At 38.9% G+C, this 72,089-nt stretch overlaps 4 protein-coding genes and 1 pseudogene across 4 annotated transcripts; all 5 read right to left on the bottom strand.

The window, feature by feature from the left end:
- Window positions 1-2,355: 2,355 nt before the first annotated feature.
- LOC109875931 (homeobox protein Hox-C9a) lies at window positions 2,356-5,644 on the bottom strand. The gene is made up of 2 exons (XM_020468392.2): window positions 4,905-5,644; window positions 2,356-3,621 (listed from the first exon to the last, which is right to left on the bottom strand). Exons 1-2 carry the CDS (start codon window positions 5,437-5,439, stop codon window positions 3,377-3,379), a joined length of 780 nt encoding a protein of 259 aa, XP_020323981.1. The 5' UTR covers window positions 5,440-5,644; the 3' UTR covers window positions 2,356-3,376.
- Window positions 5,645-15,405: 9,761 nt separating this feature from the next.
- On the bottom strand, window positions 15,406-43,392 carry LOC109875936 (homeobox protein Hox-C10-like; annotated as a pseudogene).
- LOC109875937 (homeobox protein Hox-C11a-like) lies at window positions 28,447-31,627 on the bottom strand. Its single transcript, XM_020468397.2, has 2 exons — window positions 30,840-31,627; window positions 28,447-29,532 (listed from the first exon to the last, which is right to left on the bottom strand). The coding sequence occupies exons 1-2, from the start codon at window positions 31,543-31,545 to the stop codon at window positions 29,300-29,302; spliced, it is 939 nt and encodes a 312-aa protein (XP_020323986.1). The 5' UTR covers window positions 31,546-31,627; the 3' UTR covers window positions 28,447-29,299.
- Window positions 43,393-44,091: 699 nt separating the features above from the next.
- On the bottom strand, window positions 44,092-47,948 carry LOC109875929 (homeobox protein Hox-C12a-like). Its single transcript, XM_020468391.2, has 2 exons — window positions 47,341-47,948; window positions 44,092-46,458 (listed from the first exon to the last, which is right to left on the bottom strand). The coding sequence occupies exons 1-2, from the start codon at window positions 47,939-47,941 to the stop codon at window positions 46,220-46,222; spliced, it is 840 nt and encodes a 279-aa protein (XP_020323980.1). The 5' UTR covers window positions 47,942-47,948; the 3' UTR covers window positions 44,092-46,219.
- A 9,421-nt stretch (window positions 47,949-57,369) lies between these two features.
- Window positions 57,370-62,894, bottom strand: LOC109875928 (homeobox protein Hox-C13a). The gene is made up of 2 exons (XM_020468390.2): window positions 62,070-62,894; window positions 57,370-58,453 (listed from the first exon to the last, which is right to left on the bottom strand). The coding sequence occupies exons 1-2, from the start codon at window positions 62,728-62,730 to the stop codon at window positions 58,194-58,196; spliced, it is 921 nt and encodes a 306-aa protein (XP_020323979.1). The 5' UTR covers window positions 62,731-62,894; the 3' UTR covers window positions 57,370-58,193.
- Between the last annotated feature and the right edge of the window lie 9,195 nt (window positions 62,895-72,089).

Below are 72,089 nucleotides of genomic sequence, written 5' to 3'. Positions count from 1 at the left end.
CATATGGCCCCAATAGTAAAAAACTTGAAATGACAGACATGTATACAGTAGTCATATATAGCCTAAGACAAAGTCATAAAGACACATGGGTATGGGTTGGATTGAATCGAGGCTATTTTAGAGTAATGGAGATTGCCATTCGACAGGGGAAGTGCCAGTGTTCCAAGAGAATATTGTTGCACTGTGCTACAATGTGCTGAAATAAAAGATCCCAGCAATTTTCCATACACACAAAAAGTGTATTTCTCTCCAATTTTGTGCACAAATCAGTTTACATCCCTGTTAGTGAGCATTTGATCCCTTTTCAAGAAAATCCATCCACCTGACAGGTGTGGCATATCAAGAAGCTGATTAAATAGCATGATCGTTACACAGGTGCACCTTGTGCTGAGGACAATAAAAGGCCACTCTAAAACGTGCAGTTTTGTCACACAACACAATGCCATAGATGTTGCAAGTGTTTAGAGAGCGCGCAATTAGCATGCTGATGGCAGGAATACCCACCAGAGCTGTTGCCAGAGAATCAAATGTTAATTTCTTTACCATAAGAGAATTTGGCAGTATGTCTCCACATCCAGCTTCTTCACCTGGGGATCATCCGGGATGGGGGTGGGGGGTGGGATCTGAGGAGTATTTATGTCTGTAATAAAGCCCTTTTGCGGGGAATAACTCATTTTGATTGGCTTTGGCCTGGCTCCCAAGTGGGTGGGCCTATGCCCTCCCAGGTCCCACCCATGGCTGTGCCCCTCCCAGTCATGTGAAATCCATAGATTATGACCTAATTTATGGATTTCAATTGGTCGATTTCCTTATATGAACTGTAACTCAGCAAAATCTTTGAAATTGTTGTATGTTACGTTTAAATTTTTGTTCATATATATTTGGAATAAAGGAAGTTCAATTTGGGGCCTTTCATGTGTTCCTATTTCCCCTTCTGCCACACAATTCAAAGTGGGTAAATAAAGGAGGATGGAGTCACGTTTGCAGCAGACAAAAACAAGTGCAATAAGCCTCCTTTGAAAACACCACACCATACCTTGAAATAAGAACAATAAAGTAATTTAGCCTAGACGTCTAGCCAGTTCTGCTAGGTTTGCTTTGTTAGATTGCATTCAAGACGAACAGCGCTGCCCGAAGCAGGGTCGTAAAACCCCACATTTCTCTGTGCACCACAACGGAAATGTTCAACTATATTGGGCTCTAAAATCTCTGCATCCTGTCAGTATTGTTTTTGACACTTAAGGGGAAAGCCAATTTAGTCCAGCGACCAAGAAAGGAAAATAAACGCCAGAAAAGATACTTCACACACCTCAAATGAACTGATCGGCTAAAAGATGCAAAGGATTACGCGGCAAATTAGTGTGGCGTCCAGAGGGTGTCCAAAAATAGCACCCTGACACAGGGGGAACACTTGTATCACCGTTTGCTGTGTGTTACATACCCACGACACATGGCCAGCATGACGCATCTAAAATACAACATAGAGCACCAACTCAGCTAGACCAAAATAATATAGCGCACTGCTCGGCTCACAATAGCCTCAAATCAGTGACCGAAAGATTGCATTAGTCTATTACAAATTATTTCGTAACGTCAACAATGTGTAGCCTAGGCCCTATATTCGCGATTTATGCTATGGACACAACCCACTGGGCAAAGACATCAATACAAAGTCGATTCTACGTTGGTTCGACGTAATTTCATTGAAATGCCGTGGAAATAACGTTGATTCAACCAGTGTGTGCCCAGTGTTAATAGTCATATAGACTACATTTGTATTATGAAATAGTGGAGTCTCTAGGCTACAAGAAGGCGAAGTAAAAACTATAAAACACCTACGTTGTTTTAAACTATGCACGGATAGGCCTATATTGAGATAGGCCTATGCCACATTATTACACGAAATGCACTCTCAATGCCCACCTCCGTTATACCTGAATCGCAAAAATCAAGTTATGTGCGGCATGTTTTGTTAAATGACCACCAATTAGAAATATGCCCAGGCCTGGACAGATTACGGACTGAGAACGTTTCAGTGCCAGAATAACGCGCTAAAGCTTTTCCTTGAAATAGTTACAATAATCTTAAATGATTATGATTGGATAACACGTATAAAGGAAACTGGTCAGGAAACGTGCTTTATAAAAGGAAATAGAAAAGGAAGAATAATGAGTTAAAGACACATCTGCTTTCAATAAGGAGTAGTCCGTATCTAATGCTTGACTGTAGCCTATTGGAATTGTTGAATTACTTATATATCCCAACAACATCTGCGAATTATATTTTTGTACCCTACTGTCTTGTCAAGCCATCTCAGAATGTCATTTTTGCAAGTGTTAATATTTATGATAAAGGTAAGGTTTTAACGTTTTAATAATGACCCAACAAAGACAGGAAATTAGATTATTTCGGATAGAAAGATGAGCACAATCTGCAGTATAACGTAAACGTGTAGCGTCGAGAGAAAATAATATAAAAACCATACAACAAAATCTATATCCACATAGGTCTAGACGAAACGTTCCATGTTCCATAGGTCTAGACGAAACGTTCCATGTTCCATAGGTCTAGACCACACGTTCCATGTTCCATAGGTCTAGACGAAACGTTCCATGTTCCATAGGTCTAGACGAAACGTTCCATGTTCCATAGGTCTAGACGAAACGTTCCATGTTCCATAGGTCTAGACCACACGTTCCATGTTCCATAGGTCTAGACGAAACGTTCCATGTTCCATAGGTCTAGACGAAACATTCCATGTTCCATAGGTCTAGACCACACGTTCCATGTTCCATAGGTCTAGACCACACGTTCCATGTTCCATAGGTCTAGACGAAACGTTCCATGTTCCATAGGTCTAGACCACACGTTCCATGTTCCATAGGTCTAGACGAAACGTTCCATGTTCCATAGGTCTAGACCACACGTTCCATGTTCCATAGGTCTAGACGAAACGTTCCATGTTCCATAGGTCTAGACCACACGTTCCATGTACTTCGTGTACAAAACATTAATTTAAACTTGAATAGGCCAAAGATGCAACATCTACAAAAATACACAGGTTTTGTTATACACAGTTATCCAACGTGACCCTATACATTTCTTTACTAATGTCCTATTCCTGTCTTGACTATGAAGCCGTAAGAAAGGATAAATAGTCAAAACAAGCTGCATACTGTCACAGAGAGACGTGGCCCCAATTTGCAATGTGCTACTTTGTCAAGAATAGGCCTATAGATCTCAATTATATCAGATCAAAAGGGAAAACAGTAGTTCTCAAGAGGAGAGACCATTGGAGAGGAGAGACCATTGGAGAGGAGAGAACACGAGTGACATTTTTCTGAACGTGTACAAGTCAATTTGTCCATACAGCACGTTACTGCTCATTGCTTTCTGTCTTCTCTTTATTCATTTTCTTCATCTTCATTCGCCGATTTTGGAACCAAATTTTGACCTGTCTCTCGGTCAAATTAAGAACCCGAGCGACCTCATATCGACGGTCCCTGGTAAGGTACATATTGAACAAAAACTCTTTTTCGAGTTCGAGAGTCTGATATTTTGTATAAGGACACCGTTTCTTCCTCGTTGAACGAGCGTGTATCCAATTCGCCACCGGGTTGCCTGTAAAATGATAAATCAGAAAAAAGTTAATACATTGAGCACTTTTGCTGACCTTTTCCAGTGTATAACCCAAATCATTATCATAAACACTTCGACAAACAATAGACCAGACGGAGAGCAGGCCTACACTCTTATACATTTTTGGGGGGAATAAGTCTATGGTTCAATATAATCCATGTGCATTGTCAAATGTGTCATCAATGTTTTCCTTAATAATTATAAACAATCATCTCTCTTATATACATGATTCATCTTCAACAGTGCTAGAAAAGGACCGAGTCATAAAATTGTGAGTGCACCCGTTTGCTTTATTGGCCCATAAAATATTTTAAAAGCCTTTAACTTCAAGTCTCGGCAGGTCTGCAACCGAGCCAGCTAGATGCATTTCACCCTGGTAATCCTGTTGTGGCCTAAAATAATCTGTTCTGTGTTTATTGTAGTGCGTTTGCTCGGTGTAGTCATGTTTTGATAACTACTGATATGAAGAAACTTCCATATCAATGGTTTTGGTCCTTGCTGAATAGGCTGTATTTGAGCAAAGTTATGTTTTGTGATTTGCTCGGTTTCGGTTGTACCAGAAAGTTGAATAATCACGTGACAAATCAGCCATTATTGACTAAATAATACGGGGAAATAAACAAGTATAGGTTTACATTGAATTAAATGAAATTAGCCATGATAATCATACTAGAGATAAAAACCATGGTGACTCTTGGTGGTTTCTGCAAACGTTTCTGTAAACATGGATCATCCGAATTAGCTTGTTGGTTGATTTTAGGCTTCTGGATGTGCATTTCAATCGAAGGCTATAATAACAAATAATAAAATAATAATAATCCACTATAACACAAAGCCTAAGGCCACACCTCTTGTGTATAAATGAAACAACATCAAATGTCTCGAGAAGTAAAATAAAATATGCTTTTACGCACAAAACATTATTTTAGGCACACGTTTTGGCCATGTAAGAAGATAGTGGAGTGGAATTTACTGGAGATTCTGATCTCGCCAATGAAAAGCTTGCTTCCAGTTTCCCATTGTATAGCTGTTTTATAGCTAATTCATATTTTACAACCTTAAGGGGATTGGCGTTTGTCCTGTCTAATACTATCTAACAGCCCCTCCAGTTCCCTTCTCGTTCAAAGGGAAGAGAAAAGAGACGACCATTTCGTTTTATAGCGGGACAACAACCACGAGCAAAACCCCCATGGATGACGAACACCGCCACCTCACACACACACGACTCCTATAACCGTTTGTAGACTGGCATGGCTTCCACTTACTTGGGTCGAATTCTGTCTTTTCGTCTTTGTGCTTCCCGGAAGCCAAAACCTCCGACTCTGGGGAAGGGACTATCTGCTGGGCCTTGTCTCGGATGTCCACGCAGGTGTTGTAGAAATAGTCTGGGTAACCGCGACTGTTGGAGGTGATGCAGTCTCCGGTACTGGGCTGAGGGAAACCATCGGGTTTGAGTCCGTAGTGTCTGCAGTTAGCCGGGTAGCCTGGAAAGGATACTGTTCCAGATATGGGCTCCAGCCATGAGCGAACATACCTCGAGTCCATTCCAACGTGAGGTTGGTGGGTGTATGGGTGGTAGACCACTGAGGATTGGGAGTGAACTGGGCCCCAGGAGGAGGTAAAGACAGAAGGTTTCGGCGCAAAACTGCAGGAGGGATAATCGGAGCACTCTGGTACTACTGTCGTCTGACGCGAGCGGGTGGGGGGAAGCTCTGAGAACCGCGACGCCAGCACGTCCTCGCTCTCATGGTTTATCAAAGAATCCACATAATAATTGCGTATGGGACCCGTGGTCGACATGGCGATGCTCTGGTCTCTTTTACATGCATCAGATTATTATATGGAGTGTATGTGTACTTTTATTTTACCCCTAGAACAATCAAGGCAGGTAATTATTTATCCCGAGGTTCTTTGACTCTCATTGGCCACGGTTGAACACGTGATTATGTTTACCACCCATTTTTACATTCGATTAATGCGCAAGCAGTCACAGGTCAGGGGTGTGTGTACCTCAGACCTTTGAATGCTATTTATGTACAAGAATGCTATTATATGATCAATCATTAAGAAGGATTCACCACATATAATGTTTTCGTTTTTCCTTGTTGTCCTAAAAGCATGGAAAACTGATTATCCCCTCGTATTGGAGCATGAGGTACGTTGATCACAGTGCATGAAGCACTTTTTATCGATGTAATTTGTCTTTGTCGACAATTTGAATAATTATTAAGATAAAACAGTTTGGAAAATAAGAATTCCTTTTTCCTTTAGAGTTTTTATCCAATCTTAATGCATTGCATAGACTTTGATGGGTATAACATTGTTGTAACATGCACAATAGCAACAATAGATTAAAGATCGAACAATATAATAATATACCCCAAATGTGTGATTCATATGAGGCTTTTATATTGAAGAAACACATAACACACTTTGTGACTGTGTAGAGATTCGGAACACTTGCTCACCACTGCAGCTAAATTCGGAGAGAGGCTGCTCATGTTTTATGTCCCTCAATAAATGTTTACGAGAACCATTTGATTGTTCATAAACGTGTGGTTAATTAAAAAAACTCTACCGAGTTATTCATTTCACATAAACATAAAACGAACATATAACCAAAAGAACAAGATGCGAAATACAACTATGGCAGGAGTTATATAAAAACAACATTCAACAAAAATGTTATGCAGGAAAAAACAAACATGCTTAACCTATTTTGCAGAATGGAATTGGGCATCACTGGTCTGAGCGACAGTCAAAAGTAGAAAAAGGCCTATAAACATATCCTACAATGAAAAGTTGGTTGGATAGTTGTGGGTGAATATATATTTTTTAAAGGATAAAGCTCTTTATAACCAGGCAGGTCACCCATGATTCAAGTCAGTATTCGACGTCCATCCATGTCTCAGAATGTCGGGAGATGACGTGGAAACCGCCCACTAGAGGCAACAGTGAGCGCTGTTTTGATAGGGCGTTGTGGATGGGCATGGCGGATGGGCTTTAGCATCTGCCTCTGGTTCAAAAGGTTGCATGTTCACATGTTGTTTTAAGCCTATCCCAAACTTGAACCCTTACCTTCATCATTCGTAGTTAATGCCTCTCCATAGGATTCGGAGTTAATGCCTAAACTTAACTGTAACCTAAAAATTGTGGACTTAATGCCTAAACTTAACCTTAAACACTTCGAAATTTGATGTTTGGAACAACTTCAAAATGTTATGCTTGAGGAACATGGATGAACGTCTAATTCTGACTCGAGAGCTTGTTGTGATAACAGCAAGTAGCCTATAGGCCTACCACAATACAATGTGATTTTGATCATGTAGGCCAGGAGTCTCCAACCTTTTCTAGCATGAGTGCTACATTTAGAAAAATGTAACTTATCTGAGCTACAATTTTTTTCTAGTATTCAAATAGGCATATTCTTCTCTTCTCCTCTCACCTTTAACTCTTCCTGGGTCCTTAGTGTACAAGAGAAATTAGTGCACTATATTTTCTGTCAATATACCTGGTGAAATAATTGTTAATAAACAACTCTAAGGGGGGCCCAATAAAATATGTGATGTCTTTCCCAAATTCTGTTTTATTTTTTCCAAAATTATGTTTTCTCAGTTTTATTTTTCCTGGTTTTAGATTTTTTTAAGTTTTTCACTCTGAAAATTACAATTGTTCGTAGAGAAACAACGAGATTGGATGTTCTGAGTCCATGTTAATACTTAAATCACATCATAAGACCAGAAAAAAAACGATTTGAATTCCCCTTTAATTGCGCATCTACTGAGTGAGGAATGTGCAGTCTAATGTTCCAGTCTCGTGCTTCTGCACTAGTAATAATATGACAAACTGCCATGTGGAGTAAACCCAGTTTAGTTTGGTGTGCACAAATCCTTAAGAGTCTATTGATGCACGCGCGCGTCAAACTAATTAACATAATAGTTTAAGCTAGAGATACAGTATATGTTTTTTTTGGTCCCGCTTATGTTGGCCTTCCGCATCTGCAGTGGAAAAGTGTCAGAGCTACAGCACTGTTTGTCAGACCAGGAGACATCCTGAAAATCGGCCTGGAGACTCTGAACCAGCCTACAAACTAATATGATGAGACTCTCAGGAACACAATGGCTATTGTCTGAAGTCGGACTGAGAACACATGGCTCCCGAGTGGCGCAGCAGGTCTAACATGCTGACCACACCACTCCCGTTGCAAAATAAATGTACACATTGCCAAGCACCAAAATAGAAGTCAGTTCTATTTGTGACGCTGAACGCATGCAAGTCCTGCCTCTCCCATCTCCTCATTGGTTAACAGAAGCAGATACCCATGTGCCATCTCCTCATTGGTTATACCCACGTGGGTGAATGAAAGATGAACTGAGGTTGTGGTCGTTGTGGTAATACTATGAAAGTTAGATGCCAATCGCCATATAAAGTCTAAACAAGAAAAAGCCTGGAAGGAGGAGACATGACTAGAAACGATTCCGTTGACCGTTTTGTGTGTGGATTAATTGTTGGAGTAGTGGACCTTCTGCATTTCAGGTAAAATAACAACTCAACATTTATATCCCAGGGCAAATTAGCTAGCAAAAGCAAGTTAGCTAAAGATGAGGCATCACTACAGACCCTGGTTCGATTCCAGGCTATATCACAACCAGACGTGATTAGGAGTTCAATAGTGCAGCGCACAATTGACCCAGCGCTGTCCAGGTTAGGGTTTGGCCTGGGTTGGCCATCATTGTAAATAAAGAATGTGTTCTTAACTAACTTGCCTAGTTAAATATAAAGATAAAAAAGCATGCCAACTTCTCTCTGTAGCTTCTGAACCATGTGGGTTACAAACTAATGCGACCCCACTATGAACACGAACATGATGGTGTTGTCTGTGTTGCTCTACGACCCCACACAACTCTACCGGGACTCGTCTGACGGTAACCATGTACTGGTTTAAAAACTGAATGGAATTATGGAGGTCGTTTTGTGTCAACAAAAAAAGGGTTACATATGTGTACAAAAAATGAAAATATTTCCTGAGCTCATTCCTTATGATTATTTTTTTCCTGACTGTTTTTCCATTTATTTATGTGTTATTCAATGCGTTTCTATGGGCTATAGTAGCACAAATTCAATATTTTATCAAATAATGTTTTTATATTTTTGGGGATACCTACAGGTGTCCTAAAATCAAATAGCTAAATGATCCATAGTATGACCACTTTAAAACAATATGTCAGCTTAGAAGAACAACCTCCCCACAAGTCTGTGCATGCTCTATCCATCTCCCAACCTCAAACTTTCAATTGTGGTCATCAGGGAAACTCGTAAAATCGTCTCATATAAAAAACAAGCACAAAAACAATTTACGAGAGTAAATTAAATAACCTTACCAAAATAATAAACCTACAATAGCCACATTATCTCTATTAAGAAATGTTTGGTATGGGTAGCCTAAATGTGGAAAGTTAGTAACATGATGATCCATTGGGATAAGTATAGCCTATATTGGCTCAGGAAATTGGATATATAACTTCTCCAAGATGAAGAGGCATGCATGGAGTACTAGGGAACTCTGCAGTGCAGTGCAGTGTCTGGGCGTCGGATGACCAGCCATTGTCATTCAGTTGGGCTGACAAGGTACAAATCAGTGTTCTGCCCCTGAACAGGCAGTTAACCCACTGTTCCTAGGCCGTCATTGAAAATAAGAATTTGTTCTTAACTGACTTGCCTAGTTAAATAAAGGTATAAAAATTAAAAAGTGTTCCAAGGCTCAAGTCACCTTCTATTCACAAATGCAAAATACTAAAAATGCAATAACACCTGTATATTACAATGCTGTCTTTTGAAACCTAATGGAAAAGATGTCTGACTGAATTAAGCCACTTCGATTAATCGATTCAATATATTTAACAACTACAGACTAGCTACATGTAGACTGCTTGTTGCGCCTTCTCCAATCCAAAACTGAATCAAACTCCTTTGTTAAATGATCAGCCTAAGATCCATGTAATTAAAATATAATTTGCTGGAAATGATGTAGCCTTGTGCCATGCTGAACATCAAAAAGCGATGTTAACTGGAATGTAAAACACAAAACGTTGGAAAAAGTAGATCTAGGCTGTAGGCTATGTTCATTTGGTGAACCTATCAATCACAATAAAATGTAGGCCTGCCTACACATTAGAATTTGGTTTAGATTCTTATCCAAATTGCACGTATACATGGGCTCGAATATATAGGTCACGGAATGGGGTGCCCATGACTTTATCTGCAAATGGATAAGTATGGAAATGTTTATAACAAGAGGCGATAGGGTTTGTCTGTTGTATAGACTTGATAATCGTTTTTCTTGCTATCTTTTGCTAGCGTCTGAGAACCAATATTACTGCCAGCAGACATCCAGTAGGCCTACACACCCAACCACTAACACAGACAAGAAATTACTACGTATATTTTTATGAATAAGATCATCTCAAAAGTATTCTCAATGCAACCGTCCATAGTTAATCAAAATGCAACTTTTGATAGACCTATATTCAATTTTATGTTATTATCGATAATTGAATTGCTCGTTTTGAGAATGTATTTTTACAACATCAAAATATCTGGATTAACTGTTAATTTATAGATAAACAAGAATGTGTTTCAAAGCCAAACATTTAACATGAGCGTTGGTTTTGAATTGTGCTACTATTCGTGTGCGCAAAATCTATATGTCATGCGTAAAAGTATACTAGGCTATTTGCATTTCCTATAGGCCTAAGCTTTGACTATATTATCATGATATTCATTGTCTCATGATCTTGGTGGTAGGGATATTTCAGATATTCTATAAACATATACTTGTCAAATTATGAATAGGTGGTAAACAAATATATACTGAAAATTATCCATACGTTCCTCTGCATCAGCAATATGCAACAAAATTATGAAAATATATCCCAGACTGCGACCTGTATGTTTTTGTGTCTACTAATTTGGTTACACATTGACGTTACACATTACAACTTCAAACTAGGCTAAACTATACCGGATACATTATACGTTTTTTTGCATGCTTATCTTTCCATTCTCTTTGATTAGTTGTTTCTATTGTAGTGGCAATCCTTATCTATATAGTTTTTTTTGTTTTGTTATTTTAGAGCCAACTATAGCAAAGCACTTCCGTAGAAATCCATAAATTCCATCTCTAATTTCGGTACAGCCAAATCGAACAATCTTTCTTAGGAATCAGCGTGATTACCATCTCATTGGTAAGTGTACAGTAGTTTACATATAAATCATGATTCAACCTTTATAATTGTATGTTCTCTAAATTGGCCAATCAACATGTGTGTAAAATTTGAGAATGCTACTTAGGATATAGAATTACAGATGTTTATACATAGGCCTATCCCACATTTACACGTTCTGCTCCTGGGCGTATTTGGAGAGATTTGGGTATCGTGTTCTAGTTACGGCTTTATTGAGTTGTAACGGTGTAGGACTTGTTTTGCACTCATGTAACAGCATCCATATTCTAGTTATGGACGAATCTACATCAATGTAAGCCTTCAAATGATTGTTGTCACATTTCCATGACAGCTTTTTTTCTTTGTTTTAACTTTAAACTGAACAAATAAACAATGATGATTGAGCATTTGTTTCCATTGTAATTTCTTGAAATAAATCAAAATAGGTGTTAACTCTATTTCAAACAACTCACATTATAAAAGATCCTAGATCTTCTAAAATATACGTTTCAGGGATGGATATTTTACATTTCAGTTAATTGAATATATAAAATATCTGGATTTGAAATTAAATTGACATTAACAACCCTGACATAATATTGGGCAGATCCAATTGAACCAACACACACAGACACACACAGACACGCACAGACACGCACGCACACACACGCACACACACGCACAATATAGACCAGTTGCAACTGATTGATTCCATTAAGATATTTTTGTATTTATTTTTTACAACGTTTTTTATGACTTACATAACAACAATATACTTAAAATACATAGGAGGCTTTACTTTGATTAATCACCCACTTCAAGCGCATTTGAGCACCATGCGGTTGCTAAGAAAATGGAAATGACACACAGCCACACTGCATGCAACGTTGGTCCACTCCGGTGACATCACTGTTCCACAGTCTAGTGCAAGACATGTAAACATGAGGCCTTGACTTCTATTCAATGTTACAGCTATATTGGCTTTTATAATTTGTCAATCCAAGTTTAGGCAATCTAAGCTCATCATTTGCCTAGTAGGCCTAGTTTAAGGTGACATCATCACTGCCAGCAGTAGGCTAATGTGAGGTATATAGGCCTACTTGTATTTCAGCTAAGCTGTAAAGTATAGGCGACACGGACTGATCACTGAATAATGGTCCTAATGAATAAAAAAAAGATTATAGCCATTTGAAAAAGTTATTGAAAACATTAAAAAAACATACTGGTCTTAAATGGCCATGTACTGTTATAATCTCCACCCGGCACAGCAAGAAGAGGACTGGCCACCCCTCAGATCCTGGTTCCTCTCTAGGTTTCTTCCTAGGTTCCTGCCTATTTGCAAAGATAGGCGGGACTATCGTTCATTAGTTAATTAAAAGGTGATGGGTTTTTTTAAGCTAAAAAATATAGAAGTTTCAGCCCACAAAACCTTTATCGGGTGTAAGAGGATTGAAGAAAATGCTGTTTATGTTTATAACATCATCAATACTCTTGTTATTGCCAATAAAAAAAAAATATTCCATTAATAATAACATTAAGAACATGAATACAAATTAGCTAAGAGACAGACAGCTCAGTGTGTGCAAGCAGTTGGTTTTAAAATGAATCTTGAAGGTGATTTACGTGTGTGAGAATGGACGTAAAAATAAGATAAAGCTATTTCTCCGTTAATGCAATTGTACATGCCTATCCTAATTCAACACAGCCATATTGATTTAAGCTTTCATAAATTCTCATAAAGCCAAAAATATAAATACAAATATTACGTTATTTCTTGGATATCAAGGCTCAGGGGACTAAGCTCCCGAGTGGTGCTGCGGTCTAAGGCACTGCATCCCAGGCGTCACTACAGACCCTGGTTCGATTCCAGGCTGTATCACAACCGACCGTTATTGGGAGTCCCATAGGGCGTCGCACAATTGGCCCAAAGTCGTTAGGGTTTGGCCGGGGTAGGCCATCATTGTATTAACTGATTTACTTCGTCGAAGAAACTGTATCTCAGGGCCAGAGACGTCACTACAGACCCTGCTTTGATCCCGGCTGAATCACAACTGGCCGTGATCGGGAGTCCCATAGGGTGGCGCACAGTTACCCAGCGTCGTCTAGGTTAGGGGAGGGTTTGACCGGGGTAGGCCGTCAATTGTAATATAAGAATTTGTTCTTAACTGACTTGCCTAGTTAAATAAAATGTTGCTAGCAATAGAGTGCATAACATACCTTGGGATTAAAAATTGAGAGTAGTCGGATTGGAAGAACGCTGTTTATTACAGACGTTAATTTCGTGGAGTGGACTGGAGTAACATTGCGAACTCGTAAACACATTTAAAGACCACTTAAAGGCCTTACTGACTGGAAACGATTGATTAAAGCTCTGGTCGTAAAGGCATTCATATTACGACAGCAGTATTGCCTGGGCCTATACCTTCTCTTACGAGGGTTAAAATGTGTAGACTATACATTTGCTAAAAAATATTTGACATCGGAGATGGCTACCATACACGGCGGATTAAGTAAAGGCCTAATAATATTCCAATGAGTCATATTGTTTTCTAGCTTCTCCTCAATTTACTGGCATATTCAACGAAGATAAGTAGCTAAACTCGGTATACTGTTTTGTGATGTCGACTGAATGTAATGTTTCAAAATGGTTTATATTGCAATCCATGTAAAATTTCAACATTTTGTGTAGGCTATATTTGAGCCGAGATAAAGTGCAAAAGAGAATGCAAGCCACCACAATGACGAACAATATAGGCCTAAAACAAACCATTATAATCTCAAATGGTCATTTCGATGTTCTTTGATTATATTTCAGTGATCATACAAGTAATATAATAAAATATGTCTATTACAACAAAAGCATGAGTCCAGAGATAAGACTGGGATTTTTACTACTTGGCAGATGTCCCATGGCACCTGGAGACTCTCTTGGAATGCTGAGTAAATCCCTAAAATACCTCCGGTCAATAATCCCGTCTACAAGGTTAGACCTCTAAAGTCTCTGCGCAACAACACAAAGTTGAAAAGGATTTTTTACCCCGTGATGTTTACAACCCAAATTCTCCCACTGCAGCAATAGACCTTTTAGTGTCCACCACATAAAGCCAAAGAGCTAAGAAAAAAGGGCTTGTCGTGGATATTGATACCATTTGCGGCGACTCCTGAGCCGAGTGTGTAATCTTGCAGAAATGGACGCCCTTGATGAAGGCTAACTGACGTAATCAAGGCAGTTTCTTGTTGCCGAGCCAGGAAGTCAATCCCAACAACATGAAACTACCTAAACCACGCAACAGCTGAACGTGAAAGGTCAATCCATTGAGGATTAGAGACAATATCAAACGTATCTCATAGTCAAATGTTTTTCTATGTACCGATGGGGGGAAAAAATCTATAGAAAATAAAAGAATAACAAAAATGCTGCATATGTAGACAAGGACTAATAATCCTAGGCTATGCTGCGTTTCCATGTTCATCAATTAGATCTAGGCCTACCTGTTAAACTTTGTCAATAGGATACTGTACTAATGACTCCTTTGATATGCTTGATGTCGTTTCGCATATTAGTCATATTTGAAAATAGAAAGATAGGCCTAATATTATGATGTCCACGACTTGAATGCATATCCAGCAAGGAGTGATCACATTTTGTAAGATTCTTTGTAATATTCTATTTTTTATTGATAGGATAGCATGCTCCATGAACACATTCAGGTTCACAGTCGTCTGTTCATTCTATGACAAAACATCGTTGTCCATCCAAGGCAGAGGTACATTGAACAAAACTGTCACAGCACACATCGTAATCCAAAGTCCACTTGTAAATCTCGAGCAACTCATCAACATAGAAAACACCCACAACCATCACTGGTCGGATCTGGAATGTCTGCATGAGGTTAAAATACAGCAACAGAAAAACACGAGATACCTTCGGTGTTATGGAAATGAATGTGCTGCCTGATGCAAATATGACAAATGAACAGAGACGTGATCTAGTCCAAAGCAAAGAAGGGAAATGCCAGCGGCTAGTCCTACCTTCAACGCAGGTTGCATGCGGGGATCCGTTGCCATGCTCCTGCAGTCGTGTAGTTGCTGACTCTGTTCCATCATATCCATTCCATTAAAGTTATCACCCGGTCTCTTTTTGCTCCATCATTTGCTCCATCATCCGTTGGAGAAGGTCACATTTCCCTCATCTGGTGAAAGAAGTGGCGTGCGCCCGTTTAACCAACCCCATTTTACCCCGGCTCCGTGGGAATAGACCTCCTCCTTCTCACCTTTAAACGCATCTTTACTGCTGCGGTGCACATTATACTTGCAGATCATAAAAACCACCTCTAGCGCTGTACTCCGACCATCATGACGTTACTATTTTATGACCTTGAATTATTGTGGTCACCTGGCTATTTAAATCACCACTATATGGTCGGTCTTTCCACGCACATTAAAACTCCCACTATTGCGCCCCTTCCCTCTCAACTCTCTTTCTCAAAGCAAGCCATAAAGGAAACGAAGGAGAAGGACAGCAAGGGGAAATTATGCTCCATACACATTTTATTTATTTTTGTATAGGCTTATTTTATATCTTTACAAAACGTCCAGACATACTGTTTGCGATAATTATTTGGAAGAGCATTGACTTTATGATGCTGTAATGCACAGGACATCAAGTTCAGATTAACAAAAAACAACAAAAAACAAAACAACATAAACGAAAGAAAGTCAGAGACCAAGTAAATACATCAAAATTCATCAAAAGTGTATGGAAAACAAGTCAAACGCACTACTGTCACTTTAAGACATTTTTCTAAATAATTAATGTCCAGCGTTTTAAAACAATGTGCATCTGGAGAGGTTCATAGCATTTCACTGTCAAGTCCTAAAAACTGAAACGTTTGACAAAATCATGCATGAACTCAATTTATAACCTGCTCTAGATGATTTCTCCTGCATGCTTGTAGCGTGTGCAAAGCTGGACCTTGTTTGCCTATGTGTAGCAAACTTCATTAACAATGGAGTGGAGTTTAGTCAGCTAGCTAATGTGTAGCCTAAGTGTAGTTTTTGTGAAGTTTCTCTTCAAATAAGGTGTAGTCATAAGCAGAGGTTAGGGCTCTCACTCGACTCTCCCTGCGGAATTTCTTGAGTTTCATGCGTCGATTTTGGAACCATGTTTTGACCTATCTGTCAGATAAGTCAATACTCTTGTTCATCTCCAGGCGGCGCTCTCGCGTCAGATACATGTTGAACAATAACTATTTTTCCAGTTCCAGAGTCAGATGTTTGGTGCAAGGACAACGCTTTTTCCGTCCACTTTTAGCTATGATCCAGTTTCCAATGCAATTCTCCAATCTGGTGTCCCCTGTAAAAAAGGAATTAGTTGAATTAACATAATTATTCCTTTTTGGCCTAAACGTATCCTAATTTGTGATAGAACATAATAATCACTGGCATATGTAACACACCTTCGCAGCTTTTAGGGTTGGGGCCCCCTGGAGGTAGCCCCCCTCCCCCATACATCCACCCACACACGTCATAAACCATGGCAAACATGTTCAGAATTATAGGAAAAGTGTAAAATAGCTGTAAAAGTGCAAAATGTTCTCACAGTCTCATGGCAAATGTGTAGAATAACAGGAAACTAGCTTCACATTTTCAAAATGTTGTCTCAGCCTCTTTGCAAAATGTGTAGAATAGCAGGAAATCAGCACTGTAGGCCTATAGTAGAATTGCACTTTGCACTGTAGGCCTATAGTAGAATTTCACTTTGCACTGTAGGCCTATAGTAGAGTTTCACTTTGCACTGTATGCCTATAGTAGAATTTCACTTTGCACTGTAGGCCTATAGTAGAATTTCACTTTGCACTGTAGGCCTATAGCTTAATGTAGTTGCTAATCGATGCTAATATATCATTTCAACTCCAATTGTTTTCTTTCAAGGTTAAATAAAGGTCATAACATGTCGTTGTCTATGATGCCTTAATGCACGGAGGTATAGCCTAATCATAGTCTTTAGTGAGATGATAAATTACCTCTTCTTAGAGAATATAGCTTAACTAATGCACCATTATTTGCGTATCTGGAGAAGCCTACGCTCAATCAAGGCCAATTGAAACAATTAACTATATAGAAACACAGGGTCTACGAAAAATCCAATCTGTATTAATATACATTAAATGTAGATATTAGTTAATGCCGCAATACAGGTCTTGGTAAGAGGGATGGATACCACGGACGGGGTGTCCGGGGTGTATAGTCGAGTCTATCCATAAAGGAGTCCGGAGGAGTTTCTGTCTTGATTAGGCCTACATGGTGCAGCGGGCACGAATAATAAAGCTAATCACACTGCACATGGGGAAACAATCCGCAAATCATAAAGGCTAGTAATTCAACGCAGCGCAGAGTTTTGATCATTTTTCAGTGAATTACTCTTTTAGAATGTGGGATAAAAGTCTTATATTTTAATAGCAAGTTATTAGTAGGGCCTATTGTAACGAATTTGACAGATTTAAGGAAGAGAGAAATTAGGGACTGAAGCAACTTATAATATTTCGCCCTAAATCATACGTTGTTTTTAATTACATGGAAATAGAAGCCTCATATCTGCCGGGTTTAAACAAGAGTTAAATAAATAAAGCATTCATTGTGTAAGCATTGGCGGGAATTTCGGATGCACATGCCGTGGTCACATATGCTCAATACCAGGCCTAAGAAGAATACATAAATAATGATAATAATAATAATAGTCCTAATAACAATAATAAACGAATCCCCATTAGCCTAAAGTTCACCAGTTGGTCCTACAATTGTTTTTACAACTATTTGTCTTTCGTGAACTTACTAAGTAAAACGTCATAACTTGAGGTTGTATGTGTTTTAGATTTGTTGTTTTATACTTCGAAAAAGTAGTTACCGACAATGTATCTACAAAATGTTGTTTCGAAAGCGAACAAGCTGCAAAAACATAAGCAATCATACAAACACCCATTCCGTTACCCTTCACCTTCCAGGGAACTTTCATAAGAAAAAGCCTACATTTATTTTTATTTTTTTGTCTGCGCAGTTTGTCTGTAGGCTGTTTCCCGGGTACAGATTAAATACAGCTTAAACAGTGAGTCTCCATTGAACATGCTTTTTAGTCTAGGAATCTGTGTCTCGGAAACTAGCATCATCTGTTTAAATCCAATGAGATATAAACCAGGCTACATTAGAAGCACATAACAACGTGAATTATGCTTTATTTTATTAATTGCCGTAACTATATAATTACTGTGTATACATTTGGATAGGCCTCCCATTTTACTAGTAGCCAATTACTTTATTATAAAAAATACAAGCGAGACATCGGGACTATAGTAGGTCTATAGTCTATAGTCTATAGTAGGTCTATCCAATCTGATTATTATTATTATCATGACCACCAATTAGACATAACAAATTTAATTTGTTAAACCTTCTCAAAATAAGAATGAATGAGCTCCATCTCAACTGCAAAGTATCTGAGGCTGTGTAGTGTGCAATTTCATTTCTCAAAATCAAAAATGTAGTTCAATGGTTAACGGATTATGTTCCTCCCAGAAAATTGGCACTGGCAAATATGGGCTATGTCAAGAGCATACGCAGTCTACCCTTCCAGATCACCCTCGTAGTCCAGTGAAATAAACAACGAAAAGTAGCCTACAAGCAGGCCTGTGCGTTAACCGGTATTGTGTGAATGTTATTTGGAGATGTTTAGGAAATAGATAAGGAACGGAGATTCTATAATTATAATGATGGCGTAGGGAGGGAAGTGTATGGCTTAGGCTACTCAATTTAGGGGAAATGTCTACTTAATCAGCGTGGGATGATAATGCTTATTTATGTGATATAATCCGTGTGTGTTACCTTTAACCTCACTGTCTGAGTTGTCTGTGCTTCCGTCCGTTTTGAGGACAATCTCTTTCTCAGACAGTTGTTTCGTTGAGCTGTAATTTTCCTCAAGTTTACTGTCTGCCAGATACCCCTCCTGATTGGTTTCGCAGGTGTAGTTAAATGGTTCTGGATTCTCTGTCCCAGTTTCGACCACAGAGAAGATACTATATAGGCCGTAGCCATGCACATTCTCCTTTCTCGGGTACCGTTGACTGGCTGTAGGCGATTCCGGGCGAGAATGTTCGTGCATTTGACTGTGATGGCGTCTGTCAGCCATCCTTTTGTAGGAACAAGGTGAAACAGTCTCCGTGCGTCCGTTTGGATCCCCGCTATGTAGGAAGCACATTGAGTCCTCCGTCACACTTTCTGATGGGAAAGAACCTGGGATGCATTTTTATCTTCAGCCAATTTAGCTGCGTTAGGTAATGTTGGTGATGGTAGGCGGTGAGAGCCATCTTTGTCATTTGGAAAGAGGCGAAGACGCGATTCCATCATTTCTCACCGTCGAACAGTCATACTCGGTCGAAACCTCTAAGAACCTATATTCCGGAACTGCCAAAATAGCCCTTATCTCTGCACACATAGGATCCTCCTACCAACTATTCCACATGGAATTTAGAAGCTGGGATTCTATTTGGAAATTCCATTGTATTGTTATCTTTCTTATGTTAATACCACTGTTCAGAGCCCTCGTAGAGGATTTATAGTCGGGTAGGAAGCTGACATATTCGAGTCGGGGACGTGGAGCATCAAAAAACTTCATCAACATAATTATGGACGTACGAGGCATGCCACGTGACTTTCAGACCAATAGGTGTTTGAAAGTGGCCTTGATGCACCAGACTGCCATGACGACACCAGGGTCAAGTTGTCGAGCTCTATGACAGAGTAAGGGCGCCATCTAGCAGGACAGATACAGATAGGGTACAGACGCAAGTTCCTGAACATACAGTAGTAGAGACTAATTAAAATAGTGTTCTATTGAAATATGTGTTCTAGAAAACAAAAGTGAGCAATGGAGCTGGCGAAAAAGAAGAGGATAAACCCAAAGAAGATATGTTATGTAAATTGCACAACATGTAGGCTGACATTACATCATGATAAGTGCTGTCTTTGAATCTTGTGTAGAGGGTATGCACTCCAAAAAATAAGATTATTGTTATTTCATGCTATTTATTTCATTTAAATGCATCAAGAGCAAAAACAAACGTTTTGACAATGATTCTTGAAGTATCAACTGCCCAGTAGTTGTATGATTTGATCTTATTATAACTATGTAACTACGAAACATTATCTGTTGTTTATATTTCTTATAGTTCATTAAAACTGGACATGGCAGTACTTAAGGTCTCTTTCATAGAGTTCTATAAATGGCATGTAATAGTAGGGTATAATAAAAGACAAAGAACAATACAATTGACGAACGCAGTAGCTTTGTTTATAGGCTGTGCCAGAGTGATAAAGAAAGGAGTGGAATGAGAAAGTGTATCAGGGATGTCAGGTTTATAAACACTATTATCGATAGCCAAAAGGTAATGAATGTGTTTCAGAGAATTTCTCTCATTACAATGCATTAACATGTTATCAAAAGCCTGTCCTTTTTTTTGTGTGCAAACCTTTACATTTGTTTTTATACACTTAGACAGTCGTTGTCTGACAAGTAATTCAAAAGTAAGCAAAAGGCTACTACCCCTTTTGTTTACCTTTTTTAATGAAAATGATTTAAACCATTTAATTGTTTATGTTTAAAAAAATCATTTTACTGTCCATTTTCTTGCGTTAATCATAGATCAATATAGTTGAACCACATATAGGCTATAGGCTACAATAGTGGCTATAATAGTGATGCAAACATTTGCATAATGATATTATTTAATTATGTAAAGGATAATCAACTGCGTTCTCTGGAAAATAATGAACGACGTGGAATTTAACACATTTGCAACAAAATGTGTTCATTTTCAAGCAGTGCTTGTGTAACGGATGTGAAACACTAGCTTAGTTAGTGGTGGTGCGCGAGGGTGACTGTTATTGATGTGTGCAGAGGGTCCCTGGTTCGCGCCCGGGTATGGGAGAGAGGACGGTCTAAAGTTATACTGTTACACTTGACTTGGACTGAAATAGGTTCCAGTACTCATTTTGGGTGCCGGTACTGTTTATATTATGGGGCGGGAGCTCTACAATACTTTTGAGCTAAGATTCTATAAGAGAAACAGGAGCTCAAGCAGTAGACACCCTGAGGTGCCTGTACTCAGCTCCAGTGAGCCCATGTCAAGCACTGTTTACAGGTAGAAATGTGGTCAACATCCACTGAAGCAGCTAGCAAGTTTACTTGAAAGCTAGAGCAGTTGCCTTGGTAACCAAACAAACAGACTTGCTAGTATAGCTAACCAAACTATCCGTCCTAGCTTGCTATTATGAAAATCGAATTCAATACCAGAAAATGTTTTCAATTCGACTTTAGCTTTCAAAAGCAGCTCAATAGAACATGTAAGAATGAACTATAAACATTTAACTGATATACCGTGCGTTACAAGGAAATAACGAGCACTCTAGAATGCTCTTCAAGCCAATCAGAAATATTTTTCATCAATGCCATGATGTAATTAAGCAATAAGGCCCGAGGGGGTGTGGTATATGACCAATATACTAAGTTTAAGGGCTGTTCTTACACACAACGCAATGCGGAGTGCCTGGATACAGCCCTTAGCCGTGGTAAATTGGCAACAACCCCCCAAGGTTCCCTATTGCTATTAGAAACTGGCTACCAACGTAATGTTCATTATACAGTTTAATTATAAACTGGGTGGTTCGAGCCCTGAATGCTGATTGGCTGACAGACGTGGTATATCAGACCGTATACCACAGGTATGCCAACACATTTATTTTTACAGCTCTAATTAAGTTGGTAATCAGTTTATAATAGCAATAAGGCACCTCGGGGGTTTGTGGGATATGGACAATATACCACAGCTACGGGCTGTGTCCAGGCACTCTGCGTTGCATCCTGCATAAGAACAGCCCTTTGCCATGGTATATTGACTATATACCACACCCCATCGGGCCTTGTTGCTTTAAATAAACCCATTTTATCACGGTTAATCTATTTCCATCTATTTTCTTGTAAAACTTACTGCCATAACTTGTTTGAGGCTTCTATGCCAATATATTGGTAAAAACAATTGTTTGAGAGGCTATTTCATAGAGAGTCAACTGTTTCCCCATAGCATGAGAAAACCTACAGAAGAGAAAATAATAATATAGTGACAATCGAATGTTGAGTTTTCTTCGCTGATCCTTAATCATTGGATTCAATAATGTAAGTGTTAATTGTGTTGTGTGACTCAGTAAGTAGCCTACAGAGCACACTGCTAGAAATGCTATGATCGTGGGTTCAATTCCCGTAAAGATCACTTACAGAAACAAAATGTAGTTTGCTAGTGGCATGCATTATTATATATGGTCAACTATACTAGATGTGCATCCGAATCGTTCATATTTTACTTAGTTAAGTTATCTTCCTGTTGACCTAGCCTACATAATCCATGGTGATTTAGAAAATACAACATAATATTACATTCCCCTTTACTGGAATAACAGATATGCATATAAGCCTGTATTTGATCTAACTTCTCAGTTAACGTGTCGCTGTCATAATCTGCCTTGCAATTCATAATAAATGTAATCCACAAATTAGTCAACTATAGCCTACCATCTAAGAATGATTGAATAACTGGTTTGTTTTGCTGCGATTTTTGCCCTCAATGGCGCCGATGGGGAGGTCACTGACAATGATCCAGCCTTTTCACAGCATGTTATGGTGTAGCCTAACGATTTAAACACGGATCAGGGGGATAGAAAGTGAATGTAGGCTATGCTGATCGAATCCTATAACGGTAGGGCTAGGCTATATCTGCACGCATCTTAAATCGCCCATTTATATCAATAGCTTACATGATTTATGCGAAACATCCCGTACTTGGCCATTTCTAAAATAAGAATTCAGCCCTTTGAGAATGAGCTTGATTTCAAAGCAATACAAAATGTTGATGTGGCTGTCCATGTTACAATTGATAATATCGCGTCCTTATGTTTGTATGAAATAAAACAAAACAGCTAGGCCTATAGCTGGCCTGCCTATAGGGCACAGAGGCTTCATTTACAATCTTAAAAAGGATTGATCCCGCCTCGTTCAGTGTGGTGAGTTGGCTTGGAGGCTATGTGAGTTTAATACATGGCAGGAACTGGATTACATTCAGAGGTTGGTTCTTAAGATCACAAAACAAGGTATGTAGCCCATTTCTGGAGCATAGGCCTACTTGATATCAATGACGTTTTTAAAGAGGATGGGCTGACGGTGAGTTATGTGGCCCAAGTTACGTGACTGAGTGTTGTCCGTAGCACCTGGTCGACCCGTCTTCCACACATTTGTGAATATCAACAAGATATTGTCAGTAGGCCTATATCATTAGGAACTAAACTAATATTTTTAATAAGGGTGTGTTTAGACAGAACTGATCCAAGGCATTGTGATTGCTTGTTGGCTCTTGTATAATTAAATAAATGAATAGACCCGTCAGCTTTCAGTAAAATCAGCGTTATAATTCCAAAAAGCCTTGAAGTAGGCATAGTGTGCTGAAATGGTCATGTTTTATACCTATTTTATTATTTGGAGGACAGAATGTGCAACTATCTTAATTTTTATATGAAACGCATTGGATTACCATGGTTTCATAATCTGTATAACCTATTAATAGCACTATAACATAATATAAGTATATATTTCATAAATAAGATCAGTAGAAAAACATCGGATCAGTTAAATGATCAGATGTTTTCAGTAGGGGAAAAAATATGAACATCTGGGCTTTCTATAAAGGGTTTTCGATTAATAAAGTAGCTTTAAAATATGAACATCTGGGCTTTCTATAAAGGGTTTTCGATTAATAAAGTAGCCTTCAAATAGTTCTAAATCTATTGGTTTTATTGGGTATCGCGATGGAATTCAACACTTCTGAAAAAACATTGCTTAAATAAGAAGGTATGAGCCAGATGTAGGCTATGTCGGCGTTCGTTTATTGATTTTAGGTCACCATGCTGCTCAAATCCTGTGACATTCCAATACCCCAGGTTGAACGACCTTAACCCATGCACACAGATAGCTTACCTGCGCGGGTACGCTGAACGGGCCAGGGGTCTAGACCTGCATAGAAAGTTTACAAGTTAGAATATAAACACGAGCACATAAAATACCATTCTGAATTGAAAAATATCATGCACATTTTCTGAAAATTGCAATCTTAATGATAAGAAGTTGCATCAATGGAAACGTTTTAATGGTTAAACACCCGTTGCCAACATTAGACGGACTATTATTATTTATATCCATGTTCTTATTCTTCACATTCACATTCCTATATTAGTAATTCATTTTAGCTTAATATGATTAGACTACTATACGGGTAATTATATATGTGTTTTAGGCTACTTATTACTATTTCATGCTTCACGAAGCTTAATTAACGTAACAATATAAGAGTCAAAATCATACCGAAAAAGGGCGTTCAGGGTAGTCTAGTGGTTAGAGCGTTGGACTAGTAACCGGAAGATTGCAAGTTCAAACCACCGAGCAGAGAACGTACAAATCTGTCGTTCTGCCCCTGAACAGGCAGTTAACCAACTGTTCCTAGGCCGTCATTGAAAATAAGAATTTGTTCTTAACTGACTTGCCTAGTAAAATAAAAACCTAAATCCTTGATGGTGTAACACGCAGCTAATCCTCCACAACACACACTAAAATGGAGTCCGCATACATGCCATCAAAGTAACAGTAAAATAATATTACATTTGAAACAACGTTGAGCTATTTTGCAATTGAAGCCCGCTCGACGCAGGTTCTCTGCCTTAAATCACATTATAAATCTGCCACGTGTGATATAGGCCCACAAGATAAGTCAGCATAATATTACATTTGAACATCGTAAAAAATCTTAAACAATTTACCAAACTGCACATAGGCTTGTCATCGCCTTGCTGGGTTAAGCGAAATATCGTTCTCTGAAATAATGCGCACTCACATAGGCACTCACATAGGCATATACACAGTCTATCTCTCTGTCACACACCCACCCACCATTATGCACACCATACACCAGAAAGACCTTTACGCACAAACAATTTATTTTTGGAAACCTGACCTTGATTTCCTCAAGATGTTCATCACTGCATCCTCTCGTCCAATTGCATGCCTTCATACCATAAGCCAAGCTAGCTTATAGGCTAAATATTATTTTTTAAGACCCATACTAACAAAGCCTTCAAAAGAGCACGCTGGTATCGCAGTTGTGCCTGTAGCTTACAAGCAATGTAGGCTCTATTCAAAGTAGCTATTCTTGTTTCTCCTCCCTGTGGTTCTCTTCTCAATAGAGGGCTATCGTACCATTAGGGCCTTGTTCAACAATTGTCTATCTGGTGCGGAAGCGTCGCCTCGTGGTCATAACAAAATTGACGTAACACCAAATAAAGCGCAGTTTTTTGTGGGGCCCTGGATTTGTGTGGGGGTCTGGATTTATTTGATTGTACCACAGCCACGACTCCTACCCGATTAACAATGTCAAGAGGTCAATTAGGAGAGCATGTATTGATTATGTCAATATTGTAAACAGAGATCTGACACACCTTTGAGTGACGTTGGACACCACCAGACACACTCCAGAGACCGCTGGTCTCATAGGCACATGCACACAAGAGTAAAATGAGGGAGAGGCGAGAGCCAAGAAGAGCAGGCAATCTGATGCTGTGAGAGGGACCCTGAATTGTGAAAAACTCCAGTTCAGGCCCAAGGTCCCTCAGCTGGGTGTGAGAGCAGTAGTGTGAGAGTCTTGATCTCCATCATTGATCCAGAACCTACTCCTCTTCCCTCAGCCATATGTATTTTATCACCCGGTAGGCATATTATGCTAAATTAGTTTGAGGGGGGGTTACTTGAGCTATAAGCCAAAATTATACATGTTTGGTCATCAGCCAATCCATTTTGTATTTGGAACTAAATGGAAAAGGCATATTTGAAATACACTGAGTGTACAAAACATTAGGAGTACCTACCTAATATTGAGTTGCACACACGTTAGCCCTCAGAACAGCCTCAATTTGTCGGGGCATAGACTCTACAAGGTGTGGAAAGCATTCCACAGAGGTGCTTAAATTTGTTGTCTTACCCATTCACCCTCTGAATGGCACACATACACAATCCATGTCTGCAATAGTTTATGCTGCAATAGTTTATGTGTTGGGGGGCTAGTGTCAGTCTGTTATATCTGGAGAATTTATCCTGTCTTATCAGGGTTCCTGTGTGAATTTAAGTATGCTCTCTAATTCTCTCTCTCTCTTTTTTCTTTCTTTCTTTCTTTTCTTCTTTCTTTCTTTCTTTCTTTCTTTCTTTTTTTCTTTCTTTCTTTCTTTCTTTCTTTCTTTCTTTCTTTCTTTCTTTCTTTCTGTCTTGGAGGACCTGAGCCCTAGGACCATGTCCCCAGTCCACCTGGTCTTGCTGCTGCTCCAGTTTCAACTGTTCTGCCTGCGGCTATGGAACCCTGACTTGTTCACCGGACGTGCTACCTGTCCCAGACCTGTTATTTTAAACTCTCTAGAGACTGCAGGAGCGGTAGAGATACTCTGAATGATCGACTATGAAAAGCCAACTGACATTTATTCCTCAGGTGCTGACCCGTTGCACCCTCTACAACCACTGTGATTCTTATTATTTGACCCAGCTGGTCATCTATGAACATTTGAACATCTTGGCCATGTTCTGTTATAATCTCCACCCGGCACAGCCAGAAGAGGACTGGCTACCCCTCATAGCCTGGTTCCTCTCTAGGTTTCTTCCTAGGTTCTGGCCTTTCTAGGGAGTTTTTCCTAGCCATGGTGCTTCTACACCTGCATTGCATGCTGTTTGGGGTTTTAGGCTGGGTTTCTGTACAGCACTTTGTGACATCAGCTGACGTAAGAAAGGCTTTATAAATACATTTGATTGATTTGATTTGATAATGTACAAATCTGTCTTTCTGCCCCTGAACAGGCAGTTAACCCACTGTTCCTAGGCCGTTGTTCTTAACTGACTTGCCTAGTAAAATATAGGTAAAATAAAAATGCATATAAAGCGTGTCCAATACAGAGTAACTGTTTTGCTTATTTTGGGTTCACAAATACCTCAAATTAAACAGATATTAAACAATAGCAAACAAAACATGGCAAATTGTTTTTCAAAAATCTAACACATTCATAACAGGTTGAAAAAAAAACATTCGCCTATTACAGCGTCAGTTTTCAAGAGGTCAATGGTAGGTTCTCTAAACATCCCCCTTCAAACCCCATCCCCCATTCCCCCCGACACTCTTTCGTTTGCAACCCTCATTGGCTGGCTCACCAGTTGGTACCCGCATTTTCGAGAGCAAAGCCAGTCTCGGATTCAACTTTATTGCGTAGGGTTAAAGGTGATGGCCTTGACTTCACGAAAGTTCAAAGACAATATCTCTTTCTTTCTCGCAATACATCAAAATACACCTAAACGTTCAAAGTCCTCCATATCTGTAAATTGTTGCGCATCGGTATGAATTACATTAGATATAGCCTATGCGTAAATGCGTCGGCAGCCACAGAGTAAAAAACATGTCACAGACGCAGGACATCAGTGGTGAGGTAAAGGCCTATACCAAATGGTCGATAAACTTGAGTTTTTTTCTCTCCAGAAACGGATGTCCAAGTTGTCGTCGTTTTGTTGTCCCAAGCGCAAATGGATAAAGATATAAGCCTAGTGGATGACGTGAAGATAGTGCGCTCGGGATGTTATCGAAATCAGACATGTTTCAAATAGGATGTTTATATGTTTTTACGTAAACGGCCACCTATAGCCTACTCGACCTCTCTATTTACGATGGAAGGAATCTCTCCACTGGGTAGACGGTGTAATTAAGAGAAAAGTAGCTATTTAGTGCCCCTGTCTTTATGACAGTGTCTAGACCAGGCCAGCTCATTGACACATTCACTCAACAACATCACTAACACGCGCACACATGCACGCACACGCAACTGTGTTTTACTTTACATATAGCCTATAGGCTATATAGCCATACATGGACGAAAACAAATTCAACATTATAGCACCTCTAATTATTTGCAGAGTTTTCCGTGAAAATAAGAGAAGTGGGCAATTAAGACAAATGTAGCACCCTCATGTTCATGACAAATAGTTTAACTATGTTACAAGCACTCCCAATATTTTAATCTGACATTTGACCTAGTTTTAGCCTATTGATTTGTGTGTAGACAAGTATTTTTGATTTGTATCAATTAGCCTACCTAGTTGAGTTCTGAGAAAGAGCCTATACTTATTTTCCATGAATCTTAACATGAAATCTCAACGACTTGTCAGGGAGATGTATAGGGTTTCACAGCGTTTTATTTGTATACTGTGCTATTAAGGGCCTACTTAAGAAGTCAAGTAGAACGTAACTTGCAATGATCTTCTACAAGCATTGAGGACTAGCCCAACTGATTCTGCAAAAGACCAAGCATTCTGCATGAATACACAAAGTATAATATTACGTTCTTGGTAGTTGTTCGTTGAAATACAGACCTAGACACAGTAAAAAATTATAATATAAAACTATCAAAGAATGGCTTGTTGTAATAATCACTATTCGTTTATTTTTATATTACATTCTTTCACTTGATGCATATAGGCTTTTGCAACGTCATATCTTAATACTGCATAACATGTAAATGGAAAGCAATCAACAAAAAGTTCGCTATAGTCAAAGAGCTTGTAGCCCTAGAGCTAAGTTATTTTCAGAATTCTTGAAAATATAATAATTAGGTTAAGTGATAACATTTTATAAACAAATGAAATATATATATACAGTCATATAGTCAAAGGAGATTCATTTGGGACCGATGATTCGTGTCGAAGTTCTTGGTTGCTGCAAAAAAAATTATATATCTGCATATCTATGAAGAAGAGTCTGTGCGGCTGTCCTCAAGTCGGTTCAGTTTGTAGCAAAATCATTTTCACAAAGAAAGGATAATGATGTAATACAGAGATACAGAGAGAAATGTCACTGGAAAGACAGAATTTCACAAGTGAATCGAAATAGGATATAATCAAACAAAAAGAAATACTGATGTTGTACTTGCCATTACGTTTCAAATGTTTGGCCGAATGTGACAAACGGTAAATATAAACCTTTCATTGGAAAAAAAATGGAATAGTTTACCTTCATTGCTCTGCTATTGTCAGAGATACATTTCTCTAATGTCTTGTTTTATGCTGGTTCATGTTATTGGTTCAACAAAACAAGGAAACGTAAAACATATTGATAACTTATTTTCTTTCCAGTCCCAGCGTTTCCATGAATGACCTAACACTTGTTTTTTTGGCCAGTCGAGTCCGGCCTTGTCCTCCAAAGGCAATTCAGTTTTAGAGATGATAATATTGATGATTATTTCTCACCAAAACTACCAGTTTAGAGTTTAGTTCACAATAAGGGATTTCCAGAAAAATACTGCAGCCGATCTCGGCTTAATTTCTTTTCTTTCATTCGGCGGTTCTGGAACCAGATTTTGACCTGACGGTCAGTGAGGTTTAGCATTCTGGAGAGCTGCAACCGTTTCTCCTTGTTGATATAAACATTAAAGAAGAACTCTCTTTCCAGTTCCCGAATCTGGAACTTCGTGTAAGGACACCTCTTCTTCCTGGTGCGTGGTGTACCTTAGAGCAATATAAAACAAATCATCAGGAGAATGTAAGGTCGATTTTTTTTCCAAATAAAACAAGCATTACGATACACGCTGAAACGTATGGGGATTCAGAACGTAGGTATGTTAAGTTTGATAAAATGCAAGTGTCCTAAACACGTAGCCTACCCTCAAGCCTGCACATTCATTTTCTTTATCTGTATCCTTAAATCCATGGCCCCCAGTTCCATCCTCTTGTAACATACAACTATAATCAACCATCTCTATAAAATCTCTTGACGAGTTTTGTAACGCTATTCACGAAACGACTAAGACATTGCACTTCATCACCTCACTACCTGCCTTACATTCCCCACTCAACACTGCCATAATAAATGGGAATATATGGCTAACATGGAAAAAATTAACCTTCCTTTCATATCATAATGCGATCATCTATAGCGAATTAACACTGCATACCTAGATAGCATTACTGCTAATCAAATAGGTGGGATATAATTATAGGCTAGAGACAAATTCTTCCATGCCTCTATGGGGGCGCTTGGGCCTACGGACTGGGAGCCACTGTTTATTAGTCTCAAATGAATATGAGTGAATTATATCTAGGCTATTTGCTTATTGGTTTATCATATTCTACATGGACTATAACAAAACCGAACGAGTTTGTTGGTGATTTACAGAATAGCCTAGAGTAAGATCTCAACGCTTGGAAGTTTTAAATAATTGATTACCCTACAAACTAAAATACTGGGCTAGCCTACTTGCACGGTTACCAATACATATGCACGTTTTGAGAAGAGCATAGGTCCCAAAGAAACAAAACAATATGATTATCACAACTATTATTAGGCTATTATTTTTTACATGCAATCTCGATCGAACAAATATGCTAGCTGCTGTTAATGCGTAAAGCAACCTGTCCAGAGTAGCAACACAGTAGCATTTCTGCATTTTACAGGAGGCTGCTGAGAAGGGGGGGGGAATCAAAGGACACCCAAAAGCAGTGTTCTGCTCAATTGCTTTTTACCCTCGACAACTTGGTGAAACATCGCCCAGCGCAAGTTCATGACCAAAGTTACCGTTTGTCACAATAGCGGGCTATTAAAATTTCACAGACTGGGAGAGCTGCTGCCTGCTGCCTGTGTGTAACGTATCGTTTTTTTCAAAGCGCTTTCCCATCGTAAAATGTTTTCTTGTTGGAAGAAAGAGCTTTGTAGGTTATAATAAAATCCGTTGAATGCTTATAAAACTCCACATAAAATCTGACCGACAAAAATACCGGGCTAGTCCTTTAACCTTTTTTACAGCTTCGGTACCTACTCGAGTGGCTTGTTTTGTTGGCGCTGTCGTCTTTCTTGCCCGATGAAGAAGCACAAGAACCAGAATTAACGTGTTCCTCTTCATCCTCTGGGTCTTTATCAGGGCCTGTGGCGCTATGGAGGAGGGCGGCAGGCGGCTGAGACGCCGAATCCTGCTTACTGGATTCACCGTTCTGAGCACAGTTCTCTGTCGAGCTGTTTTCGGTCCCATTGTGTGTGCTTTCGAAAAAGCGATCAAAGCCCTGCGGTAGAACGTGGTTTTTCCCCACACCCGAATAAAAGCCCGTGGATAGGTGGTTGGAGCTTGGGTGGTTGTGGTGATGATGGTGATGACTGTATACACTTTCGTTTTTCATCAGCATTTCTGTCATGGTGGACGATGGCGGAAGGCAGTCTCTATGTACCAGTTCCTCCCCAGAGTAGCAGGACGCATAGTTCCCTCTATGGTGCCACTTAGTTGAGGGGTCCAAACCGTAAGAAACGTCCCGAACCGGTTGCACTTGGGAGAGGTTCGTGGAGTACGGGTAGGTGATTTGCCGAGATGGGGCCTGTGGCAGGAACGAAGAGACAGCAGAAAATTCGGGGACGTAATATGTGCAGCTGGGGAGGTAAAGGTTGGACGCACAGCTCGCTCTGTCTCCGAACTCGGAAGTCCTGTCTTTTCGCGTCTGTGAGCAGAAGTTTCCCAGATTAACCGAGTTAAACATCTTTCTCCCCGTTCTCTTGCACTATAGATAGATGTATTGGATTCGAACTGCAGAAGGAGAACATTTGGGAAGGCGAGATGACGTGCTATCCGTCTAAGTCGCCCCAAGACACGTGATTGAAAGTAGATATTGTCATATATCAATTTGGAACACTTACATGTGTAGGAGTGGTTCACTTAGGTAAAATATAGAAGGTTCAAACGATTGGTTTTCCAACACCGCATGAGTATTATAAAAATCAATATCAGGTATCTTACCATTTTTTTGCTTTAGTCTCTGAACGATATAATCATAATACAAACTCTTGTACCGTATAGTACACGCGCAATGCAATGCATAGTAAATAACTAACAGGTACGGGTTTTTGATTATAATAATAATGATTATTAATGTTATTATTATTACTATTATTATGGTTATTATTATTATGAGGCCATGCAAATGTCAGCTATAATGGTTATTTTGCTGCCCTTAGTGAATTTCGACCACGTGAGCGTGCAGTGTTTGAGATGATCCCTTTCCCCAATTTATTTTCCTACCAATGAAAGACCTCTATTAATCCTTTGTCCTATCAAAAAAACTTGAAGTGAATATTGAACATATTCTACAAACTCTTGAATTATTACAAATAAATGATGATAACTCTTAGAATTTCATACAGTCGTCTTTTGTGAATGAATTTGCATGAAGGCCCAATTTCCATATAGCCTGATATTCCAGCAAATAAAATGTAGATCAAATGTTTATTATTATCTAGTCGGATGGTTTAGTTTATATGTTATGAATTCCAAGTAAACCTGTTGTAATAACTGGTTTATTAAAGATCTCGTTAAGAACCCAATTTTAACGCGGGTCATTGCTCTAACCAAGATCACGGAAAGAAAGAAACATGAATGTACATTTGCATCGAAATTCTGAATATATTTTTTTGTTAGGCCAGTGTTTGGCGACGTGATGGAAACAAGGAAGTCAGAGAGCAAAAACATAGTTCTTGAGTTTATAACCTGTGTTTGTGTGCGTGTGTGTGTGCGCGGGCGCACGCACCATTGCTTTTCCCTGTATGAATATGTTTAGACATTAACCCGGCTTTACATATGTAGATTTTAGCTTATATGCCTACACGTCGAGATTTATATACGTTCGACAAATTATACAAACTACTTAATATCATTGTATTTGTGTATCCCATCTATTTATGGGATAAATGCTCAGTCTGTGACATTTCACTCATCTAAATGTATTATTTAATTTATATTCCAGATAAATCCAAATATAAATATTTACCATAACATTTCCCTACACGTGTTCGGATGTCCCTACGTTTGCACTTAGCACGTTGGGAATAGGCTAAAAAGGGAGAAGGCATAAAAGGAATGCAAGCTCTCTATAGCACATTAGATTTCTTCCATGCATTTTTGCATCAACCAGAACCCGGGATGACAAGCCATTATGCATATTCGAAAACGTAAGTTTTCCATCACTAAGAAAGACCAAAGAGTTTCATTGAACTAGAAATGAGGAAAAGCGCTCAATAAATAATGTTAATATATAATAGTGTTCAATATATAATGCCAAACAGAAAGTACTAAAGCTTCAGCGTTATGCTGTGCGGACAAATAAATACCGCATCGTTTGAGTTTCATGCTGCAGGCAGCAGGTAGCCTAGTGGTTAGGGCGTTGGACTAGTAAACGAACGTTTTCAAGATCGAATCCCCGAGTTGACAAGGTAAAAACCTGTCATTCTACCCCTGAACAAGGCAGATAACCCACAGTTCCTAGGCCGTCATTGAAGATAAGAATTCGTTCTTAACTGACTTGCCTAGTTAAATAAAACTTTGAAGATAAGAATTAGTTATTAACTGACTTGACTAGTTAAAAAAAAAAAAAAAAAAAAAAAATTAGGAACATGTTCAGGACCTGAGGTCGAGGCGCAGGAAGCCTGCAATCAAGTACAAAGAAATCCGACAGCTGTCCAGACACAGCACTTGAATTTGACCACCAAAATCCTGCAAGCAACCACCATAAAAGGCGGAAGAGCTGCAGTAAATGGACTTTTCTTCACCTATTTGGCTAGTAGGCTTTTGTTGAAAGGAGCGAAGTTTACAAAGATTTGTGCCATTTTAATTCCTTACATCTCGACCACAATCACAAAATGTAGCATACCCGAAACAGACACTAACAAGAAGACTATACATCATTGTGTTTACTTACTGTGTTAAATATTTCATAGGCTACATGCATGCATTCTAAAGCTGTTGAAATTCAAGAAAAGAGAGGTGCGATGTGTGCACAATATAATGTTAGCAATAGCGTTTGCTTTGAAATATATCTGTATATCTCTTGTCACATTCAGCAAAAGATAAGATTGAATCTCGGTACGCATAAACTGCACCCGGAGAGCAGTAGAACTAATAAACAAATAGCCTGCCATAAAAATGGTATTCTCTTCCTGGGACAGTCGGCCGTGTATGGCCATTAAGTGCTCTCTTCCAAACTGCAGGGATGCCAAGTGCACTATACAGTGTTCATTTGAACATACTGGCTATACTGTTTCTTTTAGGCACAATACAAATTCTTTCTACAGATTATTTCTCAATACAGATTAGCATGTAGCCTATAGCATCTGAATATGAGTGGCTACATTGCTTTCATGAAGGCCTGCGTGCACTTGGAAAGCTGGGTTAGCTCAAGCCTGTTCGCAATAGGACACTTATATAAAACAAATCGAGATATTCCTTCGACTTGAATTAAGATATTTATCCTAAAACTGTCTGTCTCTCTTCAACCGTTTAATATTGTGTGTAACAAATATAATCTCGATGAGGGTATCCTAATATCCCTAAAAGCGTCAATTGTCTCTAGCGTCATAAGACTTGAACTCGATCTTTTTTGTAAATATTTGCCATTGGCTGCTTGAAAATAACACTGTTGTGGAGAAGACTTGACAAAGTGTCTGTCCACGAAATCCACGTAAGGCAACACCACCCATTATAGTAAACCAACAACTATAGACCTTGAGTATTTTTAATCCAAAGAGAAATCATGAAAATAGAGACAAAAGGGAGAAGAGGATAGGTTATATTTTCTCTCAAGACAGTGGTCAAGTTAGCTTCATCAAATGTATATACCTACACAAATTCGAGCTGAAACAAGCGCTCAATGTGGCAAGCGTGTGAAATAACATTATTGTCCCCTCATGGCCCAGATAATTTTAATTGGATGTCAGCCAACCTATTAAATTCGGTTGTATGAGCTGTGAAGAGATTCAAGCATCAACAAAAAAGGCCATGGTTACACTGAGGTCCTGGCAAAAGCAACGAGCCACAGCGACTGAAAATGGGAAACAGGTTTTTAACACATAGGCCCTTACGTGAAGATACCATAAGTTAACTGTGCAGTAGGCCGAAGCACACAACAGTAGGCCTTGGTTGTGCAAGTTGTTTGGAGAACCATAATTGAAGAAGAGAGGATTTGTCATGTGATAGCCTATTGATTATGGAAATTAGCCATATAGATAATAGGCTATAAACATAGGCTACAATATATAGCCTAAAACAATGATAAACAATGAATAAAATACTTTACGATAAAGTACTCAACGTTAAATGTGTGGATTTTTCTGTCTCGTTATTGGTGGGATAATTTATGTAGAGGGTAGCCCACTCATGGATATAACAAACCAAAATGTGCTATGAAAAAATATTTTGGATAGCTGAGGTATGGTTTAGCCCAGGGAGAGTCAGCGTTGAAAGAATATCGCTCCTCGAACGAAATATATTTATTCTATGCTTGTGTGCGCAATAAACACCAAAACCGCGAAAATATATAATAACGATTTTTTTTCTTCATTCATTGTTTATTCATAAGCACCTCTGTCACTTCCAATAGGGTCTAATATAACAATTAAGGGATGTGGATTGATTTTAGTGGACAATTTTCTCCACCTTGTGGCAGAGTAATTTGTGGTCGTATGGTTTAGAATTTAGTGTTATTTCAATGACTGCATTTTTGCATCATACGAAGAAGAAAAAAACGAATAGGCTGCAATTTGCAGATGTATTTGTGAGAATTGTCTGTCATTTGTCGGTTGAATCTGCACGACTGGCGTGGACAAGCCTACTGGACTATCATCTCTTAGGACAAATAGGAAATGGGCAAAAATAATGAGAAAACCTTGTGCACAGCAATGTGTCTAGATGCTGTCAGGAAAAACTAGCATCAACAAACACTGAAAACGTTATAATTAAACTTAAGGTCGGTTGCCTGTCTTCCCTAGTGTGCGACGTTTACACTGGTTTTTAAATATGGAAATGGCATTCTGACGTCAGTCATTACCAAATACTCATTTTGTTACGATCCCAAAAGCAGCAACAAGTTAATATAGCCTAATATCACCAAAGCTGTGGTTAATTGCGTTTCCTCTGTGTTAAATAAGCTTCATACAAATTCATGAAAACATTAGAGTAGGCACAGCTTATTTTTTTTATTTTTTTTATTGTTTAAGTACAAATACTTATAAAGTGGGTCCATAAGCGATAAGCAATGTTCGAGTTAGCCATGATAGGCCTATCAAAAGTTGACGATTAAAGCCAATCATAAAGCCGATTTTTTTTGTATACTGTATATAAATTTGCAATATCTGCATTGTATAGATTAGTAATATATCTGATCCATTATTCAAATAACATACGTTGGAGCATGAATACGCCGAATTGTGGCAATATTTTCAATCCTAATATAGCCCAAATAACCATTAGCCTTTTGTCACCGTATTTGGAAAGGACTCAACATTCATCCAAGTGTCTAGATTTCGTTTGTACCTCCATGTGCAGGAACAAATGCAACGTTTGTGCAGTTGGCCTAATGATAAGAATCAATTTGTCAAAAACAGTAATACTTCAGACAAAACTCGTCAAGGTGATTAGGTCTCATCAACGTTGAAATCCAATTAGATTGTTAAAAACCAACTAACAAAACACACTTGTCTTGGTTCAAACCAAAATACCGATATGCAGTAGTGTCTGTCACATGGTAATTAAGCATTGAGCCAACAACAAACAAATATTGATCAAATGGAATATTAAACGGACATCCAGTGGAAAGCATACCCGCTCAAAACAACAACCTATAACCTAAATAGCTATACAAGTACTATATACCACCACTATAATGTCACTACGACAAACAATAATAAGCCAATGTGGCCCACATGTCTTTATCGTTCAGACTACATGTGCCCTGTCCCGTGGAGCTCTCAAACCCACTATGGGCATGCAAGTGATGGCTGCACCAAGGCCTCATCAGTCAATTCCGTTAATTAGCTGAGATTCAACTGGAAATTGTCACATGTTAGGGTTATGACGAGCCAGTTGGTTTGAACATGGTTCCTGCCAGATCAGGATTGGGTAGGCCTATATTTGATTCCCACATGGCCAACATACTTAGCCTACCGTACTATTATATTTTGAATGATAGTTTCCATCAAAAACGCTAATTTAATTTGTATTAATTTACTGAACTGCCCGAGTTTCAATGGAATTGAACCCAAATCGTGTCTATTTGTTCGTCCCATTGGCTATTTGACGAGAGGCGTCATAAACTTCATGAATTGAGAATTATCCTTCATATATTTGTATGGAGTTTGGATAACCAGTCATGTGGTTGATATCCCAGTACCAGCCAATGTCTCCATTTTGCATAGACATACTCTAAAATCAACTGATAGAATGACAATATCAGTGCGTACCAATGCACGAATCAACAAGGAAGCCTACATTGTAATGCATCATTGACTTTGATAATGTTCTGACAAAACGTATAAAATCCCGTGCTACCTTTGTGAAAATAAGTAACTGAATCTAAGTAACCACAAATGTGTGAATTTATTCATTAAAAAAGGGGAAATAGCGTTGCTCAGATTATGCGTGCTACTATGCTAGCGCAAACTAAAAGATAGTCTTTTTCCGATTCTATAGTATTAATAAATGGGATAACATTGCTTTAGTAATAGCCTGGGTTAAAAATCACGACATGTCCAAAATACACGATGAACTTTCGCTGACTTGAGACATTTGGCATTTGACTATCTAAGACCAAACAAAAAAACGCGGTAAAACGTTTTTCTTAAGTATCTAAAAGGTAAAGTAGATTTATGAGAGAGGAAATAGAATCTGTATTTTCTTACCGAATATCCGTCTTTGTTTCCTACAGGATTCGGTAGCGCTTAAGCATTGGGCCCCTAATTGAGCCTCTCTCTTTATGATGTTTAATTTCCTTTCCAACTCAAGACACTGCTGCCTTCAGATCTAGCGGAGACTGCCGCTTTTGAAGTTGGCATCCCGATCACTTTGGATATATTACATCTTCTATTCTTGTTGAGAAACAATTTATTCTTTCAAAACGAGCCCTGGAACCTTTCCTCTCCCGTCTCTCTCTATCCGCCTATGTTGTAAGTCTTTCTTTATACTCAACGAGAACTTTCAAATAAAATACAACCACCATATAGCTACGACTTTAAAGAACAGTTTTTCCCCCTCTTTTTTTAACCGGTCTTTCTTGCCCTTTTCCCAAAACATTTGCGATGGACAGTGGAGCCCCATATAAGGAGCTTACTAACTTGACCTTCAATTTGTATGTGGGTTCCCGCCCACATAGACGGCAGGAAACACTGGGACGATGTGCCGCACCGTCCTCTGGGGCAGATGTGTGGAAACCTTGAACATCAAAACACTGCCATTTGTATGATGCACTCATGTGGAAACAAATGTTTCTTTGATATCCACCTCTGAAATAGTTTTGCGCATGGCATTTTTCAGTAAGCATGTAGGTCTTCATACAGTAGGTAGGCCTATAGCCCAAAGGCAAATATGGCGAAGGATTATGTCGAAAGGCCTAGCACATGCATACTGAACAGCCCAACAAGATTCCAAATACAGTATAGTGATGACAATGACTCTAAAAAACAAGCAGGTGATGCGTTTTAGTTATCAAGACATTATGACGATTAATTAGGCAATTTAATAACAGGCCTACTTTGAATATAAGAATAGACAAAATGTGTGCGTAAAACTTAAACCTATCTGATAAGTGTGTATAAAGTCAAAATGCTTAGCGTGCGTAAAGGTCGTAAAGGTATGAGGAGACGCACATGATAAAGTCTGTCTAAACAGCAGTATCGCAAAAAGAATAGACAAAGGGCGTGCATAAAACTTACTTAGAATCTAAGCAGAATACATTTTTTTTTAAACCATTTGTAAAGAATGTAGGGTCTAATCTTAATTTGGCATAGGCCACCTTTTTGTTTTTACCATGCTCCCATATTATATTGGGGCGTATAAATTCACATGCCTATTCCAATTCAGTTGTTGTTTACATTATATCTGTGAAAATACACCTTTTTTTTTTAATTAAGAAGAATAAGGCATAGGGCATCTCGGAAAATGTGAACATTTAAATTCCTTCCATTGGAAGAGTCTTAATAACAGACACCAACATCTGCCGAGTTGAACAAATTGCCCAACTACAATTTAATAGTTTATACAAATGGATACAACTAAAATAGTTTTAGATTAGTTTGTTTGTTTTAATTGTGTTTAAACACTTTATAAAATGGCATCGCCCATATAGATTTTGAAACAAAACCTCAATTAATTTATTGTCACTGAAGAAGGTGGGATAACAACACCTTCGTCTGAGGTTTGGATATGAAGTGTAATTCAATATTACGTTAGATTCGTTGTTCAGATATCACTGATATATTGTTCACAAAGCCATATTTGAAGATCTATCGGTTGCTTGATAGAGAATTGTGATACGGTGTCTGTAAATAAGCAGCACATGCTCCAAACATGACATTGACACCGATTTACCGAATTTAGTGGGAAAAATCTTTAGACTTTAGTTGGCTACAACTAAGGTTTTAAACTCGTTAAATAGTGCTATGACAATAAAAGACAGTGAATACGCCAGGCTAAATTGTGTAGGCCTCTCTTTCTTCTCTCTTCTCTCTTTATTTCCCCCTTACGCGCACACGCACACACGCACGCACGCGCAAACAAACAAACAATGATGACTGAACTTGGCAATTGGCTTTGGAAGTGAAAAGCAAATGGTGCAAGAATGAAGGAAACTTCCTCTTTAAGAATACAATGTATCCAGAAGCATTTTCCAGTGATTAATCTAGACCCACAGGTTAGTGGATATAAATATACATTATTGTAAGCTAAATAAAGGCACATGGACCTATAATCAGTCCTCGTGTTTGTTAAAAAATCCAGGAGCAGGCTATTTTTCTCTACTTGGTTTGATAAAACTATTGTGTTTCATTAGACACTAAAAATTTTGCGTATTGATTATAGAAAACATTATTGGTATTAACATTGTAATACTCATGCTTATAGCCTACTGTATATAATATACATATATATAAGGTTTATATACATAATACTCATGCTTATAGCCTACTGTATATAATATACATATATATAAGGTTTATATACATAATATACATACGTATAAGGTATATGTCATTTTAGATTTTATCAAGGCATGGTTATTAACTTAAGCCTGGATAACGACTACACACAATCTGTCGAACAGTATTTGCACATGCTGCTTGGCATAGGCTATTATAGAATTTCATTAAGTTGTAAATAGATCAACTCGAAAGAAGAAAACTGAGGGGAGTAGCCTATTAAATAGTCGTTATGGGTTAGGAAACGTACCAGCAAAAAAATTAACAAAATTTCTTCACGTTAAGGTATGCCATTGCTTTTTCATCCTGAAGTTCCAGACATGTAGGCCTTAATAACTCGTCTAAAACGAGTTATCTGACTATAGGCTAATACTGAAGCGCTGAAATGTTACATCCCGTAGTTTTTCGATCAAGATGCTGAATAAACACAATAACACTTTTTGGGAAACCTATAATTGTTTTCGCTTACAGCACAGTTCAAAAGGCATAACAGAAAACGGCAAAAATTATGTATTTTGGTTTTACACACAAACCTCACGCGTAAAACAGTGATATTCACTTCTTGTAACTAGCCTATAACTTTTCTCTTTGTTTATCCCTGGACCGAGGTCAATTTAATATTTACGTTAGGCCTACGCTTCACCTAATCAATAAATTATGACATTTACATGGAAAATAGAAAAAATCTACTTGAAATATACATTTTCTCAATAGACTAAAGTAAGGAAAAACAATGTCATAAATGGTCACATAAAATTTCATACAAATCTGGTAAAACCATCCGAAAATATGGAAAACATTTATTAAGTTCTCATTCGTGGCATAATTAATACCGGAAGAAGGCTATCTTTTGTAAATATATATCATTATTAAAACAGTACACTCAACTCTAAAACTAAAATGCACACAACGTTCTTGAGGCCAAATTGCGGTTTAGGTCCTTTTGGATGTGACACAACTCTATGGAGCGCAGAGACTCACAAACAGAATCTCCCAGCCGGTCTCTCTCCGCAGAGGGAGGCCTTGGTCTCACATTCAAGGTCTGCGTCAACGTAGACAGCTCTGACCTTTGAGCTTCACAGACAAGCCGCCATAAAAGAGCCTGCAGACCGTCTCAAAGTCAAAACTAGCTGTTGGTTATCCAATTTGATATATGTCATACACTTGCATCTGTATTTTCAATATACATGATACATTCAGCAGCTCCACTTGGACGTACCAGATGCAAAGGGAGGTTAAGTCTATACAGACACATTTGACCAAAAGGTTTAGGTGAAAAAAGCATTCAGCGTCTCCGTGCATATGGGAAGATATTCTTTAACTCCATTAATAATTAGAATAAGACATTGTGACTAGCCAACTTGATAAAATGTAACCCTGAGACTAAATCTACATTCCACACGACTTGTTGTTTGACAGCAAGAACAGGAGTATAATCAGTGCAGACACATAGCTCTGTATAAAGAGTAATGCCTAACATTTGTGCCTCTTGTCCACCCCACTAAACATGCCTGGCCCAAACTAGTGAATGTTACCGTTAAGTGCAGCCTAAGTCACTTTTCGTTTCTTTTTCGCGGACATACAATATCTAGGTTAGATTTAAGAACCGATTACGATAGGCTAAAATCCAAATAATTAGCTAAATCTCAAAAAGGCTTTAAAATACATGTTTTTTTAACGCAGTTATATGGTCAAGACAAGACATTTGGATAATACTTAAATTATTTGTAAAATGAATTTAGGCTAGAGAGCCTATGGATGGCCTTTAAAGTTAAAAGTGGTCGAAATTAACACTATACTATGTTTTCGCTAAACTCTATGTCAAGTTGAATAGAGGTAGGCTATGTGTGATCAGAGGCAGGCCTACGTGTGAATGTGGGAATCTGAAAGCATTTCTATAAATAAACATTAAGTTAACTCAAGTTCAGTGCGACAAATCCAGTTATGCAAAAGCATGAATAGGATGGAATAAGCTATTTTATTCTGAACACAAGGTGGTAGTTGCTATTGATGTTTTTGGTGTCTGGAGCTGTAACAAGGTCCGATCAAATGGTTCTAAACCTGCGCTGAGAAACAAACGTTTTCACAAATTAAAGTTCCTCTCATAAAACTACATCTATTAAGCAAAGTGTATGGTTGAAGATAAATGACACATTTCAAGAGCAAAGCAAAACAAAGGCTGATGCGTTCCTAAAAAAATATCGTCATGTTGCAATTTCCGATAATCGGCCTATATTGCTTAACCATACTGTTATGCGGATGTGCAAGCAGCGGGAAAAGTGTTACACAGCAAATATATTATTTTATTGCATTCTCTTCGCAGCCTTGTAAAAGCATAGCTTGCTACGTCCAGCTTGTTTATACAAGGAAACATAACTGGATTCATTGCTATCAGCTCTCGTACCACTCACTATACCTTATAAAATGATTTGCTTGAAATGAGTGGCTGAGAATCAAAAAGGCGTCAGGCTACCTCTGTTAGTGCGCCTCGGGTAAGGTGAATGCGTTTGCAGTATTATGTTGGTTGTTAGGATGCACAGAATGGCGTGTACTCTACATGTGCTTTATGTTTAGCCTACTTGCACACAGAAACGTCTGTAACCCCTCCACTTGTAGCAATATTGATGTTAATCATAACTACAATTACACAGAACAAAAATATAAACGCAACTTGTAAAGTGCTTGTCCCGTGTTTCATGAGCTGAAATAAAAGATCCCAGACATCCATAAGCACAAAATGTTATTTCTCTCAACTTTCGTGCACAAATCTGTTTACATCGCTGTTCGTGAGCATTTATCCGTTGTCAAGATAATCCATCCACCTGACAGGTGTGGCATATCAATAAGTTGATTAAACAGCATAATCATTACACAGGTACACCGTGTGCTGTGGACAATAAAAGACCACTCTAAAATGTGCAGTTTTGTCACACAACACAATGCCACAGACGTCTCAAGTTTTGTGGGAGTTGCAATTGGCATGCTGACTGCAGGAATGTCCACCAGAGCTTTTGACAGATAATTTAACATGAATTTCTTTACCATGTAATTTGAAAGCATTTGGCAGCATGTCCAACTGGCCTCACAACCGCAGACCGTGTATGGCGTCATATTGACCACTTTTTATAACATTAAAATATAGCCTACTTATAGCTTTCAATATGATAATGACTATAAGGATAATATAAAATATCTAGAAGACAACAAGCTGTAATCATCAATGCATAGAAGGTAAGTGAATTTCAGTATTTAGTGACGTCAACCTTGTGAATTACGGTATGGACAGGCATGAGCTACGGACAACGAGCAAAATTGCAGTTAATCTATGGCAATTTGAATTAACAGACATACCGCGACGAGATCCTGAGACCCATTGTGAGGCCCATTTTTTTTAAGGTATCTATGACCAATAGATGGATATCTGTTTTCGCTGATTTCCTTATATGAACTGTAACTCAGAAAAATCAGCATAATTACCTTAACAATATGATAATAATATAAAAGTTAACATATTTTAATAGACATAATAAATCTTACACATACATTGAAACATTCATGTAATTCATATTGGTATAGGGCAGGGCAGGGCACACAATCGCCAATGTATTCTATACACTGGATATGATGTTACATAACAACACAGACAAAACGAAAATCTTATCACATGGGACATTCAAAAATGCAGTTATCTACATTCTATTTTTTACAATATAGCATATGCCTACTCGCAAGTGAGTTGATTACGTGGAGACAACAAACGGGTAACATATTGAATAATACTGATATGAGATGAGATGAGAGAGAGAGAGAGAGAGAGAGAGAGAGAGAGAGAGAGAGAGAGAGAGAGAGAGAGAGAGAGAGAGAGAGAGAGAGAGAGAGAGAGAGAGGGAAAGAGAGAGAGAGAGAGACAGCGAGAGAAAGAGAGAGAGAGAGAGAGAGAGAGAAAGAGAAAGAGAAAGAGAAAGAGAAAGAGAAAGAGAAAGAGAAAGAGAAAGAGAAAGAGAAAGAGAAAGAGAAAGAGAAAGAGGAAGAGAGAGAAAGAGAAAGAGAGAGAGAGAGAGAGAGAGAGAGAGAGAGAGAGAGAGAGAGAGAGAGAGAGAGAGAGAGAGCGCAGCACAAACAATTCAGGACATCTATACTGTATTTTCATGAACGAAATTCCTATAGGGGAGAACTTATTCCAAATTCCTTGCAAACACTGTCACTTCGACAATAATACAGCTACTGACAACATTTTATAACATTAAAATATAGCCTAGTTAAAGCTTTCAATATGATAATGACTATAAGGATAATAGAAAATATGTAGCAGACAACAAGCAATAATCATCAATGCATAGAAGGTTTCAGCATTTGGTGATGGAACTGATAGGCCCAAATTGCGTGACAATAAATCCTTTTTGCGCAATTTCTCCACCTAATTCACATCTTACAGTGGATATCCAATACAAGCCTACATTACATGGACTTCTCAAAACATGTATTAGTCTTTTTGGTATTAATATCAATCCAATCAAAAGAAGAGCCGTTTGCAGTTAGGACCCATTTTCACTGCCCTCATTCATGCCCTTGTGGGGCTAAGTAAGGGACGGCCTTAAACCAGACCATTTTCACCTCCTCCATGACAACTGCTCAGTTATTTACACAGGAAATACACGTTTTAAAGAGGGATCTAATAGGGATGTGTCCGAGTGTTTACGGAGAAAGATATTAGTCTACACAAGCCGCCAATTATTATTGCAGTAAACAGATCGCAGTCGATAAATAGTCATGACTATTACTTTGCGCTCAAGCGTCGAGAGAATCCGCGGATCATTCCGCACAGAAATAGCAGCATGGACACTTGCCCACCCGTCCCAAAATACCCTCAAATAGCTTATCGCAGTCCCCCCAGCCTTTAAAGACTGCAACTCAGCAAATGCGTGTGTGTGTGTTTGTGTGTTTAAGTGGGACGAGAAATGTAATACCAGATAACCGATATTGGCAAATAAAAGTGTTGTGATTGACAAACAATATCGAAACGCAATTTAAAAAACAGCAGTAGGGTGTAGGGCCAGTTGTTGTCCTTGACCGTGGCCATGCACGTCCCCTAGAGCCCGTGACTGATTGAAAATACACAACTAAGGATTTCAATTACATGCCCCAAAACTGTCTTATTGTCCACTATACGATCAAGACAATAGGCTATCAAATAATAGGCCTATGCTTATTTAGACCATAGCCCAAATTCAGCCTTGCATTACCATTGTAATTGTTTTAGGATTCTGTAATTTAATGATTGTTATAGGTTCTGCGGTCGATTTTGGAAAAATATCATGTCATGACTTATTAAATAGACTACTGGTGGAATGTAGATTAGATGTAAACTATTATGCGCCATAGCCATAATGCACCGTCGCCTACATAGGCGTATAGGCTATAGTAGCCCTATAAACTCTAATTTATGAAACAGAATCGTGGTCAGTTCAATCATAATTCCACTAAACTCAGGCGATGGACGTAAATGGTTTATAAATACAGGCTGCTATGCATTCGTGAATTGAACTGATCTATTAATTGATATTTACTTTTGACTTGAATCCAATAGCATGAAATCCGTAACTTTCTGTTAGCTTCATATTCTTCACAACTATAGGCTACTTGTTCATATCTTAAATCAAATCCATTTTTAAACCCCGGATAAACTTTGATTAGTTCCAAAAAAAAATTATATGATTGTGACCATGGTTGATCTAGGACGTTACGCCCTAGCGAGTGAGCCACAAGTGTGTAGGTATTGTATTGGTAAAGTTATGGGAAACTACAAAGTCAAATATATGTGTATCAAAAAATGTACAAATCACAAATAATATTTTCCCAAATTACTGTGCCTTTCATTCCAGGGCGTTTACTAATGAGATGTTTCTATAGGCCTATCAAAGAACACAGAATACAGGCTAGGGAATACTTAACCCCTTGCACTGTTACTTTAGTAACGTTTTATGCGACTCAACGTCAGATAAACATATATTTGGACTATTAATTTGTTTTTCGAAATATGTAGTGATAAACCAGATGCGTCCTCCTTCTTAAGGACATCTGACTTCATACTGTGCATGCTATGCGATCGAATTTGATTACACCAAAATACAGTACGTTTAATTTAAAATACTGCCTGCCTATGTTCCTCTTCACAATCTCTCTTTCGCCTCTCTCTCCCTTTTAGAAGAAGGACAAGGCCTGCTCCCTAAGCATCAATCTCTTCTTCTTCATCCGCCGGTTCTGGAACCATATTTTAACCTGTTGGTCGCTGAGGTTTAGGCGGTCAGAGAGTTCCCTACGCCGCTGTCTGGTGATGAACTCATTGAGCATGAAATCGCCTTCCAGCTCAGCCAGCTGGAGTTTGGAGTAGGGTTTACGTTTCTTTCGGGTTCGGGTGTGCATTGGATACCACGGGGCGCCTGGAGAGGGGGAGAAGAAGTGGATGGGTGAGCATGGATGAACGTATAGGCTCCACAGTCTATAGTTTGGCATACATCGCCAAGATAAGGTAAAAGTCCTGCACTGCATCAGTTGATTCTATAGAGCTGGTTATCAAACGTATTTTGAAAGTTTTTGTCATCAGTGTGAGCAGTTCCTGGCCCAGTCTTAAAACAGACTCATTTAAAAACATGAGTTAACATTCAGAGTAGAATATGGACACTCAAACAAATTATATTATACTACTACTGTTTATTATGTAAAAGGTATTCACAATTTTGAATTTCACCAAAGAATGTGTGATGAGACAGTGGGACGTATGAAATCTTGTAATTTGATTGTGGATAGATACGCTGTAATTCACATTAGTCAGGTTTACAGTGGCAATTAAGGTCGTCAATAACGATAGTCTCACTCTCAAGCATGCAAGCATATCGAATTGCCAAAGGCATGCAAGCTAGAGTTATTGTGAATAACAGCATGTATTTTTTTCGGTGTCTGATTTTATTTGCAACAAACTATCAAAAACCTTGAGTCTGTTTTCCCTGAAATCCTATAGGTTGAAATTGTTCCAAATATTGTGTGTCAATTCTCATTTTTACCACAAGACATTCTAATTTTTACCACAAACAACATCGAATTTTTATGGTGCTGTAAGGGTTTACTGGTGTGTAAACGAAAATATGTACCCTTCATTGAATGCTTCCCCTAGCGGCGCCCACCCCAACATGCAAGCCTCGTGTAAATTCAGCATCCTAAGAATTTATAAAGACGAGCAACAGGACTATCAACAAATCAAGAAATAAGATTCCAATGACAAAAACAACCACATTACATTCCATTGTTAATGTCCAATAACTCACCTCCACCCGCTGCTGTGCTTAGTGCGTGATTGCCAGGGGATGTCAACGCCTGAGCGATGCCTGCAGAAGATTTGCTCCCTTCATTTAGCAGCGATGAACTGGAGTCAGATTCTAGGGATTGACAGGTTGGCGGATCTTGGGTCAACTGCTCGGGGCCATAGTCGTACTTGGAAAATGTACCATTGTTGCCCATCCCGTTGTGCAGTCCATGCTCCGTCGTTATGGAGGAAGAGGAGTCTCCTCTTGCCCTCTCTTCACGTTTGAGGATTGCGCTTTCAGCGCAGGGTTCCCTGTTGCCGACACCATTGCTGTAAAAACATTTGCTTTCATCTTGTCTGGTGATTTCACATGCACGGTTGAAAGAGGGATTAATGGGCATGGGACTGCTAAAGTAGGATTGAGGATATCCATTGCACGGCTCTGAAGGGGTCCAAGGGAGCGAGCATACATTCTCCCTTCTTGGGTAGGAGAGAGAGGTTAGACCCGCCAGTTGTCCCCCGGACGCTCTGAAATTAGGGAGGTAAAATGTGTCTCCAGTGTGGATGTTTACCAAAGGTCCCACAAACCCGGAACCGGGATTAAGAAGATTATGCTCGCCCATTTCGGCGGCCGACCAAGAGCTTCTAGTTTATAGGGATCTGACATTTAACATAGTGAAACCGAGCGGCGCGCCTGATTGGTCGGAATAGAGTCACATGTCTTCACCAACTTGCGTTACAGAAGGTGCCACCCACTATGTCCATGTCTGACCAAACAAACATTCACTTCTGTATTATGGGTTTTATATGCTTTTTAAAGTACATTTTATGCCAAATAAAATCTGGGTTTGTTTTCTCTTCATTGCTTGTTTTATTTCTCTTTATTGCTTCAAAATACTCTACTCTTTAATTTTCAAGTGATGACCCAATCCATTAATATTAGGCTACAGGCCATATTTATCTTAGTAAAGTTTTCCCAGAGCCTGCCATTTCTTTTTAATATGTCATTTAACGGTTACAAGGCAGCTGCACAAAGGCCTGTAAGTGTTATATTGTCCCCCCCCCCCACCCCACCAAATATCTACCATTGTTGGGTGTGCATGCCTCACTCTTTATTTTAGAGCAAATTACAGACGAATTGAATGTCATATAAAGCTGTGATGCTCCACTTTACGGGTCTATTTTAGGGAACGACTGATACTCACAGCCTCACTTCTCTCGTATTTACAGTAGTGGGGTCAGTAAGTTGAAACCTTTGGCTCTGTAAAAAAAGATGATCTGCAATAAGGTTATTTTAAGAGCATTTCCAAGGAACAACTTCAACATTTATCCCATTAAACGTTCGTAGCCATACATTCGGTAGCTTGTTATAAACGATTATTTTTATGTGGGTTTAGCAAGGTGGTCAAAGCAGTCTAAAAGCGCGTCATCAGTCGAAATTAATCACAGTGCGTTTTTATTCAATGATTTGCAATTGAGCGCCCCTGTCCCAAACAAGTTGGGTAACTAAACATCTATCTGTATGATACTGCGAAACAAGGGCTCACCGAGTAATGATAATATTTCATGGAAAGAAATGGCAAAATAGGCATGTATTGAGCCGTGCGCATTTCCATGAGGAGACTGGCTGGTGCAATTAGGAAAGTGTTCCATTGCCACACAACAACGTGTATGAAATGAAATTGAACAAAGACGTAATTTTTGGCTTAGACATAGGCCTACCCACTACCCACTACACACTTTTCATTTTAACATTACTCGTGTAGGCCTAATGTTGCTATTCTCGAAATTCCTGACAAACTTCACCGCTTTCTAATAATTTGCCTACTTGCCAAATGATAGCAATTACGTAGCTGTCAACAAAACATTGCATATTAAGAAATTACTAATGGATTGCCATTCTTGTTACAGTGCAATAGTGGGCCTATGTGTGCATACTCCACATCTTAAAGAGAGGAGTCGCTATTTTATCAATGTGTAATAAACCTGCCCATACATATCACTTACATGGAAGCATTGGCTTCTGCAGCAGCTTCTGCGATGCGACAACAAAATAAATGATAGTGTCTGTAAGGATTCATATTCGACAAGAAGGATGGAAAAAGGCCTAATATACAATGCCACATTTATAACTAACAAATGTGCATTTGCATACTTCTTTCCATAAACAAATGACTGCAAATACAAACTAATAAAACACATGACATGGATTTCCAAGGAGTGTTTGTGGTCTTGTAAGCTGTTTTGTTCTGCCTCAAATAACTGATGTAGTTATTGGATCGTTCATTTGCCGTGTATTTTCAAATCAATAGCGTTTGGATTCGTTTAAAAAAAATACATATATATTTTTAAACTAAGCAAGTCAGTTATAAAGAACAAATGCTTGTTTACAATGACGACCTGCCGGGGAACAGATTTTCACCTTGTCAGCTCGGGGATTCGATCCAGCAACTTTACGGTTACGGGCCAAAGCTCTAACCACAAGGCTACCTGCCGCAACTAGTTACGCGGAGTAGGCCTATGTGCTGCAAAAGTTCACAAAATGTTGTAGGCGTATTATAATTATTATCAGAAAAAGACACCATCAGTCATCGACCTCCAGTCATTCACCGCTTCAGTCAATTTAAATGTTAGGGTACTAGGATGGTATTGACCAAAGTAGCAATGGGAATCTCATAACAACAGTTTATGATATCTAGGATCACTAACACACAGACCAATACATATTTGATGTTTGTGCTAATGTAGCCTATCCATTTCTCAGCGCACACAGTGCTTATCACAAGTTATGAGGTTAAAGAACAGTCCGTTTGGCAAACACGGAAGTTACCTTGGTGAAAGAGAAGATAAGGCCTACCCATGCCGCATAATGACAACCATTGAACAAAAAGAATAACTACAAAACCTGACGCCTCGAAAGGAATAAGAAAAAACAACAAGATCACTTATATTTATATTGAACACAACATTTGAACATACAGTTAGGTTGTAAAAAGGTGATTGAACTTCCGCGTTTCTCTGACTCAAGTTCTTTCTTTACGTAAAAAAAAAAACTTAGAACGCAATGGGCCTACCAATTGGCGCTTCGGCAGTTCAAGGTCACTGTCTAGTGCATTGATGTCTGCTGGCTCATTGACACAACTGGAATCTCTCGCCATGTCCAGGCAGGGACAATAGCGTCAACAAAGAGCGTGTCCTTCCTTTGAGTTCGTTACAACATGTTGTCAAAGTTACAGCACCGTTTTGAAACTCATGAGCCTCGTTTGTCCCCCCCAAAATCATCCTGAAACCAAATATTTATCAGACGTGTTTACATTAGGCCACTATAGCTCATTCTTAGATGGTAGCATATAAACAAGTATAGCACTTGAGTTATCTAATAGTTGAGTAGCCTAATTATATTTGTCCCATCAATATATGAATGTTTTTGAAATTTGTAATGATTTTTCGTGAGAATGAAATTATATAATTATTCAGCCTACAGCCTATAGGTTTCGTACAGGCAACACCAATAGCCATATTAAATTGGCAATCTAAGAAACACAATTGGACACTGGAATATAAAAGAAACTAAGGACTGCGACTTAACCTCCTTCAATAATGTTTAATGCTGACGCGTGTCGGGGCGCCTTCATCAGCACATGTTAGCACTTGATTGTTTCTTCATTATTTCAACAACTTCATCAACATGGCATCGATATCATTTTGTACAATTTTAATCTGAGTTTGACACAGATTACAAGGCTATTTTAAATGTAATCCACGTTTGATTAGTCTACAACTCAATAAAAACAGAACGTGTTTTTACTTCAGTCAAATTCAAATGAAAAATCTAAGTACCAATTTACTACACAATCAATGGCTTGATCTAAACAAAATGGTAAAGTATAATGTACGTATAATGTATTATCGTATAAAGACAGCTAAAGTAAACAAAAAGAAGAGAGTTGGATAAAATAAACAAGCCTCAATTTAACTAGGCTTATAAGGTTTACTTTACAAGACATCTGCAATTCGTAATATGAAATTTAGGCTACTACATGGGCACATAATATACTTCATGGGCACATTATATACTTCATGGGCATTGAATAAGAAAATATTCATACTGAGTCAATTGCATCTTAACTCCAATCGATAGGCCTACATTATTTGGTAGGCTACATTTTGTTTACCCTAAACCCTGAATATATACAACAAATACATAGCCTAAAACATCACCTGGGATGGCTTCAAATACTTTTGGAATTATGTTTTCTATTTGTAGGATATATGACCTATTTTGTAACAGTCCGTGTGATTTGTTTGGTAAGGCACAACCGCATATTATGGACCCACATGCGGTTTTTGCACTGTGATACAAATCTCATAAATCTGTCTGTGTGTGGTGTGTGTGTGTATGATTGTGTGTGTCATAAAGACTTCCGATTACCTACCAAATTACTAATCCAGAATTAGTTATAACAATAAAAACTGTTAATCATATTTCGTCGCCAATAATTTTTGCTTAAAATAAACATCTGCCATAATATGTTACAATATGTAATTTCCCTGCGTGTGAATGCGTCATCTGAAAGGAACGGCTGCAGCTTTTTGCTGATGCAATGTCAACTCGAACACAGTTCAGCTGTTCAGGATAAAGGCAGTTCTTCTGGCTGACAAACTAGCTTTAAATCATGCAACATGACATGCTATAAAAACCTCAATTCAAAAAAAGATTAATTAGACTACTACTATCAACTACAATTGATAAAAACGAAACATTTCTGGGTGGGTGGTTGAGGTGGCAATACGTAATAAAATCTCAGATCATTCAGACAAATCTTTTGATAAAAAAAATCTAAAACGCGACAATGTTGTTCTTCTTCCAATTCTGCTCACCTATATACTGCCAAGGGTTAATCCATCCACTACTTCCTGAAATTTCCATCCATCCACCACCAGAGGCTGTCATCCTCCTTCTCAGTTCAGCATGCCCACTCAGGACTGCACATATTCACTCACTCATACTCCGGCTTAAACTCTGGTCGACTGACCATGAAAGCCTCCTCTCTCTGAGCTCTTTCCCTAGATCGGTCCCCACGGTTCTAATGTAAGATATTGACTCACACGAGTGGACAAAATCCCTGTGTTAATGTAGGCTAAATTATATCATGTAAATTATGTAAATTATAAAACATAAAACTGAAGACATAATGTGACAAGATATTCAACAAAGAAATATAACCTAATATTTAAAAATGTTATCCAAAAACGAGCTACATTGTGGACTTTTTAGTTAAGGAACACTGTTCAAATGTAGGCAGGCTACAAGTGAGACAAAATAATACAGTATTACGGTATCGATGCCCAGTGATTTTAAATGTAAACAAGCAGCTCAACTACGTGCTTTACAGAGACATAACAAAGTGATATTTGTCAAAAGCCATTTCAAATGTTTTGATATACCGAAATGTGAAATTGAAACATCAGATAGTCTAATGAATACCGATTGCCCACAGCTCAGAAACGTAATGCATGGGCCTAAACATGAACAATCTAAACTGAAAATATAATCCACATTGTATTATATTTCATTGGATAAGTGAATGCTACACTATTTTACACGTGCGTAAAAGGCTCACTACTTCTTTCAAATGTTTGCCATTTGTTCAACAACTGTTTCAAATGGTTGTGTGTGTGTGACTTATTTCCATTCTAGAAATGAATTTGTAGATTTTCAGATATTTGGTTTTATAAGAGCAGTGATCGAAACCAAGCAAGAATTAGGCCGTGCTTTTCCAATATGTACAGTCTATCAAAAGTGTGCGCTAAACGCCTCCATAGGCCTATGATTGTACAATTCTCGCAATATATTCCAATAAAATAGTTTTTTCTTTAAAAACTCTTAAACTCTTAAAAACTCTCTTTCATTTTTTCTTCTTTAAAATTAAACAAAATAACAAACCAATTAGTTTCGAAGCTGCCTGTCTTCACTAAAACATGCTATTCCTATTACAGAACCTTTAAGGTTGTTTTCTACCAGTGCCATCTAGGCTACTTAATGAAATTGTGTAAGCAAAATGAGTGATAGTTCATAACCTTGGGCTACTGCACTCCCCACATGCAAAAATACGACCATAGGTGTGCATGCACACATCAATAAATAAAGTTACATCTTAAGAGGACAAATCTCATGCCGCTTTTCTCTTTCCTATTATTGAAGTCCTAAATCTGAAACGGAGCAGGTATACACTGTTTATATAGCCATACAGTTCTGCACATCTATGTCAACTCAAGGTATAAAAACAGCCTACATACCTTCAAAATGAGTTCATGGGCCACGTCTGTTTTCCTTTAAGGCAGATGCACAGCTCATCGCAAGGCGCACACCTTAAATCTCGATTTGAAAAGAACGCTGCAGCTCAAACTTGTCAGTGTCAAACCTGATGGACTTGCAAGAAGTCAATGGTCTGTCTACCTGTTATACATGCTCAAAATACGACACACTCCCTATGATGACTGTGTAAGTGTGCTGTTTAATTTAAGGTCTGAGACCGGGGCGAGATTATTCTGTAAAACCGTCAAGGAAGAAAATAAGGAAACATACTAAGAATAAGAAATATAAATGAACGACAGAAACGGATTAAAATGGCTATACTTTGGGGATGATGAAGCATTGACAGTAAACTATTTTATGGAATGCTAGCGATAACCTGTCTAGACTAGAACAAACATTCTATTGCCTTGCAAACAAACCGCGAGGCCCACCATCCATCCCACCAGAGAAAGGAAGCACAACCTTCCCTAGTTTGCTATGCGCGAGCTGTTGTTATGTCAAGGTCAAAGTGACTGCATAGTCATGGTCAAGGGTAGCCAAGAAGTCACGTACAGACACAAAAGACAAGGAGCTCCGCAGTTGCATTTCAGGGTACGATACAAGCCCAAAAACATCTGCTAAAAGTTTATTTAACAAAATATACTAGCAAACAAGGCCTATGGTTAAAAGTAGGACGGATTTGTTGCGTTTTAGAGAGTATGGCCTACATTAATAATCAACACGACTATGGCGCAAATTGGGCTACTATTTGAGCTCAATGGACTACCAAGCCTACCAAGTCAGCTAATGAATTTTGCTCGATTAAATTAAGAAACACTCAGGATACCTTAGATAGCATATTTAAAGATACGTATAGCCTCTTATGTGCTCTAATCACACGTCATCCACAATCAATCTTACCAATATGCCAAAAGCACTGTCACGTAGGCCTATAGAGTATTTAGTCGAGATTTAAAAATAAAACCATTAGGATCTGTCAATTCAGATAGGAGATGCTTCATGCAGTCTTCGCACGCAACTAGTAGCTCGGTATTCGTTTACACCTTCATTTTGAAATGGTGGGCTCGCATGTTCACTAAAGATTTTCAGCAAAAAAAAGTGAATTTGAGACACAGATGCAAGATAATAGAGTTGAAATATGGATTATTATGAACCTGTAAAATAATTTTTGAATATTGATGAAGAAATTATAGCCTAACATGTCTTAGGGTAAAATGCACGGTATTCAAGGAATAGGTGCTACACGAGGGATACTTTTTTTACGCACAACTAAACGCGTGCGTAAAAGGCCAATTTCCCCCAAAATATTATCCATTTTATTCACCGATTGTTTCAAAACTGTGTGGCATTTCCATTGTCGAATTTCGATTAAAGAAAATGTAGTCTACATAGGTATATATAGGCTTTAGATAATATATTATAATATTACAAATGTAGGCTATAAGAGTCATATGATAATCTCAAATGAGTTAATTCCATATCTTGGAACACATATTAATTAATTAATTAATCACAATGCTGCGGAGAATAAAAACTGAAACAGCCAAGCGGCAAAGCGACGTAACAGATTGTTTAGTCTACTGACTAAACGTTTTTGTTAATAATCTACACAGACAATTCTTCTTTTGACAAAATACCTAGCCTATCATTCCATTTTGACATAATCATATTCAGAATATGTAGTTTTAGTTTTCACTGAGATATTTTCACTTAACCTATAGACCGGCTAAACCCAGTTTTGAAAGTGATTTAATTGGCATGACAATCTTCCAATATCGAATTAAGATAGTAAGGAGGTTCATTTGTATCAGCTGGTCCTGAAGTAGATCTACTTTTGGTCTTGAAAGCAGAATTAAAATGATATGACGAGGACAAAGTCTCGATTGCGTAATCATTCTGGAATCTAAACCATAGTCATGGATCCTTTTTCAGTTGAGGGGTTCTTAACCATTTAGTCCAGGAGTATCCATGCTTAACGTCAGTGAAGGTGGTTGCTTGCAAGTTCAAAGAGGTAATGTTATCAAATTACGCTGTGTCCAATTTACGGCACTTTTATTAACGATTCCACTTGAACATTTGAGGTTGGACTGCTGTTTATTTACCAAATAAGAACATTTTCCAACATGCATCATAATAACCTAACTAGAATATCAACATAGGTTATTATTTCCTTTTTTTGGATTGTGGTCCATAATTTGGTATCTCAACAAAAGTCCATATGCTTTTCTGATTTGCACAACATTTGCGTATACAGTCTTAGCTCTCATGCGCCATCTAATTGTCAATGCGCAATTCAACGTCAATTCCACGTTGGTTCCACGTAATTTCATTGGAATTACGTAGAAACAACGTTGATTCAACCAGTGTGTGTCAGTTGGTGAAGACCTCAGACAAAGATAGATAGATTCAAATCGAATCTAAATGTATTGGTCATTTTAGCAGATGTGGTGTAGCGAAATGCTTGTTCTTCTATATCCGACAGTGCAGTAATATCTAACAAGTAATATCTAACAGTTTCACAACATATACCCAAAATACACGTAAATCTAAGTAAGGAATAGATTAAGAATATATATACAGTTTTCTGGACTACACCACTGACTGTTAAACAGCCATCTTAAGCACGTCAGAGGCTACAGCCTCTAGAGTACAGAATATACATATGAGATGGGTGATGCAATATCTACAAACAATGAAAAGTGACTAAGATACAGCCTAGGAACATTGCCTTGCCTTGTTCAGAAGCAGAACGACAGATTTTTACCTTGTCAGCAGGAGGATTCTATACTACAACCTTCCAGTTACTAGTCCAATGCTCTAACCACTAGGCTACCTGCCGCCCCAGAGTAATAATCTATGTCTATAGGCAGCAGCCTTTGACGTGCTGGAGATGGCTGTTTAACAGTCAGTGGTGTAGTCCAGAATACAATACAGTATATACATACGAAATGGGTGATCAAATATTTAAACACAATTTAAAAGCGACTAAGATACGGTAGACTAGTGTGGAGCGCGGTTTATACATATGAGATGAGTAATGCTAGATACAGAACATTATTAAAGTGGCTAATGATCCATTTCTAAAAGTGGCCAGTGATTCCTAATCGATGTCTATAGGCAGCCACCCCTGATTTGCTAGTGATGGCTGTTTAGCAGTCCGATGGCCTTGAGATAGAAGATGTTTTTCATTCTCTCGGTCCCAGCTTTGATGCACCTGTACTGACCTCGCCTTCTGGATGATGGCGGGGTGGACAGGCAGTGGCTCGGATGGTTGATGTCCTTGATGATCTTTTTGGCCTTCTTATGGCATCGGGTGCTGTAGGTGTCCTGGAGCTCGGGAAGTTTGCCCCCGGTGATGAGTTGTGCAGACCGCAACACCTTCTGGAGAGCTTTGCGGTTGTGGGCGATATAGTTGACGTACCAGGCGGCGATAGAGCCCGACAGGATGCTCTAATTTATGCATCTGCAAAAGTTTGTGAGGGTTTCAGTTTGTCAGTGATGTGTACGCCAAGGAACTTGAAGCTTTCCACCTTCTCCACTGTGGTCCCATCGATGTGGATAGGGGGGGGGGGGGGGTGCTCCCTCTGCTGTTTCCCGAAGTCCACAATCATCTCCTTAGTTTTGTTGACGTTGAGCGAGAGGTCATCTTCCTGGCACCACACCCCAGAGTAGACATTAAGCGATAAAACCTGATAAGTGGGAGACGGGTTCAGATAGAGGTTCATGTCGATAAAATAGATAACAGATTCCATAGAAAACAGGTCCATTTGATCTTGTTTGATCGTTATATTTCTTTATTTATGAAACATGTCTCCATTGAGTACATTTCGATCGAGCACCACATCACAGTTCAAATACTGCACCAAATAAAAGGAATAAAATGTCTTACAATCAGAATGCACAGCCCGAATGCTATAAGACCTACTAACTCACTATACAAACCAATTGGCAAAAGATTCTGCAATACTTTTTAATACTCTTATACGGATTACAATCATTCCAGTTGCATTACAGAGACATATCCTTCACTGACAAAAATGATCAAAATATGAGAACCATAAAATAGTCTGTAGCAATTTACAACCCCTGTCATACGAGACAACTTGTAATTAAATATGCATGGTACTGTACAATAGACAATAGTAACCTTGCTCAATCCCGTGGGATCAAACTAAAACGGCCATATACAATATCATTGAAAAGTGAGTTCAGTCTTGATGTGTCCAACACCTGACAATGTCTGAACAAGATAACTGTATGAAATCACCAAAGACCTCCGTTTACTGTATCAGGCACAAAAGTTTGTAATTTAGGTCTGAGGCTATACCAACAATGCTGGTATTGCTTTTGATGCCCCTGTAAGGATGTGATCATTCGTTCCAACCAGTTTTCATTCAATCTTCTGTATTTCCCCCCAGTTTGTGTCCAAATAGGGAGGTGAGATTAAGTTTGTGTTGTGCAATGCATCATAGGTGAGAATTCTGTCGATGTATAAATATCGAGCGTTTCTGTGATAAAAAGTATTTGAGTTGTCATGCCAGTGAGATTGGACTGAATCAAGTGGCATGCATGTGAGAGCTTGATTTAGATTTACAGACACATTTTTTCTCCTTCACCCGCCGGTTCTGGAACCAGATGGTGACCTGGCGTTCAGAGAGATTAGAAGTGGCAGATATTCGACGTCTCTTGTCTTTGGTGATGAACTTGCTGCCTGCGTACTCTTTCTCTAGTTCCTTCAGCTGGATCTTGGTGTAAGGAACTCTCTTTTTGCGGCCTCGTCTGTAGCTGCTGACCTCTGGCTGCAAAGGGACGACATCTGAGAAAAGAAGGGCATAACACACTGAAAGGAAGGCCGAGAAAACAACGACTGTTAGCCTACATTTGAAAATGAGAAGAAACAATTGGAAATATTGTTTTTTATTTGGTTTTATTACAGGCAGAACAATGTGAAAGCACCCAGCACTGGATTCTGATGCATTGCATTTAAAATGGTCTCGTAGATTGGGCAGGGCTAGGCTATAGGCTACTTTATTAAGGGCCTAAATATGGGCCTAAATATTTGAGGTAGGCTACGGTTAGATTGCAGTCATTATGGTATAGTTATATCAAAATATACACTTCATGACCAAAAGTATGTGGATCTGAATTGCAGTTGGCAATCCAATTAATCTCAAATGTGTTCATGGGGTTGAAGTCAGGGCTCTGTCAAGTTCTTCCACACCAATCTCGAAAACCATTTTTGTATGGATCTCACTTTGTTCACGGGGGCATTGTCATGTTAAAACAGGAAAGGGCCTTCCCCAAACTGTTGCCACAAAGTTGGAAGCACAGAATCGTCTAGAATGTCATTGTACGCTGTAGTGTTAATATTTCCCTTCACTGGAATTAAGGGGCCTAGACGAACTATAAAAAACAGCTCCAGACTATTATTCCTCCTCCACCAAACTTTACAGTTGGCACTATACATTGAGGTAGGTAGCATTCTCCTGGCATCCGCCAAACCTAGATTCATCGGTCGGACTGCCAGAAGATGAAGTGTGGTTCATCACTCCAGAGAACGCGTTTCCACTGCTTCAGAGTCCAATAGTGGCGAGCTTTCCACCACTCCAGCCGGTGCTTGGCATTGCGTATGGTGATCTTAGGCTTGTGTGCAGCTGCTCGGGCCATGGAAACCAATTTTATGAAGCTCCAGATGAACAGCTATTTTCCTGACGTTGCTTCTAGAGGCAGTTTGGAACTCTGTAGTGAGTGTTGCAACTGAGAACAGAAGATGATTTTTTACGTGCTATGCACTTCAGCACTCAGTGGTCCCATTCTGTGAGCTTGTGTGACCTACAACTTCGCAGCTGAGCCATTGTTGCTCCTAGACGTTTCCACTTCACAATAACAGCAATTACAGTAGACCACGGCAGCTCTAACAGTGCAGAAATGTGACAAATTGAGTTGTTGGAAAGATGGCATCCTATGATGGTGCCACGTTGAAAGTCACTGAGCTGTTCAGCAATGGCCATTCTACTGCCAATGTTTGTCTATGGATATTGCATGGCTGTGTGCTCGATTTTACACCCCTGTCAGCAACGGGTGTGGCTGAAATAACTGAATCCACTAATTTGAAGGGGTGTCCACATACTTTTGTATATATAGCGTATTATCTAAATGTTTAAATTACTTCAGCCTCGCCAAGCCCATCTCCTGAAGTCCTCAGACATGGATGTATGTCTAATACTGACTTCTATCACGGTGACCTGCTGGCTAGGCACACCATGGTGACCATTTAGTCCAAACATAGATATGTAACATATGCATAAAAATGCAATTGGCATAGTGACAGGAAAACACTGTGAATATTAAGCCTTAATAATCTGAATTGGGGCTATGATTAGCAAGAAGGCACATTGGGGTGTGGTATATACCAAGGCCAAGGGCTGTTCTTATGCACGACAGAACACGTAGGGCCTGGATACAGCCCTTAGATTTGGTATATTAGCAATATACCACAAACACCCGATGTGCCATTTTGCTATTGTAAACTGGTTACCAACGTAAATAGAGCAGTAAAAATAAATGTTTTGTCATACACACGTGGTACACGGTCTGATATACAGTACCATGGCGGTCAGCCAATCAGAATTCAGGGCTCGAACCACCCAAGTTCACCCACTTGTAATAGGTTGGGAATAGGCTGGGCAACTAATCCTATCTATATTAATGGCCCCTGATTTTACACTTGAATGCAGCTTCAATTGATGTAGTAGAAGACATCACACCCTATTCATTTGATCATGCGGCTGGGTTGTGCGTGTGCACACACAAGCTCATTAGTTTGGTTTGTTAACAGTCCTATTATAGCCTATTTATTCATTCTACTGAGTTTTATTTCAGAGGGTTTAATATAGGAGTGCATCGACAGCAGAGATTATATAAAGGACTATTTTAATGAGGTCATGAACAACATTATGAATGGTTAATTGGTCAGTCGAACCAAGGACAATAAAAAAATAAAACTGTACAGTATATATGAAAATGTTTGACTGTTCAAACACAGTAAGTATATTCTGTGTTATGGGCATATAGCCCCAATACTACATTATATTACAATAGGCTATTGACTGTATTGGCCTACGACAAGAGGTAATACAAGCTCCAAATGTCATATGTGTCAACTTTTTACTAGATTGTGAATGATAAGCCCATCAATCTATGAGCTATTCGTCAACAAGGTAGTATTCAGAAATCTAATCTGCTATTCAATAGTGGCAATCGGCCTACTTGTCTCTCTGCTGTATATATAACGGAGTGTCACAACATAACTAACGGATCAATTCGGTTGAACTAGACAATTTATACATGAAAGGTTTCTAAGGCTACTTATAAAATGGAAACAAAACTGAAAATGCATATTTCTATGAATTGACTCAACGCATTCACAGCCTATGGATAATTTACTTCTCTCACACACACACACACACACACACACACACACACACACACACACACACACACACACACACACACACACACACACACACACACACACACACACACACACACACACACACACACACACACACACACACACACACACACACACACACACACACACACACACACACACACACACACTATATGGAGTCACCCTTGACTTGGCATTCAATTTGAAATATTCACGAAAAAAAATGAAAACAAATGTGCTCGCAATAGCAAATTGAGAATAAACGCAAGGCGTAAAAATCGCGAGCTTCAAGGCACCACTCCCTGTTATGACTAGATTTACTGCAATGAGCAAATATCTGTTATTTTATCTGGGAGGGCAACGGTGCCCTGCTCCAATCCATAAACCTCATTGTAGCGACTATAAAATCAAAGGTGTTGTTTTTTTGCATTGTTTCTCGTTCAATATCCGGCTTTTGAAAAATGGCCTCTTCCCCGGAATTGAACGCAAAGACGAACATAAACAAACACTGTCACTACCCTGTCATATCATGCACTTCAAGTGCGTTATAGTCATAAGCTGTTTTATATAACAAGGCTATACAAAGGAAACGGGTTTTAAATTAATAAATGAATTAATAAATAAAAGCAAATGTATGTAATGAAATGTCGATCCTTTCTTAGAGAGATATGTACACAGTGGTAGCCCAAAGTTGGTAAATTGTTGCCACCCCTGCAAAAAAATGTATATATTTATACACATTTTCTATTACATTTTTTACAGGAGTGGCAACAATTTAGAAACGGTGGGCTACCACTGCTAAATGAATATAGGGGAAACACTGCGGGCGCGCGCGCACACACACACACACACACTGCTGGTCCTGTTCGTCTTAGTTAGTGTTACCTGCACTGCACAAGTGTGAAGCGTAAAAACCACTTGGTATTATTAAACATTACATGAACCATGCATTTTAATAAAAGTGAAAAGGTTTTCATACCTGGGAATGGAGATTTCCAGAGATGTGTTGACTGTGTTTGCTCTTTAGAACAGTACACCTGTCCGTCCCAGCCATTAGATAGAGCCCAATGCTGATATCCATCCATGGGAATCAAAGTATCATGTCTCGGTTCCGGGTGCGCACTGATACCGGGAACCACAGACACGTCCAAGTAACCTGGGACAGTCTGGTATGAACTGGCAAAACTCGGGTAAAAGGCGAACTCCTTTGCCCTGCCTGACAGCTCTTCCGTGGGCAGTGTCGCGCTTGGTTCTGTATACTTCTCGGCAGGGTGGTAAGAGCATGGCTTCTGCTGCAAGTTAACGTTGTGCGAGTGTGACAATCGACAACCGTAATAAGGGCTTCCGAACGGGTAGCCATAACCCAGGGTGGTGCTAGAAGAAGTCTGGGTAGCGGGGCAATGTCGCCCTGTGTCCTGGGAGGGTATTTCCGAGTACACAGAACCCTGGTGGCTTAGGCTGCCGGAGTGTCGTCCCAACGCTGAGTGCGAGATCAGTTCCCTGCAGTGAGTAGCAGGACAATTCCCGCCTAGTCCCTCCATTGACTGGTTTTTATTCTGATTATTTTCATTCGGGCTTTTTTCATATACGTACATTAAGGTGTCCGCCCAGCGTGGATGCAGAACCAGCGAAGTCGTCATATCACGGGTTGCCGAAGCTTTTTAAAAGTCGACTACTCCAAGACTGACACCTCATCTCCAAGCACATTTTACGCATGCGCAATACCCAAGTGTCCAGTTCATTATTGAGACCCTAGATCCGCTGACACGTGATAAAATAACGAGACCGACACGAGAGTGTGCTCGGGGTGGGGGCGAGTGGCTCATCCCTTTAAACCACCACTGGTGTTTGTTTCTTGATTGTAAAGTCCAGCGGATACTCTCATTGGCTTGGGTTGTCAGAGGCAAGTATCCTTAAAGGGGACGTAAAACATGCTCAACAGATTGAAGGTGGAAGAGGCCATAATCTTCCTATTTTACAAAACGGAAAAGTATTTAATCTAAACCACATAACGTTGGCGATGTCGAAGAATTCGCCGGGCCAGTGATACTATTTAGATACTTGTGAAGATTTTCGGGTTCTTGATAAGGTAAAGATGAGGCTTGTATGGCGTATTTTGGTTAACCAATGTATGTGATGTAATCAACTAGGCTAAGGTACATCACTTATAGTCTAATGTTTTGAAATACAACATTTAGCAACCATCAGCGAAAGGATAGGCTACGTTTGAGTTTTAAAAGTTACAATGTCTGTAAAGAAAACCTGAGTTTGTTGGCTGTGGGACCTTTTAAATGTAGCATATGACATTAAACAACAGTCTATTTACTCAAAATGTCTAATCTTACCAGAAGATTAGAGTGCAGCATTGCAACTGCCTGGTCTTTATAATTTGGGGGTATTAACTGAAAATATGAAAAACATAGTCTGTAGCCTATCTACCCCTCCCAAATATGCATATTCTCTAATATAACATGAACGTGTTCTCCAAAGCAGTGGTCCATGCATATTCTTCAATCTAACATAATGTATTATTTTCTCCAGTATAATGAACAATAAAGATGTGTATTGGCCGTTTTTGTCATCTGAGTCAAGAATCTGTGTTACGGACTCAAGGCCTTGGTCTTACGCCATGCTTGCACCTGTACTCAAATGATTTAATCGGACAATAAATTATTGATCAACCATAATGCCTTACATTTCAGGTTTAGTAATAATTGCATAGACGATGTGCTAAACCTAGTTAAAATGTAGGCCTATATTTGCCAAAAATGTAGGATATTGCTATATTCTACAAAAATTACAAAAATTAAAAAAATTGTGATTTATGTAAGCCCATCTAAAATCCCAGTTAGTTTTAGTACAACACAAGAAGGACACCACGGTGGTCATGAGGCAGTCCTGTATAGCTAAATGCACCAGGTATGGGCGCTGTGTCAAAAGCAACATGAAACAAACCATAGCCTACCAGGGTTCTCCAACCCTTTTCCTGAAGAGCTACCCTCCTGCAGGTTTTCTCTCCAACCTCAGTTGTAACTAACCTGATTCAGCGTATGAACCAGCTAATTATTAGAATCAGGTGTGCTAGATTGGGGTTGGAGCGACAACCTACAGGATGGTAGCTCTCCTGGAACAGGGTTAGAGAACCCTGGCCTAGGCTATTGGAATTGAAGCGATACAGGGAATAAAATCGTTGGACTAGCTCTTCAGTTTGTCCCAGGAAATAGGAACTCATGTCGGCCAGCGGAGCAACTCACAAATATTGACCATTCATTCAAAAATGGCAGACACAAGGAAGTCCAAGGTCAAGGTAGGGAACGCTGACAAACACTGTTGTAATAAGTCTAGACAGGCAAGAATGAACTTCACACCGGCATTGTGGAGTTTAAGTGTAAACTCGTTCCAATTAGGAGAGCCATCAATGACGCTTCCGAGTAGCTAGTTTCAGAAAAAAAAATCTGGACGGACCAGTCCTGTCTTGCCATAGTCTACATAAACCAAACATTTAGCTATCATGGAAACAACATCTGGGTAGAGGGCAAAACAAAACATGTCTCTTAAACCGTTTTTGTGATCACATAGACCTATTAGAACTACACACAATATAATTGCATTTCCATTTTCAGCAAGAATGATACAAAATCAACCGGCTAACGAATTCTATATGATGAACACATGGAAATGTATTTTAAATTACAAGCAGTAGACATAGGTATAGCAGAAATGTGTCTATATTTTATAAGTAAAAGTTGTATGGTACAGTGTAACATAAGTCTACCATCTTTAAGACACGTTGTATTTCGAAAGATACACTTAAACGTGTTTTTCTTTATCCATGGATGTTAAAAGTCTAAGACACAATTTTGTGATTCAAAATTCACGACTTGAAAGGCATATACAGTAGCCTAAGGTTTAGTTAATTTCCATGGTAAAAACTTTGGCTTAGCGCTGAATTGCATTGTACAGTCCATAATAAATAAATATGTATTCTGTCTTCCAATAAAACATAAACAAACAAAACAAGTAAAAAACCCTTTTTATTATAATAATTTGGGAAGTTGCAGAGGTCCTTTTGCTATTAACGTTAATTGTTAATGCTATGGAGCTACAGAGTACAAACTCCATTTTTGTTATTTTTACTTTATTAATATTTGTTTATTTAATAGCTGGATTGTTTGAACTTGTTTGAAATGTTGCTGACTAACTAAAGTTGAAAAATATATTTATCTCCCAAGCGTGGTATAGGTCTATAGGCTACAATATCATAAATATACATTATGTAATCATTAAAGCTCGACTGTAAGATGTGCATACCATCAAAAATGGGACCACGAAAAAACCGTAAATTTTGGGGCAATATTCCCGAGGTCCATTCATAAATAGCACTTCCTATGATTGGAACACGATACTAGATTGTTTTATGAGAAGTGTTGCTATGCAGGGTACACGGCATTCCGTGAGAGCTTAATAATTTGTATCGTCCATATATTGTTTACAAAGTTTAGAAATGTCAAAGGAAACCAAAATGAGTCAACTACATCACAGTTATAACCTCATTTAAAAGGCATACTCTTAAAACATCAAGGGGCATATTCTCATTGAGATAATATTTTCTGCAAAAAAGACAACATTATCTGAAGTTACCAATGAGGAATTCCTACTGATTTGCTTCAATATTTGTTTAATTATATTAGTTGGTTTCAGTCTTAGACCTATAGGGTGCTTTCATGCGGACTAGAAGACACATAAGCTACTAATCACATAATTCCATATAGCTGCAAGCTAGCCTACACTTGTATATTATTTACATGTATTGATAGGCCTGGTGAAAAGTATGGACTGTCTCACAGCCACGTGGCATCATGCAAACAACAAAGGCCTAGTTAAAGATTCGGCCCTCTGGAAGATTTTTTCATTGATCCTCAGCAGTGTTCGAATGATAACACTGTGCAGAGCCACCTCGGAACCCTCAACAATACAATGTTGCTGCCATCTAAATTCGAGGATTAATTTAATGAAAGTTCGGGTAACTGAAGAACAAACCCAAGTCGCTGAATGAGTAAACTATTCAGTCTTATTTCTGGCAATATGTTCAAACCAGGTAAGCCTATCATGGGTGGGTATGCTTTTCGCTTCCAGTGCTGGCTGGAGTCCCTCATAGAGCTGGGCAGACAATTTCCCCCGAAGGCCAATGGACATCTTTTCTATCAGAAACACATGTCAAGTTGGAGAGAGTAGTTTTCCCATATACCTTCTCCCAGTTATAACAACTAACAGTAGGTGGAGATTTAGTATAAAACTAAGCTTGGTCATTGCACTGGTTGTGACAGTTGCCTATTGAACATCCACCTCTGTAGAACCTTGATAGAAAACTCACATCCATACATGTTTTTGTGGAAAAAAAGTGATTCATTTGATTCATGCAAAAAACGAGATAGGGTTTCTGGTTTTATCTTGATAATGGCAAAGGTATTTTAAATCTTAACGGAAAACATGGTTTTGATTTAGCCTACATGCTTTCACTCACTTCTGAACGTGAGCCAGGTCCATTTAACTGAAACGTCGATTTTTTTAAAAACAATATTTCTTTAACTTTTTTTTTCTTCTCACAAGCATTAAAAAAACATGACAATTAAGATAATGTCCCTTCTACACAACACTTCTACACCAGGGTTGGTCGTCATCAAATGGATTTCCCAAACTAATTCATGAAAAGGTCATAATATATATTTTCCAGAATGTAAAATATGCAACAGGTAAATGAGATGATGTGCTTCATAACATTCAAAACTAGTTATTCATGCTCATATGTAGTTACATTAACATTGCCTGTCATATTATACAGCATGGACTCCAATTTGAAATCTGGAACATGTAACATTACGCACATTAATTAGTCGAAGTAGCAGTTTGAGATAATTTCAGCACGCTACACCAGTCAACCTAAATAGAGAGACAATGATAACGCCAGTATATAATTGCGTCAACGACAGAAAGTGACAGTTGTAGAAGGGCTCCCGAGTGGCGTAGCGGTCTAGGGCACTGCATCTCAATGCTAGAGGCGTCACTACAGACCCTGGTTCGATTGATTCCAGGTTGTATCACAACCGGCCGTGATTGGGAGTCCCATTGTGCGGCGCACAATTGGCCCAGCTTCGTCCGAGTTAGGATTTGGCCTGTGTAGGCCGTCATTGCTCTTAACAGACTTGCATAAAGGTCAAATCAAATAAATAAAAAGAATACAGAAACTCATTCATGTCAGATAGGCCTACATGAAAAAGTTAATGCAAAGGTTGTTACAGAAAAAAGCCCACAAAGTATTTGTATAAAGATGTACTAATCGCCTGGATGAAAATAGTATATGTTCTGGGAGTATATGAGAATCGAAATCGATGTATAGCCAAAAGCCGGGGTTATGATCCTATATTGCTAATTTAGGGTACTGGAGGTTACCTTATCTCCACTTTTACCAAATCATAACTGTAAACATATTAACGGAAAATTAAGATTCCTCTTACAATTTCAATTACATTTACAATGCTGAATTGTACAAGGGTAAAACTATATCAAACTGTCACACGTGGCGTTGCAACCTATCTTGAGAGGTATCTCTGTACTCCGAATTTAATTTGCTTGAATTCGAGTTATGCGCGCGAGTCTAAAATTGGCCATTAGTGGATTAGGGTCAAACTGGACCTACTGTATTAGGCTAATCAGACAATATTTAACATTGGCACAAATTCGCATAATCAATATCATCCGTTATTATGGTCAGGTCACCATGTGCACTATACTCCATCTCACATGGATTGGGCCAGTCTTTTCTAATCAATATCATCCGTTATTATGGTCAGGTCACCATGTGCACTATACTCCATCTCACATGGATTGGGCCAGTCTTTTCTAATCAACATCATCCGTTATTATGGTCAGGTCACCATGTGCACTATACTCCATCTCACATGGATTGGGCCAGTCTTTTCTAATCAACATCATCCGTTATTATGGTCAGGTCACCATGTGCACTATACTCCATCTCACATGGATTGGGCCAGTCTTTTCTAATCAACATCATCCGTTATTATGGTCAGGTCACCATGTGCACTATACTCCATCTCACATGGATTGGGCCAGTCTTTTCTAATCAACATCATCCGTTATTATGGTCAGGTCACCATGTGCACTATACTCCATCTCACATGGATTGGGCCAGTCTTTTCTAATCAATATCATCCGTTATTATGGTCAGGTCACCATGTGCACTATACTCCATCTCACATGGATTGGGCCAGTCTTTTCTAATCAACATCATCCGTTATTATAATATGGTAAAACACTACAATCTCAATGTGGAGGTGGTTTCTTTGTATAGCTCGATGGTAATGTAGCTGTCACATGTACCTCAGACGTCCAAGTTCAAGTTAAAAGAGACTCCACTGCCTTCTTCTATCCAGACGGCAACACAAAAAGGCCACCTCTTTCTAATTAGGCCACCATGTGCACTAGGCCAATACATCTGACATGGATTGGGCCGGTCTTCTCTCATGGAAACATTTCTCTGCTAACACTGTTTCGGTTGAGGAAATGGTATGCAAATGCGGTGTCATAATAAATAGGCAAATATTACTGTTTATATTTTGAAGTTTAAGTCTCGACTTAACTTTTCACTTGTTGAATGGACATTAGGACATCTCTTTATAGAGGAAAGTAATCACAGCTTCACTTTTTGGGGGCGGGGAGGGTTCATAGGCAAATACACAATAGTGCACCAGATCTGGTGCTATAGGCCACATCACTGGCTTTGAGACTATTCACCGGTCAGAAATGCACGTCTCCCTCAATATGTTTTGAAAATACTGGTATTTAAATGTCACTTCTATCATCCCTCATGTCTGTCAACTAGGATAGGGCTACAATCAAACTAAAATCAGTAAATGTGTTTACCTTTACAGACTACCTTTACAGATGCCTTCAAAATGTCTTAATATTATTAGTTTAGTTTTGAAAAAGGTAGGGCCACATGCACCCTCTAAATATGTAGTATAGGTCTACATGTAAAATGCATAGATTAAAGCTACAATCTGGGATTCGACTTTGAGTAAAACGATATCCTTGCCTGTTGTTTTCATTTGTATACAGAGGCATGGGGAAATGTAACCCCTCTCAAAGATAGTGCTCTAGATGCAATAATTGACAGTCCAAGACATCTACGTTTCAGTTTGAAGCTATTGGGGTATTGTTTATTGTTTTTAAACTATTGAGTAATAACATATAGGTTATTATACAGTAATACAGTTGTGCTAAGCTTATGAGGGATTTACAGTTCATTGGGAAAGTATTCAAACCCCTTGACTTTTTCCACATTTTTTAAAACATAAATGTACAAAAATTATTCTAAAATCGATTAAACATTTTTTCCCCCTCATCAATCTACACACAATACCCAATGATGAAAAAGCAGTTTGCAAATGTATTTAAAATAAAAAACGGAAACATCACATTCACATAAGTATAAAGATCCTTTACTCAGTACTTTGTTGAAGCCCCCTTCTTCTTGGGTATGACGCTGAAAGATTGGCACACCTGTATTTGGGGAGTTTCTCCCATTCTTCTCTACAGAGCCTCTCAAGCTTTGGCAGGTTGGATGGGGAGCGTTGCTGCACAGCTATTTTCAGGTCTCTCCAGAGATGTTTGATCGGGTTCAAGTCCGGGCTCTGGTTGGGCTACTCAAGGACATTCAGAGACTTGTCCTGAAGCCAGTCCTGTGTTGTCTTGGCTGTGTGCTTAGGGTCGTAGTCTTGTTGGAAGGTGAACCTTCGCCCCAGTATGAGATGCTGAGCACTCTGGAGCAGGTTTTCATCAAGGATCTCTCTGTACTTTGCTTCGTTCATCTTTCCCTTGATCCTGACTAGTCTCCCAGTCCCTGCCACTGATAAACATCCCACAGCATGATGCTGCCACCAATATGCTTCACCGTAGGGATGGTGCCAGGTTTCCTCCAGACGTGACACTTGGCATTAAGGCAAAGGAGTTCAATCTTGGTTTCTTCAGACCAAAGTATCTTGTTTATCATAGTCTGAGAGTCCTTTAGGTACCTTTTTCACCAAACACCAAACTCTAAGCAGGCTGTGATGAGCCTTTTACTGAGGAGTGGCTTCTGTCTCGCCACTCTACCATAAAGGTCTGGTTGGTGGAGTGCTGCAGAGATGGTTGTCCTTTTGGAAGGTTCTCCCTTCTCCACAGAGGAACACTGGGCTCTGTCAGAGTGACCATTGGGTTCTTGGTCACCTTCCTGACCAAGGCCCCTTCGAGTCTCCTAGCAAAGGGTCTGAATACTTATGTAAATAAGGTATTTCAGTTTTTTTGTTTGAATAAATGTACAAAAATTCCTCAACCTGTTTTTGTTTTGTCATTATGGGCTATTGTCACGCCCTGACCTTAGAGATCCTTATTTATTCTCTGTTTGGTTCTTTGTTGTTTTGCCGAGTGTGGTTCCCAATCAGAGGCATTCTATCTATCGTTGTCTCTGATTGGGGATCATATATAAATTGTGATTTCCCGTTTGGGTTTTGTGGGGTGTTATTTTCTGTTTAGTGTCTGTGCCTGATGGAACTGTTCGCTTTCGTTTTTGAATTTGTTATTTTTGTTTGAGAGTTTCCTGAAAATAAATATCATGAACACGCTGCGCTTTGGTCCACTCTTCCTTCCACCATCGACGAGCGTTACAGGTATAGTGTGCAGATTGATGAGGGAAAACAATTATTTAATCCCTTTCAGAATAAGGCTGTAACGTAACGATGTGGAAAACGTCAAGGAGTCTGAATACTTTCTGAATGCACTGTTTAAGTTTCCCTTTTCAAGAATGCGTAAACATCAAGAATTGAAATTACTATTGAATAGATTCCCAGATCCCATATCATACCTTAAAATTGCTTAATTAAATTGGCAGTTACCATAACCAGTGAATTTGAAGCAGGATTAGTCACCTGTGAACACACCTTGAACTTGAACATGTTCAAATGCATTTGGAATACTTTTATGTTTCATAACATTTATAATTCCTTCATAAAGTATTCATACCCCTTGACTTATTCCACATTTAGTTGTGTTACAGCCTAAATTCAAAATTGATTAAATATATATTTTTTCTCACCCATCTACCCACAATACCCCATAATTACAAAGGGAAAACATGTTTTAACATTTTTAAGCAAATTTATTTAGAAAATTATCATTTACTTACGTATTCACACCCCTGAGTCATTACATGTTAGAATCACCTTTGGCATTCTTTCTGGATAAGTTTCTAAGAGCTCTGCACACCTGGATTGTACATTATTTGCGTATTATTCTTTTAAAAATTCTTCAAACTTTGTCAAGTTGGTTGTTGATCATTAATAGACAGTCATTTTCAAGTCTTGCCATAGATTTTTGAAGACAATTTAAGTCAAAACTGTAACTAAGCCACTCAGGAACATTCAAAGTTGTCTTGGTAAGCAACTCCAGTGTACAGTCGTGGCCAAAAGTTTTGAGAATGAAACAAATATTAATTTTCACAAGGTTTGCTGCTTCAGTGTCTTTAGATATTTTGTCAGATGTTACTATGGAATACTGAAGTATATTTACAAACATTTCATAAGTGTCAAAGGCTTTTATTGACAATTACATGAAGTTGATGCAAATAGTCAATATTTGCAGTGTTGACCCTTCTTTTTCAAGACCTCTGAAATCCGCCCTGCCATCAATTAAATCCAGGGCCACATCCTGGCTGATGGCAGAGAAGGTCGAGAGTCAAGCGTCCTCAAAAACATGACCCTGCCAAGTCGCACTACTTCTTGACTCACTGCTTGCTTAACACGGAAGCCAGCCACACCATTGTGTCCGAGGAAACACTGTACAGCCGGCGACCGTGTCAGCGTGCATGCGCCTGGCCTGCCACAGGAGTCACTAGAGCGCGAGGGGATAAGGACATCCTGATGGGCCAAACCCTCCCCTAAACTGG

Source organism: Oncorhynchus kisutch, linkage group LG5, assembly GCF_002021735.2.
Source record: "Oncorhynchus kisutch isolate 150728-3 linkage group LG5, Okis_V2, whole genome shotgun sequence".
Lineage (NCBI taxonomy): Eukaryota > Metazoa > Chordata > Actinopteri > Salmoniformes > Salmonidae > Oncorhynchus > Oncorhynchus kisutch.
This window is presented reverse-complemented; position numbering and strand designations above follow the sequence as displayed.

Excerpts from the sequence above, each read along its gene's own strand:
- LOC109875931 (XM_020468392.2), bottom strand. The coding sequence starts at position 5,439 with ATGTCGACCACGGGTCCCATACGCAATTATTATGTGGATTCTTTGATA. Across the intron at positions 3,622-4,904 it reads AAAGACAGAATTCGACCCAA|GCAACCCGGTGGCGAATTGG; the intron begins GTAAGTGGAAGC and ends ATCATTTTACAG.
- LOC109875937 (XM_020468397.2), bottom strand. The coding sequence starts at position 31,545 with ATGTTTAACTCGGTTAATCTGGGAAACTTCTGCTCACAGACGCGAAAA. Across the intron at positions 29,533-30,839 it reads CAACAAAACAAGCCACTCGA|GTACACCACGCACCAGGAAG; the intron begins GTAGGTACCGAA and ends TATTGCTCTAAG.
- LOC109875929 (XM_020468391.2), bottom strand. The coding sequence starts at position 47,941 with ATGGGCGAGCATAATCTTCTTAATCCCGGTTCCGGGTTTGTGGGACCT. Across the intron at positions 46,459-47,340 it reads AAGCACAGCAGCGGGTGGAG|GCGCCCCGTGGTATCCAATG; the intron begins GTGAGTTATTGG and ends CCCCCTCTCCAG.
- LOC109875928 (XM_020468390.2), bottom strand. The coding sequence starts at position 62,730 with ATGACGACTTCGCTGGTTCTGCATCCACGCTGGGCGGACACCTTAATG. Across the intron at positions 58,454-62,069 it reads CTGGAAATCTCCATTCCCAG|ATGTCGTCCCTTTGCAGCCA; the intron begins GTATGAAAACCT and ends TTCTTTTCTCAG.